Here is a 72,089-nt window from a genome sequence, read left to right as displayed (position 1 = left end):
AATGACCAAAGGAAAACAAATCAAGAATTTCTCAAAAAAGAGACTCAAAACACCCAATTGATAAAAGCTGAGAGCAACAATGCCAATGAAACAAGCTTAGGTGAAGATTTATGGCAGATAACTAGTGGATCTGGGCAGTAAAAACAAATTAAAAGCAAAATCTAAAAGGCAAAAAGGAGAAAATTGAAATTTTCTTAATTTTGACAGGGGTACGCAGGCGACCTGTTTGCACAGGTGCGGGTACGCTCTGTGCACAAAGCGACAGTGCGTACAGGTACGCACTGTGCTGAACTCAGAGGCTGCGTACTTCTAGCAAAACAAAGAAAAACTAAAATCTAATTTAACCCTAAGCTAGCCCACCCAAAAACACAGTCAGACAGCCAAAAACCAGAAAATAAATAACTTTTCTCAGATCAAAAGTTGATACAAAGGAAAAAACATTCACATCAATGGATTCCCCAGTGGAGTCGCCATTTTGTCAGGCAGAAAGAGTCGATAGTGCGGACACAACCAACCTCCCTAGGAGCCTAAGACTCTCTAGTGACAAACAAGACAAATAAGAGCAATCCTTCTCTAAACATGCATTTACTATATAAGAAATCAAGTATTTAGATCCTACCTGTAGTCCAACGCTGTTGTAGCAGTCCAGCCTCGCTGATCCGGATGAGCTCCTCCTTTACTTTGAAACCTGCGTTCACTAACAATCAAACGATTAAATAGCACTTGATAATCTCATAAAATAAAACATATTTAACACATAGACCAAGGAGTACATGAAACAACTCATAAATAACAAGTTATTGAGAAGAATGGACTCATTTGCATTAATACGAAACAAAAGGAACAATTACAACCTGAGCCTTGGTGTTGTGCAAGTCCCTCCCAGGATCCATCAAGAGTTCTCCTTTACTTTGACAAAGCTCACCCACTTCCAAATAGAACAAGCAAAGATGGTAATCTCTCCTCACAAGCTTCTAAATGGGAGTCCTAATTCCTGCAGCATCTACCCTTAGAAATGTTTAGCTTTCAACCTCCCCTCCTTCTGGCCCAATGCCTGTATTTATAGTGCTCAAGAGGAGGTTAATCAGGTCAACCATCAATGGGATAATCCCCTCTTTGGATGGGATAGCTCCCTTATTGATGGGATAAGTTCCTCTTTGGTAGGGGTACATGAACCATTTGGAGGCGCTCAATACACGTCGAACAACCTTCTAGAATGCTCTAGAAATGACCACAAGTAACTTTTTAAAGATGAAACTTGCGCATTTTGACCTTTATAGGGGTACGCACCTGCCCCTTTACATACAGAGCGTACAAGTACGCAGCTTTTGTGAACATTAGGTGCGTATCCGCAGGTAAGGTTGAGAGAACCTGCGTACCCAGAGATAAATACATTTATAAAGACTTTATCTCTTTTTGGAGTTTGACATGGAGAGCAGAGGCATAAGACTTGCCCAGGAGGATAGCAAGACTGTTGATAGAGCCATACTAACTGTAAATAGTCATGGTGACATTTTTTAGTGTAACACTACTGATCCATCACCTCCATGGCATGCCATTGGTACAACCCACCTCATCATGCATGGATCCCTGGGATCCCCCTTGTCTGCTAGAATCTGTTATGGCAGAGAATATGGATTCTCTCTAAGGAAAAAACAACAAGAATGGCACCATAACTGAAATTCTTCAGTTTTCCATTCTTGCATCTAGTCAACTGGCCCTTCATGTTCACCACCACTGCCTTGCACCAGTTGTATACCGTGGATTCCCAACATTCCACGACCATCTGAGTATGTGCCAGTGTGGCTAAATGAAGGGCAACATTGCCACACAGTTTTCAAACAGTGAAATTAATGGTCCTCAGGGGAAAGAGCTCGATGGTTTGAATATCAATTCTCCCATCCTTATGTGGTGCACCCCTGTGAAATAATTGTAGATACCCATTGGTAGTATCTCCTCCTATCCTCTGTCTGAATAGTGAAATATCGACTCCTCGATGAGACAACCAAATCAAGAAATAAATGTAATCAACGTCAATGGTAACATGATGCAGAAATAACAAAACACTGTTCTTGGACATTCCAGGTCCTTACCAACCATGTCATCAGATCTACCCGAGCTTTCATCCCAGGAATGAGCCAATATTTCAGGAGGCCACAAGTCTGGAGAGCTTGCATGGTGTCCGGATCTGCCAAATCATTGGCTTCATGCTCTCTTTCCCTCCACTCCATTTTGAGAATTCAAATAAATTGAAATGACCATTTTAAAAGGATTAGAATAATTTTGGAAACCCATTTCATATTTTTTTGGCCCAAAACTTGTTTAAACATAAACCCCCGGCACCTGTGCGACCACCGTTTTACGAATAGGGCTTAGTTGCACGGATTTTTCCAGTTAAATTCTGTGTAGGCTGTGATTTTCCGTATGGAAAATTTTATCATCCTGTGCAGGCCCGATTAAAAAGAAATAACACAGGGCCGAGGGCGCATTTTTTAACATAGTTTTTCCCCAAAAAAATAAATGATGGCTTAAAATGAAATTTTAAATGGATAAAAAGCTAAGTTAAAGAGAGATCCTCTACCTGGAAGAAGCAGTGTGCGATTTCATCGAACGTTAGCTCGGAATTAGTCCTGGAAGTATAGTGGTAAAAGGCTCCTCTCTTTGCTCTCAAATGGTAAAAATAATTTACCATTCCCACTTTTATAAGTTTTTTGGAGCTAAAAAATATTATTTTTTATATTTAAAACATTTTAAGAGGGAAAATACCATTTTTGAGCAATTATGACGAGTTATTGAGTTTTAAATGTGTAGGATAGGTTATGGAGCAAGGATGAATTATTTTGACTTTTTAGTAGAATTTTATCACTTTTCATGCTCTTAAAAAATTACGAAAAGCGAAAACCAAAGAGTCCTCTTTTAAGCCCTTTTCAGACTCTGTCAAAACAACAAGATTGCGAAGTACTTGCTTGTTCAAACTTGTAAAAGTAAATGAACAATCGTCTATTCAATACAAGTTTACCTCTTTTATAGACTGAGTTAGGACTATTTACGAAAAAGGTATACATTGACTGAACATGGTCAATAGAGTTCTCTCTTGTATTATTTTTTCCTTTGTCGGGCCCGGGGGACTAAAACTTATGAAAAAGAACCTAATGGAGTCTACTTATGTTTTTCTTCTGACTCTCTAAAATTGAAAAACACTGAGCTTTACTTTCTACGAACTCGTTAAAATTTTATAGTAAAAGAACTGAATGAGTTTCCTTTTTGTGTCTTTTTCAAAATTCTTAAAAGAAAACGACATCAAGTTACTCCTTTAATGGATTCATAAAAAACTAAATAGTATAGGACCCATTAAGCATAACGATTAACCATTCCTTCTTAGGGTTGGTTAAAAATACTTTGATGGACTCATATGAAGGATGAGCTTATAGTCCAAGTATATGTTATCCTCCTCAAGCTTGTAAAAATTAAAGAGGTGCTTGCCAGTAATGGTGGTGAAAAATTAGGAAAAGGTGTCCATTTTACATTTCATTTTCTTAAAAAAGGTAGCAAGTCGCTCTTTAACATGACACTCCGTTACACTCATGTATGGGTTGGGAAATCCATTTGTCTTACAATTAATCGAGCCCTTTTTAAAATTCTTCATGGTTTTGGGTATTATCATTAAGCCAAATGCTGCCAAGTCAATTATCGTGCTGTTATGTGTTCAAAATAATTTCAACCTCTGTTCAAAACCCCTTTGCAAGTTCTAGCCTTCAAATGCGTTGGCCATCCTTGAGTCAGTCCTTGCAAACTATTTTCAAAACTTGACATAGTGTTTCTTGTCATAGGATTTCCTACGATGAGTCACTTCCTATCGATTTCAACTCATTATCTAGGAAGTTGATCTAGAAACCTTCAGTACCTTGAAGCCTGCATGTTTTAATGGTAGGTTTCTCACTTTCAATGACAGGTTCTCATCATTGGCCTTCGATCGAATGATTCCATGAGTGTTCGACTTCAGATCACCTATTCAGACTTCATAGATTGTACTGGAAGTACCTTGATAACCATTTTCATTATTTGTGGTTTCTCTTGCACTTGTTAATGGTTTAAATCATTGACCAGTAATCAAGTGGTTTCTTCCATGTTCGACTTCAAAACATTCATTCGCATGGTTAGATTCATACTATGAATCGAGAGATGGAGATTAAGACCCTAGATCTAGTTTCATCAATCCAGGTTGTGAGAATATTTTATATTCATGGTTGTGTAAACAGATGTATGCATCCATGATGTGTCTACCACCTATATGATTTTGGTTTTTCCATGCTTGTTCATTGAGTTCACTTTACTCTGAGTATTGGAATTCCAACCTCAAATATGATTTTTGGTATATATTTGCATTATAACCCTTGAATGTTCCATGCAAGTTTTCTACCATTGCCTCTTATCCGATCCTTGGAATGATAAAGTGCTTCAATCTTTTAAACTTGTTCTTATAGACTTTGCACTTTAGGGTGCAATCTGTTACATGTCAATTTGTCACCATGACACTTGATTAGTTTATGGATCTTTTTACCCTTCATGAACATGTTTGAACCAAACTCCTCAGAAGTAAAACAACCCAAAATATTTTGAAGTAGATGAGAAATTTGGGGAAAATAGCTGTCACACCTTGTTAAGTTCCACCTACGCTGATTTTTCTAGAGTTTCCCACGCATTCGCTGGAATTAACTCTGAGAATAGCACAAAGTTGCACTCTGTCTGCCACTATAAACCCGCGCAGGTGAATTCAAGAAAGTAAAAATAAAAAGTACATTCTAGAAACATAGTTGGTCGAATATTTCCCAACTGAAAGCTTCTAGGTGATGACTATTCGAACTATAACCCTCAGATGATGTATCTTCATCCATTTTCTCATGGTAACTGAATCCCTCAATGAAGGAGTCTCATCCTCCTCCTTTGGATCTAAAACTTCTTCCTCTTCACCTATAGAGTGACTAGAGGGTAGAGGGATTAAGGAGGTCAGAACTCAAAGAAGAAAAACTTATGCTGTTGGTTTGAGATTGGAAAGATTGTCATCTAAGGAGGAGATTGAAGGCATTTGCGAGGGACCTCACAACATCGAGGCAAAGTTTGTAAGGCTCCTCTTAATCTTTGATTAATACAAATGAACACTTTCTCCCATTGATTTGTCTTATTGGAATAATTAATGGTTTACAATTGTTTATAATTTTTATTAAGGAAAATTCAATTCCTAATCTCCTTGATCATTAGGTTAAGTTGTTTGGATTATAATATGGCATATTCTTTTGATCCTTTTATGGTCAATGTTTGCAGGTCTTATCAAGAATTAAAGAGCTGAATCGAATCACAACAAAGGATCTTCATTGAGAATTTCGTAAAATAGGTAAGAGGCTCATCCATTAGCTACAATTCTTATAATTCAAACAAGTTCAACTTAGGGAAAGGGCCAGTCCAATTGTCTTGCTTGTTTCTAGTTTCCATCTAGGATCTAGGGAGATTGATCTTGTCCGCAAGAGGGATTTATCCGATGTAACACTTGTTGACAATCAAAATGAAATATTTTATTTTAAAATTAAGAATATATTTTATTATATTGATATGTATGTTTATTTTGGAATAAGGTTTTTAAAAATTTAATTTAATTATCAATAATTATTAGGTGGATAGTATGGATTTAAAATCAATAGAATATTCTAGAATATTCTTAATAGAAGTTAGATCAAAGGTTAAGATTCATCTTAAAAGTATTTATGACTTTTCAATTAAATTGAATAATTAAAAAAAATCATAGTAGTTCCATATGAAATGAGTTATGATTTTTTCATATGTGGTATCGATAAGCCATCGTATTGGCCCATAACATTGTAACAATGCCTATTTATAGGTCATTTTTTATTATTATGAATTTTTAAACCTTGATAGTGTAAAATGTATAAGGGTTGATCAACCATTAAATTTATATTACTAAGCTCTCTCTCTCTCTCTCTCTCTCTCTCTGTATCTATATATATATATATATATATATATATATATATATATATATATATATATATATATATATATAGATAACACAAATATTTTGATGCACATTTACGCCTTGATTCATTTAGAATCTAAATGTAGTATTTTACTTCCAAACAAAATTCAACATTTTGAAGCACACTTACAGTAATCAAATAATGTTACAAATATAAATACATGAATGCTTTCTCAATAAAAAGAAACTATTTTGATGGAAAAATCAACTACGTTGTGCTAATATCTCAACCTCACACCAATCTAGGAAGCATTTAGTTGGGAAAATATCTCTCAAAGAAACCAAATGTAACAAATCATAAATAATAGGAATAAACTCATTCTCAAACATATGATCACACCAAAGAAAAGTAGGAGTTATATACTCTAACACTCCCTCTTAATGGCTACTTGTCTTGATCTCAATCAACAAAGTCTATCTATGGTCTAACCTGGAATTTACAAAAATTGTCAAAATGTTGACGTCTATATAAAGGAACAACCATCAACCGGAATGCATGGGTACCTTAACCATTGCAACTGTTGGTCTACTAGGATGTCCTTTGTGTACATGGTTCATTCAACCATCATATCTTCTTATATGTACGTGTACTTTAACTTCCCCTACATTGTCGTTTTCACCATCGTGTGTTTTCTTGGCTTGGTGGTAACACGCTTTGGGTTTTGTTTGCTTATCCATGACCATGCTATCAATGCTCTTGCATTAGACTCCCAAGAAACAATCACATCAAGTCGTTTCTCCTGACTAGAAATTATCACTTCCTCATGTGGTTTTTTCTTACTACGAACAACGCATAAAGTGGTTTTGAATGACCACATACCATTGCACAAAGTAGTTTCTAGTTGTCCACAACAATCACATACAAGTGATTTCAACAAAGTTATTAATCAAACAAGAACTATTACCTCAAAACGAGAAATCTAGCAAAAAAAACCCCAAAAAACATGGAAAAATAACCTAAAAATGAAAAGTGTTGATACTGGAATAATTAATTAATTTATTTTTGGGTTAAATTTTCAACATTTTTTAAAAATGGAAGTAAAATCCAATAAATGCCATTCTTTTTGGCAAAAAACACCCTGAAAATGAAAACTGTTGATGCTGGAATAACATTTTTTTTTTTCAACATTTTTTTAATAATGACATTAAAGATAAAATATCATGACTTCGAAAAACCTTAAAATTCCAATGATTTTTAGGCATGATATTAAAGGTAAAATATCACGTATATGAAAAGCCTTAAAATTCCAACGATTTTCATGCATGGCATTAAAGATAAACTATCATGTCTTTGAAAAACGTTAAAATTCCAACTATTTTGAAGCATGGCATTAAAGACAAAATGTCACGTCTATGAAAAGACTTAAAATCCCAACAATTCCTAGCCATGGTGTTAAAGAAAAAAATACTTATAACTATTTTCAACCACAACATAAAGATAAAATATCATGACTTAGAAAAACCTTAAAATTTTGACAAATTTTCAACCATGGAATTAAAACCAAAGATCATGACTACAAAAAAACTTAAGTTTTCAGCATATTTCAACGATAGCATTACGAAAAAATATTTTGATTAAAAAAACTTTTAAAAATGAACATCTAAATGAAATGGTCATTATACCAAAAGTAATTTCTTTTTTAAATGCTAAAAGTATAGCGATTTTAAAATCTTAGCTTAAGACAACTTGACACATTGCAACAAAAGTTTAAAAATCAACCATCAAATTGACACACAATGTAGGCGAACTTGACCTATTATAATGAAATCTTAAAGACCAACCATGAAATTGACACATTTTGGGGGCAAGATCGATCCATTATAAAAAAAAACTTTAAAATCAACTATCAAATTGACACATAATGAGATGAGGTTGCTAGTCGATGATTGACACAAACTCTGCAATAATAATAATAATAATAATAAGTAAATATATAAATAAATTAAAACGAAAAGTACAAAATAAAACAAAAATTAAAACATTGAAAAAGGAAAAAGTAAAACAAAAATGAAAAAACAAAAGTTAAAAAAAATAATAACAAGTAAATAAAAGTATATATTAAAACATAAAAAAAATTAAAAAACGTGACAAAAAAAAATCAAATATAAAAATATATAAAAAGATAAAAAAATCAAACATGAAAAATGTAAAAAAAAACAAAAAAATTAACATCTATATATATATATATATATATATATATCTATATAATTTAAGAAAAAATAAAAAAAATTTACCTAAAAAAATTATAAAAAAGAAATAAATAATATTGATTGTATAATTAAAAAAACATAAAAAAAAACAAAAACAATTAAAAAAACATTATTTTTTTAAAAGAAATAAAAAAAATTAAAATTAGAGTTTGCAGATTTCTGTGGCGATGATGTTGAACATGAGATATCAGAAATTTCTCCATAGTAGACATTTTTGATTTTCGATGTTTTGAGTCTAAACCAAGGCCCATCATCAAGACAAAGGTCGAGGATAAGCATAAGAAGAATTGTGTAATAAATAGAGGGAGCGATCAATGGGATGGGATGATAGTGAAATGATGAAAATTTAATGAAGATGGAAGTGAACTATTTAAGTGTAGATATATTAATTAAATTATATATTTAATTTACAATAAGAGACATGTAGCATTGTTAATTTATTTTAAAAATGATTCAAATATTTTTTTTTTTCATTTAATAGAAATGTATATTTATAAATATTAATTTAAATATATTAATATACTCAACTAACAATTTAAATATATTAATATATTATTTCAAATATATAGAAATCCTCGATGGGGGTGAGGAATAGAGAGGAGGATGTTCCTGAGGGAACGCGTGGGTGCCTATGGTAAGCACATGGCTATAGGATGGCGGGCTGACCTCACGACCCTCCCATATTACCTTGAGTACGAGAGACATTAAATACTAGCATGGGAAACCTCAAGTCACATTGGGTCTTGCGGAGGGTGGTGAGTGCATTTACATTACGGAGGGTGTCGGGGGTGTTTGATGGTCATTATGTAGCAGAGAGAGTTTTGGAGCAGCAGAGAGAGTTTTGGGAGTGGCACGACCCCATAGGGTGGGAAATAGATTTGTTAGCTATGGGTGCTCGGCGCCAGAGGGAGAGGAGGTTCAGCTGGAGATGGTGGTCTTGACCCCTATATGGATTATTTAGGGGCTATTGGAAGGGTGATCTTCATCTCGCTTAGGTGGTGTTGAGGTTTCAAGAATGCGATTGGTTCCTCGCTCAACTCGGTCCTTAGCCTAGGTGCCACCTAACTCGAGTAGGCCAGACATGGATAAGTCCCGACCTCAGCTTGATCTAGTGTCTAGAAGTGGTGGAGGGAGTTTAGAAGGTTTAAGTGCAGAGGGTTCAAGCCATGCGGCTTCATGAGGCAAAGGTGGTGGCCGGTTGGGGTGTTTTGGATGCGCGGAGTCAGTAGCTTGAGGTGGAAGATGCGGGGGCTCAGCTGCGAGTCAGGATTGCCTCGCTCCACCCATCCTGCAGTGAGAGGGTTCGGTTCAACGTGGTGGTTCCAGGCATTGTGTGCTGGTGCGTTAGGGTGGGCACGATTAACGATAAGGCTGCTTCATGGAGCACTGTCAAGATGTGGTTCAGTCAATTCTGGATCATTTGGAGAGTTCAAAGATGGTTAGATAATAGGAGCACACTGAATTGATAACATCTTTGAACAAAATGCATTATTTCCAATGTCATACCCGGGAGCATGTTGTGGTGGTTTGGTGTGGCCATAATTTGCTATCAGAGAAAGTCTAGAAATTGGAGGCCTAGATGGCCCATTTCGAGGAGCATGTCCAATGCTCGTTTTGTCTTCTGCCACCTCCCGGTACAACTCTAGACAACCCAACCTCCACAACCTCTGATGAATAGCATGTATACAAGTGTTTTATATGTTTTATTTGTTTACTGGGGCCTATGGCCTTTGAAATTGTGGACTGTGTCTCTCTTTGTTTTTTTGTTTCATTGTCATATGCTTTCGACGGTAGTCAACAAACCTGGTCGGGGTGAGACTACCTACGTTTTTCCTCTGATGTATTTGCTTTTGAAAATATGAATATAAATTTTAATTACAAATATATCTATATATATATATATATCTATATATATATATATATATATATATATATATATATATATATATATATATATATATATATATATATATATATTAAATGTTGTCTCAAATTTTATGCTTCTGTGTTTCATGATTTTATTCTTCTGTGATCCTGGTCTTGATGACGAACCTAGATATAGGCTTGAAACACGTCGACCTTTTGTTCTCTATGTGATTTCTTCGGAAAATATGAACCTTATATTAAATGTTGATTAAATATATTTAATTTAAATGTCAACATGTTGTAAGTAAAATTAATGGGTATAATTATTATAAATGATTATATAGGATTTTATAGTGATTTTCAATATGATTAATTTATTGAAAGTTAATTGTGAAAAGTTAATTAATTAATAAAAGAAAGTATAGATTAATATATTTGAATTATAATTAGATTATATGTTTTTACTTATATTTATTTAATTCTTAATTTGAATTTAAATATATTAATATATTTATTATAAATTAAAATATATTAATATATTTAATTATTTTGATTTTATTATTAATTAACTATATTTAAATTAATATTGTTAAGGGATGTTGATGTTAATTAAGGTATAAAATGGGTAGAGGTGGTCAAGGAAGGAGGATAAACCACTAGCTGGAAATTTTGGCTTTGAGTAAGCAGAGGGATCCAACTTGTGATGACATCAATCCCATTATCTTTGTTGAGATTTTAGGTGTGTTTCATGATTTCCAAAGCCTCACATATCTTTCTTTTGTAATAATGGTTTTCTTTGGAGACTATTTCCACATGTTTATAAAGTCAAGTGCTTTTTAAATCTAATTTTGAAGGATCTTCTTGTCTCACCAATGTAACATTTACCACAAGAGCACTTGAATTTATAAACACCTTTTTGTTGGAAGTGATCTTGGTCATCCTTTACAATTATCATTTTATGTTGGATCTCATTTAACGTTTTGAATGAGGTTGCTATTACTTTCTTCCTTAGCACCCTAGCTAACTTGTTAGTGACACCTTGGATGTAAGGGAGATGAGTCTTTCCAATTAGGGTTTGCGAGTTGGAGGAGGAGGGTCTAAAAGTGATTCTTGATTTATCTTTTATGATAGATCCGATGATATCCTTGTATTTGTAGCCAGTGTTTAAGAATTTTTTTTTTGGATACTCTATTTCTTCATCAATATGTTCATTGTCTGATATTCTTAGTGCTCTGGTGAAGAGTGTGTTGAGAACCCCCATCTTCTGGGACAGATGGTGATGAGAATCAACATGGAGGTAGCTATCCGCGTGGGCCTTTTTTTTGTATACTTTGTGACCCAACGATCCATTTCTTTTTCTAAGGAGAAGAATGCCAAGGAAAGGAAGCAGGCTGGATATAAAAGAAAAAAATGAGCTTTGATCTAACACAAATTTTCACAAAGATCCCATTAGAAGAGGCTATCGAAGTAGTTAAGGAAGTTACAAATGTAGGGATTGCCATGCTTGTTGAAGTTTGTCTCCATTCCACATTCATCACCTTCTAAGGTGAATACTTCGAAACAACCACAGGGGTGGCTATGGGGTCTCCATTATCATCCATAGTAGCCAACATTTTCACAGAGAAATTTGAGAAGACAACCCTAGAAACTTACCCTCTGAAGCCCAAATTTGGACCAGGTTCATTGATGACACCAATGTGAATTGGCCACATGGAGATTTGGAGTTTAAAAACTTCCTTAACCACCTTAATATCCTTTCCAATGACATTAAATTCATAATGGAGACAGAGCAAAAAAATAAAAAAAAGAAGAATAAAAAATTGAAGTGTCGCAGGCCCTTGGCAAGTGAAGTTGATTCCCGAAATCAACTTGGCTCTCCCAGGGCCCATGGGGCCTCAGGCCTAGGTGGGTGGGGAGCTACGCACACCTCCTTGCTTGCCTAGGCCCGAGGTCTAGCACACCCTGAGCGGGCCTACTGGGCCTCAGGCCTGGGCGAGTCATGTCGATTTTGGCTTGGCCCACACAGGCTAGAGGCCTCGCAGGTGCTGAGTGGGTGAGGTCAATTTTGGCCTAGCCTGCCTAGGGCCCGTAGGGTCTCGGGCTTGGGTAGGCACCCCACCCAACAGCTGAGGGGCATTGTTTTTTTAATTTTTCAGATATCCTATTTCTTCATCAATATGTTCATTGTTTGATATTCTTAGTGCTCTAGTGAAGAGTGTGTTGAGAACCCCCATATTCTGGGACAGATGGTGATGATAATCAACATGGAGGTAGCTATCAGTGTGGGCCTTTTTTCTGTATACTTTGTGACGCAACGATCCATCTCTTTTTCTAAGGAGAAGAACGTCAAGGGAAGGAAGTAGACTAGATCTAGAAGAAAAACTTGTGAGCTTTTATGTAACACAACTTTTCATAAAGATCCCGTTAGAAGAGGCTATCCAAGTTGTCAAAGAAGTTATGGATCCTCGGAATGCCATGCTTGATGAAGTTTGTCTCCGTTCCCCATTGTTCACCTTCCAAGGTGAATACTTCGAAAAACGATAGAGGTGGCTATGGGGTCTCCATTATCACCCATACTAGCCAACCTTTTCATGGAGAAATTTGAGAAGACAACCCTAGAAACTTACCCTATGAAGCCCAAATTTGGACCAGGTTCGTTGATGAAACTAATGTGAATTGGCCACATGGATATTTGGAGTTGAAAACTTCCTTAACAACCTTAATATCCGTTCTAGTGATATTATATTCACAATGGAGACAGAGGAAAAAAATAAAAAAAGAAAGAAAAAGTTGAAGTGTTGCAAGCCCTTGGTGGGCGACGTTGATTCCCAAAATTGACTTGGCTCTCCCAGGGCCCTTGGGGCCTCAGGTTTGGGTGGGCTGAGAGATGTACACACCTCCTCACCTACCCAAGCCAGCGGCTTTGCAGGCGTTGAGTGGGCCAGGTCGATTTTTGTCTGGTCCGCCTAGGGCTCATGGGGTCTCGGCCTTGGGCAAGGCAAAAAGTTGCGTGCTTCCCCCCACCCAGGCCCGAGGCCCTACGGGCCCTGGGTGGGGCAAGGCCAATTCCTAGAATTAGCCTTGCCTCGCCCAACGCCTGAGGGGCATTATTTTATATATATATATATTGTTATGAAACCAAATCACAAAAAGATAGAAAAGATAGATCAACGCCTTAGAATTCGGCCTCTTCGAGGGGGCAACCTCCTTTACATTACACAAATGAACGATTCTTTGATGATTCAAATGAAAAAACCTCCTTTCTATATATAGGAGTCTAAGGAGTCACAATATAACCCAACCGACCAAACAATAACAATATAAAGGCATAAAAATAACAATAGAGGGATTCTATGGGGCACAATAATAACAATATGTGGACAATAGGGGCACAACAATATTAATAAGGGATACAACTACAATATTAATGGGGTAATCACTAGTATTATAGGGACCTAACATGCCCCTCTCCTTCAAAAAAGTGTTGTCCTCAATGCTTGAGTAGTTCTGAATGCTTCTGTATAAAATTCTCATCCTCCCATGTGGAATCTTCAGCGGATAAGTTCTTCCACTTGATGAGATACTTCGAAATTGATCGATTTCGTAGTTGTCGAGTTCTTGTTTCTGTGACTGCTTCCGGTTCCAATATAAATTTTCCGTCCTCATCAAGTTCTGGCAATATTGTTTGAACTGGGAGCTTTTCGCCTATAACCTTCTTTAAACATGAAACAAGGAAAAGTGGGTACACTCAAGAAGCTGCAGGAAGCTCCAATTTGTATGCCATAGTACCAATCTTTTGCAACACCTTGTATGGACCATAATACTTTGGTGATAATTTATTATCCTTCTTAGCTTACTTGAGGGACATTTGTTTATATGGTTGTAGCCATAGGAATACCCAATCACCTACATCAAAACTTCTTTTGCTGCGATGTTGATCTGCCTGTTGTTTCATTCTATTCTGTGCCAACACGAGGTTATCCTTTAAGAGTTGGAGGACTTGTTGTTGATGCTCGATGTGATGTTCCACTACTTGAACCTTAGAATTTTCTCTTAAATATGATGTGATGGATGGTGGCTGATATCCATAAAGTGCCATAAATGGGGTCATTTTTGTTGCTGTATGGAAGGAAGTGTTATACCACCATTCAGCCAGAGGCAACCATTTGACCCATTGTGTCTGTTTATCAGATACAAAGTAACGAAGATATCCTTCCAAATATTTGTTTACTATCTTAGTTTTCCCATCAGATTGAGGATGATAAGATGAGCTATGAGCTAACTGAGTACCGAGACAAGAAAATAATTCTGTCCAAAAATTTCCAGTGAAAATGGGATCTCTGTCACTTACAATAATATTTGGGTTTCCATGTAGCTTTTGAATTGTTTCCATAAATGCAGTAGAAACTATACTGGCTTTAAATGGATGTGATAATGCACAAAAGTGTGCATACTTGGTAAGTCTGTCAACTACCACCATGATGACACTCTTTCCCTCAGACGTGGGTAAACCTGTGATAAAATCCATTGAAACCTCCTCCCAATGTTGGCTTGGAAGGGATAAAGGTTGTAATAGACCCGGGGTCTTAATTGTTTCAAATTTATTTTGTTGGCACACCAAACATTCCTCCACAAAATTTTGAATATTCGATTTAAGGCCATCCCAAAAAAATTCCTTCTTAACCTTGTGGTAAGTTTTTAAAAATCTTGAGTGCCCTCCTATGGGAGAAGTGTGCAATTCCATAAGAATCTTTTGTTTGATTTGGGAATTCTTACAGAGGTATAAGCGATCTTTGTACCATAATGAATCATTTTTCCAGCTAAATGTATCAGATGTACTGGGATCTTATTGTAACTTTTGAATAAGTGCCCACATTTCTTCATCATTCTTCCATTCCTCCCTTGTTTCATTTATCCAATTTGGTTGGATAATAGAAATGGCGCACAAAAATGCTTCCACATCCTCATCCTTTCTTGAGAGTGCATCTGCCACCACATTTTGCTTCCCTTTTTTGTAGATGATTTCAAAGTCATAACCCAACATCTTGGTGACCCACTTTTGTTGCTGTTCAGAGGATGATCTTTGTTCTAAAAAGTATTTAAGGCTATCATGATCCATTTTTACCTTGAAGTGTCTTTCCATTAGGTAGGGTCGCCATTTCTTAAGTGCATGTAGTATTGCCAACATTTCCTTCTCATAAATAGCTTTGTGTAAAAACTTTCCCTTGATTGGACGACTTTCAAAAACAATGGGTCTTTAATATTGCATTAAAATAGCACCAATTCCATTTCCTGAAGCATCGCATTCCAAAATAAATGTTTTTGTGAAGTCTGGTGTAGCTAAGACCGGTGCTTGGCACATTGCCTCTTTAAGATGTTCGAAGGCCTTTGTTGCTTCTGGAGTCCATGAAAATGCATCTTTCTTCAATAATGTTGTTAGAGGTGCTACTATTCTCCCATAATTTTTAACAAACTTGCGATAATAACCTGTCAACCCGAGAAATCCTCGCAGATGATTTATGGATGTGGGGATTTTCCATTCCTTAATGGCTTTAATTTTGCTAGGGTCTACCTCCACTCCTTCATGAGATACAATATGACCCAGATATTCCACCTCTTGTACTCAAAAGAAACATTTGGATCTTTTTGCATATAATTGTTTCTCCTCCAATAGTTGTAGCACCCTATCAACATGTTCAACATGATCCTTCCAAGACTTTATGTAGATTAGTATATCATCAAAAAATACTAATACAAATTTTCTAAGGAAGGGTTTGAAAATGGAATTCATTGAACCTTGAAATGTAGAAGTTGCATTGGTAAGGCCAAAAGGCATGACCAAAAATTCATAATGACCCTCATGAGTTCTAAATGCTGTTTTCGGAATGTCTTCAGTCTTCATTCTGATTTGATGATATCTTGAATGAAGATCCAACTTGGTGAAGTAAATTGATCCATACAATTCATCTAGTAATTCATCAATGACAGGAATGGGAAACTTATCTTTAATAGTGAGCTTGTTGAGCTCCCTATAATTCGGACACATGCGCCATGATCCATCCTTCTTGTGCACCAATTCTACTGGAGCAGAGAAAGAACTTTGACTAGGTCGAATTACACCAGCCTCTAGCATTTCTGCAACCATACGTTCAATTTCACTCTTTTGGGCATAGGGATATCTGTACGGCCTGATGTTTGGAGGAACACTTCTTGGAATCAGATGAATAGCATGATCATGATCACAAATAGGTGGGAGACCTTTGGGAGTCTGAAATACCTTGGAATGATTGTCCAAGACTTTTTGGAGATCTGGAGAAATAGATGATTTCGATGTGGAAACATCTAGCAAACATAATTGTGCAATTACACCTCTTTGTTCCTTTTTTAGAAGCTTTGTCATATTGTTAGAGCTGATTATCTTTCCTGGTTTCCCTGCAATACCGCTTAATTCAAATTCCTTTCTTTCCATAGAAAATTTCATGAAAAGTTCTTGAAAATTAAAAGCTACTGTACCTAAGGATTGTAGCCGTTGGACTCCTAGTACAACATCAACACCTCCCATTGGAATGGAAAGCATTGGGCTAGTCAATACATATTCTCCCATGGATAGCTTGATATTATGGCATTTTCCAGAGAAATTTATTGTTCCTCCATTTGCAACCATCACTTGACACTTTGGTGTTCGATATAGGAAGCAATTCAATTCTTTTGCTATCTTACAATGAATAAAATTGTGGGTACTTCCTGAATCAATCAACACTATTACCTTTTTCTTCTTGATTTGTCCTTTTATCTTGATGGTTTGAGGAGTGGTAATTCCAGCCAATGCATTACAAGATATGGTCGGATTCATTTCTTCTTTATCTAGTTTTTGTTTCTGGAGTATATCCTCTTCTTTTGACCTTTCTTGTTCCTTTTCTTCTTCCTCTTCACAATCTATGTAGAATAATTTCTTCTCAGTGCACTTATGACCTTTAGTGTATTTGCTATCACAAATGTAACAAAGCCCTTTTGCTGTTTTTTCTTCCAATTGTTGTGGTGTCAACCTTATAGGTTGTGGAAGACTAGGGGCAACAACACTTCCATCTTTATAGTTGTGAGTGGTATGCTTCCTGGTTGCCATTATTTTTCTTTCCATTTTTCTTGCTAACCTGAATGCCTTCTCTAATGAATCAAGTTCCCAAAAGCGAAAATCATGTTGGATATTATCCTTTAAAGTCCCTATGAACACATCAATCCTATGCTCCTCTGGAATATTTTTTACCCTTATGTTCAATTTTTGGAACTCCTCAATGTGCTCCATTATTGAAACCTTTTGTTTGAGACTTATCAATTGGCTAAAAAAAGTGTTTCTTTTTGTATCCTCATAATGCGCTGTCAATTCTTTCGTAAAAATTTCCCAAGTGATAATTTGTTTACGAGAGAAAAGCCATTGATACCATACAAATTGATTTGGTTCCAAATATAAAGTTGCAATACGTACCTTTTGTGTGTTTTGCACATTATTGAGATCGAAAAATTGCTCCATTTGTAATATCCATGTTGCGGGATCCTTGCCATCAAACTTCCTTATATCGATTTTGGAATATTGTGGGTCTTCTATCCAACATTAGAGTCTATGAAATCATGATTAACATTTCTTTTGTTCACATCATGAGTTTCCTATACTACCCTTTCACCATTAGTAAGTATTTCTTGTAGAAAATTTGTCAAATCTGTCTTCAAATTTGCCATGTCTGTCTTCAAATCTGTCTTCAAATCGTCCATCTTAGCTTCCACGCCATTCATCTTAGCTTCCATGCCCTTTATCTTAGATTCCATGCCATTTATCTTAGCTTCTGTTAGCTTTTGTGAGAGTGACATTTGTTGCACTTGGTCTTGTAATTTTGATATATCATGTAGCATTTCTTCCTCTTCTTCATGAGTCATGCTAGAGCTTTTAGGTTGCTTACTAGGTGTTTGCATTTTCTTTCCTCGGGGCATCAGTTACCGATAATAATGCTCTACTATGCCCTTTGAATTCCTTCAAAATAATTTTTCAAACAAAGCTTAAGAAAAAATTTAAAAAAATTTACACACCTTTTTTCACTTTGTAGGAGCTCGATATTGCCTCTGATGTATCTCTATAATTTCGGATCATCCAGTTCTAAAATTGTGACCTATAGTAGCCCTCTGTGTCCTCTTTCCAATGCCACTAGTCTGATCCAAATTGGATTCTCCAAGGAAGATTTATGCCAAATCTCCTACAGTGACTTGATTATAGACTAGTTTAGTAGAGCGAACTTGTATGACATGCCACGTGTCCCTGTTTCGTCCTTTGGCTCTGAAAAATATATACAAGAAACTACAGTCCATCCTATTTCTATACCTTTTTATGAAATTTCAATTCAATGCTTAGAGAGAAAGTTATGACGATTTCCCCTAGGTCATCTATTTGGAATGTAATTCAGGAGTCTGCAAAAAGACCAATTTCCTCAGATTATATCTCCGCAAATATAGCATGAAAAGCTCTGAAATTTGAACCCAAGGTTTAATGTGATTTCGTCTCAAATGTGTTTTTTTTGTCGCTTCTGAAACATCACAGAAAAAAGTTATAGCGAAAATGCCACGATGTCCTATTTGGAGCAGCGAAACCCTAGAATCCAAAGCTCTGATACCAAATGTTATGAAACCAACTCACAAAAAGATAGAAAAGATAGATCAACGCCTTAGAATTCAGCCTCTTCGAGGGGGAAACCTCCTTTACATTACACAAATGAATGATTCTTTGATGATTCAAATGACAAAACCTCCTTTATATATATATGAGTCTAAGGAGTCACAATATAACCCAGCCAACCTAACAATAATAATATAAAGGCACAAAAATAACAATAGAGGGATTCTATGGGGCACAATAATAACAATATGGGGGCAATAGGGGCACAACAATATTAATAAGGGATACAACTACAATGGTAATGGGGTAATCACTAGTATTATAAGGACCTAACAGATATATATAATGTTTTTTTTCAATTATTATTATTATCATTATTTTTTAATTTTAAATTTAATTGTATTTTTGTTTTTTAAAATTTTATGTTTTTAATTTTAATTTTTAAAGATTTTGTTTTTATTTATAATTTTATTGTTTTTCCCAAATTATATGTTTTATTTTTTAAACTTTATTTTTGTTATTTTTACTTAAAATTTTATCCAAATCATCTTAAACTGTCACCATCTTTGAATACAAATTCAAAAAAAGTTCACTAAATTTGTTATTTTTATTTTTATTTATTTATTTATTTTTAATAAAAATAGTCATTTTTAGCGAAAAAGTCTTGAAATACATATTTTTTTAATTATATCTATATGTAGAATGTGTATTTTTCTTGACTGTTTAATTTTTTTATTTTTTAGTGACAATTATTTTATGTGTATTGAAGCATTATTAACGATATATAAACATATAAAAAAACTTAACTCCAAAATATTAATGTTACTAATTTTTGTAAACTTTGCAAAAATAAAATAAAAATTTCATTAGAGAAAAACATTGCAAAGAAAAACAAAAAACACATATTTGGAGAACCCTTAAAAAATAGACATCTTGGGATGAAAAACAAGAAGAGGAACAAGATAACTTGAAAAATGGTTAAATAATCAACATTTTTTTTTTTGGCATACATAGGAGATAAAAATATTTAAAGTGTTAAAAATATTCCTTAAAAAATGTTGATGCTTTTCAAAATCCACATGAAAAGCACCAACATTTAAAAAACATTATTCACACTTAATACATTGGAAAATTTAAAGTGTAAAAAATAAGCCGTCTAAAAAAGGGGGTTGATGGTGCATCAACACTTTTCAAAATTAACATGAAAATTACTAATATTTAAAAAAATGTCCATGCTTGATACATAGGAAAATTTAAAGTGTAAAAAATATGCTAAAAAAAAAATGGTGTATTCTGAATCAACACTTTTCAAAATCGGATGATTTTTTTTTACCTCAAAAAAACTGGCAATCGGTAAAGTTTTCGTTTGATTTGTAACTATGCTGTTCGACTTTCCACAAACCTACACTACAAAGTAGTTTTTAGATTATTATGAACTACAAGGGGGTGGAAATGCCTCAACAATAAGGAAAATTTTAAGGATGGAAATTTGTCTAAAATTTTAGAAACATTGGCAAATCTTTCTCATCCCTAATATACAAATTGCAAAATGTTCGGGGATGTTTCAATAAAAATATTCAAATCTCTAATTATTTTATATAGTCTCTATAAAATATTTTGCTAATTTTTAAGGTAAATTAACTTTATACTCTAATATTGGGTGAACCTTTTTAGAAAAAAAATGAAATTGGTGAATCATTTTTTTGGAAAAAAATGGAAAATTAGTCCACTTGTGAATATTAGCCCCTAATTTTTTCAAGTCATCATGCTTACATAATCATTTGAATTACGTACATACATACTCCATTCATGGAGATACTAGTTAAATACTCAAACATCCCCTAGAACTAATAAACTTTCTTACAAACACATGTTTGACATATTGAAGAATGTAACTAGTGTCAGTCTTCATAATTGTATTTGAGTCATGTATTTGTTAAAAGAAAGAAAAGAATTACTATTTATAAAAATAAATTTGACTGACTTACTAAAGCATGGGTTTCATGCTTGGGTCATGTTGTAGCGGCTACAACCACCCTCCAAAATTTTCCTATGCTTTGATTTTGGAGCATTCCTTCTTATCCACAGGAGCTTATCTTGTACAGTTGTCAAGTACTCATGATTTGACTGAGACTTATCTTTTTCATTTGTGCTTGTGTTTGCTCATTTTAAACTTACCTCGTCTTTCTAAGTCACAAGATAACCTGTTGACTTGGCTACGCAACAGTTCTGGGCTTGCCTCCAGAAATTGTGCAATCATTTAGGGTAGACAACCTTGATGATGGGAATTATGCAGTTCAAACTGAAAGTCAACCTTGAGCTCAGAAACTATGAAATCATGTAAGGCAACCCAACACTAAGCCTAAATCCTACACAATCCTTCACTGAGCTTAGAAACTGCACAGTGCACTAAGCTAGAAAGTTCCCCAGTTCCCTAGAATTGTGCAGTATTTTTCGATAGTGTGCATGGCAAGTTTCTGCGAAAAAGAAAAGAGAAAGAAAAATAAAGGGAAAAAATGTCCCTAGAAAGTAGGGATCTATTATTAGTTTTTCGAAGGTGGCACATTGCTATTTTTAGATGTTTCCACCAAGTGTCATGTTGTAGAGGCTGCAACACCCTCCAAAATTTTGGCCTGCATCCAATTTCAGAGCGTTCCTTAGGTTTTTCCTTGATGTTTGCAAGAACTTGGGCTCATCCTGTGAGACCATAGTGAGTCTTTACACCCTCCTCGCTTGACTATTCAATGAACATATTTTTGCATGTTGGTCACAATGTCATGCTTACAATCATGTTCTGACCACACAAAAGGTCCTGCTTGGTGTGCACAAGATGTATTCGTTATGTAAACATCTGTCACAATCACACACGAAGTTGTATACACTGTTTTGCAAGCATTGTCATGGTCGTTCAACAATCTATAACAAGTGTCATGCTTGACACTTGCACCGTCAGTCATTCACGCAGAGTATATGTTATCTTGATTGTTTGAGGCATCTTGTCATCAAGTCATGTTGAGTGTGTGTTCGCAAGGTTGCGTATGAACAAGTTCACTCGCTCACAAACTTAGTCATTTTATTGAAGTTCTGACAACCAGATCACCCTCTAACAGCCAGATCTCCACCCTAGAATCGACTCGACTAACTGTCACCTAGAACAACGCAGAAGTGTCAGAACAAGCCAATTCAATTTGCGTTGCCTGCAAGCACATCAACCAAGCCTCCAATTGGTAAATCGGAGAGTTTGAACATGCAGTGACCTTAGGACTCACTCCCATCAAAAATTTCACAAAAGCTGCCAAGCATGCCTGCTCTGCTGACTGGAGAAACTACATAGACATGCCAGAGAGAGACCCAGTGTCCGTCACTGTCTCCCTCAAGAAATTGCACAGTTTTTCTAGCCAGTCATCCAGTCACCTGACCTACTGCTCACCCAAAAAACTGCGCAGATTTCATCAGCAGTGCCTCAGCTGCCAAACATCCTGCTCAGCTAAGAAAATATGCTGAGATTTTTAGTAGGCCAACCTCCTAGAAATTGTGCAGTTTTTGTCACCAACAATCCTGCAGCCCGTTGTCAGCTCCCTAGAGGAATTGTCCAGTTTTTCTACCAACCCCTCCCCTACTGCCTGCACTGCTTCCCTCAAGAAATTGTGCAAATTTTCCCTCCAGTTGAGCCAAATCCCGCAGACAGTCACTGCTGATATGGATTGTCCATCTCAGTCTCCTAGTGACTTCTACGCAATTTTCACAGGCAGTGCTTAGAGACCATATCCCAGCTTGAAATCTGTCTTGCACAGTTTCATAGCCTTGTCCTCTCTCCCAGTCACCTGCATCTGAAAGCGAATGACAATGCATCATGGTAGACTAGGAGTTTTATGGATTTGATGTCATCTTGTCATGAGTGACTTCAGATACAGGTACATGGAAAAGACATGATGCAACGACAAACGGTATGAACAAGGAAGCACATGTAAGGAAATTTGTTTGTGAACAAATGAACGAAGGATGCATGAAAGGATATTTGTTCACGAACAGACGAATGAAGGAAGCACGTGAGGAGAAATTTTTGTGAATGGATGATCATGCAAAGAATGCCAAATTACAAGTGAAGGAGAGACGTGCACATGCAACATCAAGCGAACACCAATACCATCAATGACTCCACACACCTTGCCATGTGAAGGTGAAGCTATGATACACCAAGAGGACATCCATCACTCAGCAATAATACAGCTTGACATGCACACTAGCAACAACATGAACATATCAGTACTATCATGTCGAGTCGTGTCATGAGTCATCTCGACCACATCATTACTATGGGCCATATTGTTGTAAATCAATGTAATGTAACGTGGAAGTCCAAGAGACCCACATGTTCTGAAGAGTCATGTAAAGTTGAAGATTGAAATAAGTCAAACAGTCATGAAGGAAGTCGAACAGTCACAAGGGCCAGTTTTACCCTTGGCTATAAATACCCCTCATTTGTACATGCAAAAGACTTTTCACTGTGGCTCCTCCCACATAACCTTGAGAGTTTGTAATATTTTCTTTGAGGAGCGAGTAGTGGATCCAATGCCCCTCTCACAGGGTTAGTGATGTATGGTGTACTGGTGTGTCTCAGAACTTTTGCTTAATTCAGAAGCCTCATAACAGGCCAACGCGTTCTCACACATGTATTGTAATTGTTTGTAAGACTAATCTTGGAACACTTGTAATGCATGTTGCTTTAACCTATGTTAGAATAGTTGAAAATTTTCGGTTGTTCTAATACATATGTTTATGTAAATGTGTTGTTTAAGTTGCTAATGTTGTCTTGCCGGTGTGGCGTGCCTCACCGAACATCAGACAAAACCTTTCCAAAACTTGTTATAACGATCATCGCACCTGCGTTGAATACTCCATTGAGTGTTGTATGTGTTATTCCTTCTTGTGTGTGTGACTGCCGCATCTGTGTGGACTGCTCTGCCAAAAGCTGCGCATGTCCTGTTGTGTTGTGTGTCTTTGAGAGAAACTAATTTTTTTCCTTTCGACTGGAGACTCTCTTCCACCGCTTCTCTCTACGGTGAAAGAACCTTGACACAAGAAACACTAACAATCACTAGGCACACAAACCTCGCTGTTCAAAGACAAAGCATACCACTCTCACATGTTTACAAGCAAGAGCTAAGGCAAACATTTAAGATAATGACAATCAGGCCATCATGCCGGATGGGACTCCTACACTTAATGGTGTGAGGTCTAGTTGGGACTTCATACAGGGAGATCCCTTGAATGTTGGCGGGTCCAACACCATCAACATTTCTGGTGCTAGAAGGAGGGCCACCAATTGATTATGGCTGAATGTCCTCTCACCCCACTCATCAATCATCTGGTTAAGGAATTAACTCACACTCCCTCTCACCTACACTTGAATATGAAGTTGGTTACTCCTCACCTCCCATACGTAAATGTGAAATTTCATATCAACACCTCCACTCCGTCCGTCCCGTTACCTGTCATTTCATGAAAGTAGTTGGACTGATCCAAAGAAGACAACATCTTCCATACGCATCAAGAAAGCCAAAAAGTACTCCCACAGGGGTTGTTATATTATCGGTGGAAGAAGCAGTTCTTACCACACTTGAAGGTCTAGAAAAAGATGTTGAGAATGGAGAGGAACCTTCAATCTTCCAATAGGGAGAATGAGACATCCTTGTGATTTTGGGCTCATATTCTAGTACATGAGGCAGAGTGGAAGGCAGAGGTGGAGACGAACCAACAGACTCAGAGTCGGAACTGTCAGATTCTGAAGAAGAGGTGGAGGACGAATAAGAAGAAGACATGGATGACCAAAATCTAGAATGGATGACTTAGGGACCATTGTCTCTCTTAGGTGCTTTGGACAAGATGCCAAAGCGTTCAGAGAAAATTCTCACAAAGTACAACCTTGACAGAGCAGTGAAGGCATAAGATCATTTGGATAACTTCTACATACAGCTGTAGATACTTGAGGTACACTACAACAACTTTGCATGAATATTGTTCTCTTGTACCTTGGATGGTCGTGCAGTAGTATGGTATCGCAACTTTCCTATTAACTCCATCCATAATTGGGGTATGTTCAAACACATGTTTATGGAAAATTTTGCTGATGACAAGACCCCAACCATGTTACTCAAAGAATTGGGAAGCCTGAAGATGGAGGGGAAAGAAAAGGTAAAATATTTCAATAACAAGTTTTTGAACATATTGAATAAGTTTGAAGCAGACACGAAATGTCATGAATAAATCACTGTCGATTACTACACGTTCGCACTACCAACCAGCATTGCGCAATTCATCAAACGAGCTGCGAAACCAACATTGTTAGAAAATTGTGAAGAGACAATCGATGTTGAGAAAGATCTACGCGCGATTGGATTCTTCAAGGATGACGAACCAATGAAGGACTCCAGAGACGCGAGTAGGAAGTCCTAGCCTGCAACGAGCAAGGGTAAAGACAAGGAAACAAGTGATATTGAAACCCTTACTTGTCTAGTCAAGAACTTGACAACAAAAGTGTCCGAGGTCAAACAGGAAATAATTGACACATTTGCGAGAAACCGACCACCCAGACAAAGAAAAGGAAGAATGTCATTAGGTGGAAATCACTTCCTGACTAAAAATGCACAAAGCTCTAGCTCAGTGTTCCAAGTTGAACAGTGCACGAACAACAAATTTTTCTCATTTCATGAAGATGAGCACCCGGAAGGGTCTTGTTCGGACTGGAAACGAGTTGCAGGCTCAGTATGCGATCACATGCCAAACATGATGAGCAGTACGTAGGGATAGCTGGGAGACATAGATGATGATGGAGATGTTGCACCTAATGAGACCTCAAGCACTAGGCAGGTGATTAACATGTATCAGTGCTCACAAGAAGTGTAGAAGACAAACACCGAGAAGTAGCCCCAAAAGAAAAATGGTCGTTACAATATCACAAGTCAAGGGGCTCCCCCTACACTTGGGGAGATGCAACAAAGGCTCAAAATGTTGAGGAAGGTTGAGCCACCAGTTATCCAAAATAAGAAAACAAAAAGCAAACCCGAGAGGAAAACAAAAGACAAGAGTATATCCATGAGTAGCAAACTGCAAAACACTTAGTCGGACAACACGAATATCGGTCTCACCTTAGACATCTCGGTGAGTCTACCCACTCTGGATTACAATATCGTGGAAGACATGAATAAGACTCGTGCAAACATTATTTTTTTCAAGTTAGATAAGATGTAGAGTTAGCGGGACACCTTGCTGCGCACATTGGGGTAGACATCAACAGACAACGCAACCTATGCCACCAAGGGAGAAAGCACACCTCTAGGATCACTTTCAACTATGCTAAACATACTCCAGATGCAAGAAGAAAACTCTATTTTCCCTCCATTCCTACTTTCATTTGAAATCTTTAACTGTAATTTTCACAACTGTTTGGTTGATTCTGGCGCGGAATCAAACGCCATGTCGCTCTCCACCGCCAAGAACATCAATGTGCAATGGAGCAAGACATCCACAGATCATCCAATCCGATCAGACATCCCTACTAGCCATTGGTGAACTTTGGGATATGATCATCTGACTATCTCATGACAGTCGACTTCACTAGTGCATAAACATTGTTGTTGTGGACATACTGGAAGCATATGGCTTACTACTCAACAAAGACTGGTCTAGCAAGTTGAACATATACTTTGCGATAGATTGGTCACACTTGTGGCTTTCGTACAAGGGAAAAAGTAATCAAATCTATGTGTTATCCGAGAGATACATGAGGCACAATGTCACTCCCATCAATGACGAGAATGAACCATTGGCCTTCGCAAAGCTCATGTTAAGAAAATCCCTCTTGGAAACAATGCTGGGGTGTTATTCCACACAACCAACTCCGACCCCACCAGACATGCAGTTGGGTCTCCTTCCTTGCCCAACTGATGGAAATGAAACCTGTACAGTGTATTATAACATTAGCAGCAGTAGCAGTAGCAATAGCGATAACAACAGCAGTAGTGCAAGCGCATCAAACAGTCCATGTACAGACGAGTTGTGGACCATGTACTTCGACGGATGAAAGACACAGGATGGCTCATGAGCTAGGTGTGTCTTGATTGACCAAAAAAACATGAAACATTTGATTTCAATGTGCTTGGAGTTCGAGTGCACAAACAACATTGCTGAATACAAAGCACTCGTGTTGGGCTTGCAAAAATCCATTATCCTCAAAGTGGCTGCACTCAAAGTGGTAGGTGATGTGGAAATAGTGGTACGATTGGTACATAACACCATTAATTGTTTATAACCTCATCTCAAAAGTTACTAGCAAGAGGTATGGTGAATGATCTCTAACTTCCAAGCATTTAATATCACTGCTATACCAAGAACGCGTAATGCAGTTGCCAATGCTTTGGCAAACACAAATTCTAGAATTCCATTGCTTAGGGATATATTTACTGTTGAAATTTTGTATAGATCTTCTATCCTGGATAACATTAAAAATTTATGCGTGTTTGATGATGATCAACAGATACTGCATTTCATGGCCAATGCTAATATCTTCAAGGATGTAGCGATAGACGAAGACAAGAATGGGCAGTCTCTACAAGCTGGGGCTGACAACAAGAAATACAACCTCATCCCCAAGGGTGTGGTATATTTGGAAAATCTCTATGACTTGTAAGAACACTTTCAGGGGCCAAGGAAAAACGAAACCCACAGCTCTACCATGATGCACAAACTAATTAACTTGGGGGTAGAACAAGATCTGAAGTTCGTCAATCTTGGTACGTGTTGCACGTAGCAAGAGTGGCAAGCCTTTGTCTGCTTGTTCAAACAATACCAGGATGTGTTTACGTGGAAATATGATGACCTGAAAACTTATGACACACGAATAATCCAACATATCATCCTGATCAAAGAAGGGGTCAAGCCATATCAACAAAAGCTCAAGAAAGTACATCTGTCACTTGAACCCATCATACAGAAAGAGATCACCAAGCTGTTGGATGCACAGATCATATACAAAGTTTGTCATTCTACATGGGTTTCAAACCTTGTTCCTGTACGTAAGAAGTTCAGGGAAATCTGCTTGTGTGTTGATTTTCAAAACTTGAACTGCGCCTTGGACAAAGACAACTACCCCGTGTCGTCTATGGAGCACATTGTGTAGATAGTATATGGGGCACACATGTTTTCCTTACTTGATGGGTTTTTAGGACATAATCAGGTCCTGGTAGTGGAACCTGATCGACTCAATAATATCTTCCATTCCAAGTGGGGTATGTTCACATACAAACGAATTCCATTTGGACTTGTGAATGTTCGAACAACCTTTCAGCGCACCATGGACATCACCTTTCGCGGACTCATTAGAAAGAGCGTAGTGATGTACCTTGATGATGTGACTGTGTTTTCAAGAAAACGGGAAGACCACAAATGCCATCTGAAGAAAATTCTTGAGTTATGCCGGAAATACGAGATTTCCTTGAATAAAAAAGAGAGCATATTTAAAGTGTTTGAGGGGAACCTCCTTGGGAATATCATTGCCAAAAGTGGGATCAATTTTGATCCAGACTGGGTCCGGACTATTACACAGATCCCTCACCCAACCAACAAGAAAGCAATGCAGTCCTTCTTGGGAAAGATAAACTTCCTCCGACAGTTCATCTCAGACTCTGAGAAGATAGTAAAACCAATGCAAGACATGATCACAAAGGATGAAGTCTACAATTGGGGCAAGAGGGAAAAGTACACATTCACCCATATCAAGCAGGCTATTGTAGAAGCAACTGCACTCTACAGCCCATATTTCAACAAAGACTTCCTGCTATACACCTTCACCTTTGACAAATCACTTGCTACAGTACTCACTCAGAAGGATGAACTGAACGACGAACGTCCCATCTCCTTCGTGAGCACAAGAATGAAGGGACCCAAACTCAACTATCCCACCATTGACAAACAAGAATATGTAGTCTACAAGGTGGTGAAACACTTCAGACCCTACTTGCTGAAGAACCATTACATAGTGTATGTGCCCCACCCAGCAGTCCGCTCACTGATCGTACATCAAGAGCTGGGTGAACGATGTACGAAATGGATGACATGCTTGCAAGAGTATGATCTTGACATCAAGCCAATTCAGATGGTCAAGGGTCATGGTATCTTCAAACTCGCAGCTGAGGAAATACACGAACAGGAGAAAGAAGAAAAGCTTGCTAGCTAGGAGCAGGAAATTGAAATGCATGATGTAGTGCGAGCACCACCCATTGCATTCAGAAACTCTTGGTACGAATATGTGTGCCAATACCTTGAGCACGGAACCATACCCTCTCACTTCTCCATCAGATAGAAGAGGGTACTGTGCCTCAAATCTTTAGCCTATCAGTTGGTGCACAGAGTGCTTTACAAAAAGCACAGTAACAAAATCTTGCTCAGGTTCCTAGAGGCACATGAATCAAAGAAGGTTTTGCAAGATCTGCATGACAGACCAACCGGGGTCACTTTGTGGGAAATACCACTGCACACAAATTTAGGTGAGACAATTTCTACTAGTCCAAATTATTCAAGGATGCACATGCTTACGCCTGCAAGTGCCTGGTTTGGTAGCGATGCACTGACAAAACAGGAAGGTCAGCAGCCCAACTGCACCTTGTTGCATTGATTGAACCGTTCCAACAATGGGGCCTGGACATCATCGGGGAAATTTTCCCACATTCATCAAAACAACACCGCTACATTTTGACAACGACTGATTATTTCACGAGGTGGAGATAAACAGTTCTACTCAAACAAGTGAACGACCAGGAAGTCATCAGCTTCCTCCAACATAACACCATCTCATGCTTTGGCGTCTCGGTATCACTTGTGTTTGACAATGCAATGTACTTTTCGTCTTTAAAGATTTATGATTTTTCATTACAAAATGGTATTGTTCTGAAACACTCATCTAACTACTATCTATAGGGAAACATTCTCGCAGAATCCACAAACAAAAACCTTATCCGTATAATAAAAAATACTATTTACTCCGAGCAGCATAAGTGGCAGTCTGCCTTAAAAAATTCTTTATGGGATGAATGCGTAACACCCAAAACCCCTCTGAATACCTCACCATACTTCCTGGTCTATGGGAAAGAAGCCATCCTACTGCCCAACATCTACTTGCCTGCACTTCAGTTGTCTCAAGAATCCCAAGGCAAGCCTTGTTTGCTAGTTCAGTGTAGGATGGATACACTTCACAAACTATAGGAAGAAAGGATGAAATAAAAAGAAAAGTTTACACTCCACCAAAACTATATCAAGAGATGGTTTGAAAAGAAGTCTACAGGGAAAGCTAACTTCGATGTTGGTGACTTAGTCTTGAAATGGGATAAACCCCATGAAGACAAAGGCAAGCATACGAAGTTCCCGTCCCTATGGATTGGTTCGTACACAGTCCGTGAGAAGCTTGGCCCACCCACGTACCATATGCAGTCACATGATGGGAGTATTGACAACCTCCTCGTCAATGGACAAGATCTCAAGAATTACTTTCAGTAAGCCAGGGTTGTGCCCTGCGCTATGTACATAATTTGTTTACTGCTTATTGTTCAGCTTTTTCACTTTACTTACTATTTTTGTTTTGTTTTGTTTTGTTTGTTTAGTATCCTAGTATTTTTGGTTTTTGTAATAAGTGTTGCCCTTTACTATTTTCTAGCTTTTGAATGAGTATGTGGCTGAGATCTAAAGAGTCTTGTGACACTGCAACACTTGGTCTGTCCTGTGTCTGTCTTCTCTGTGTTTGGTTGTAACCTTCAGCCGATGAAGTGTTGATGGAAAATACGAGCCATCTGGAAGGGAAGATTGGGTGCAACCATGAACGCATGTCGACACTAGGAAGCCCCATGCCTCTGCTCAGCCTTCTGCTATGTGTGATAAATCTCATCCAACTTGTAGAAATAGAGAAGGGGAAAATCTAAACGAGCAAACATATGTCAAAAGTCTTACATGCTTCTTTGAAGGAACAAACTCTTCTACTCTCAATAAGTCAGGATCCCTCTTCTGCCCCAAAAATAAATAAGTGCCTATGCACAATCCTCTTAAAAAATATAAAGGCAAAAGAAGAGAAAGGCTTCCTACGCAGAGAGGTGAAGCATGCAACTCCATCGGGGTGCTGACCAGGCTCGCTGGCAGTGGAGAAATGCATGCATTCCTGCATGACTCCACTGGGGTACTATCCAAATCTACTGGCAATGGAGCAACACTAGAGATGAAAACCTATACTTTGAATTTTTTTTAACTCGCGAGCCAAAAGTACCCTTCCCGATTTTGAAACACTATGATCAAGCTGAAACTTGTTGTTGTGTTTGAATGAGTTAGCGAAAGGTGAACCATGTCTGTCCATGGTGTAACTGGGGAAGCTAAAGTAACCCGCACAACGATTCAATACTCCCTGAAATACCAAGGCCTGTGTTGTCAATGGACCAAAACAGAGAAACTGGAGTTCAACCAGTGTGTCACCAGGTGTTGTAGCAGCTACAACACCCTCCAAAATTTTGGCTTGCATCCAATTTTAGAGCCTTCGTTGGGTTTTTCCTTGAATTTTTCATGAACATGGGCTCATCCTATGAGCTCGTAGTGAGTCTTTACACCCTCCTCGCTTGACCGTTCAATGAAAATATTTTTTCATGTTGGTCACAATGTCATGCTTGCAGTCATGTTCTAGCCGCACACAAGGTCCCACTTCGTGTGCACAAGTTACATTCACTATGTAAACATCTATCACACTCACATACGAAGTTGTATACACTATCACGCAAGTATCATCACGATTGTTCAACGATCTATCTCAAGTGTCACGCTTGTCGCTCGCACCATTGGTCAGTCACATAGATTATATGTTGTCTTGATGGTTTGAGGCGTCTTGTCATCAAGTCATGTTGAGTGTGTGTTCACAAGGTCGTGTATACACAAGTCCACTCGCTCACACACTTAGTCATTTTTTCTAAAGTTCTGATGACTTGATAACCCTCCAACATCTGGATCTCCACCCTAAAATCGACTAGACTGGCTGTCACCCAGAACAACACAAAAGTGTCCCAACAAGCCAGTTCAATATACACTGCCTGTAAGCACATCAACCAAGCCTCCAGCTGGTCAACTAGAGAGTTTGACCAGGCAGTGACCCTGGGACTCACTCCCTTCAATAATTGCACAAAATCTGCCAAGCATGCCCACTCCACTGACTGGAGAAACTACACAGACATGTCGGACAGACACCTAGTGTCCATCATTGTCTCCCTCAAGAAATTGCACTGTTTTTCCAGCCAGCCACCCAGACACCCGACCTGCTGCTCACCCAAAAAACTGCGGAGATTTCATGAGAAGTCCCTCAGCTGCCTAGCATCTCACTCAAATCAGAAACTATGCAGAGATGTTCATCAGGATAGCCTCCCATCATTTGTGCAGTTTTTGTCACCAACAATCCCACAGCCCACTGCCAGCTCCCTGAAAAAATGCACATTTTTTCCTTGCAAGCCTCCCGTATCCCGCTGCCAACTCCATAGAGGAATTGAGAAGTTTTGGTGCCAACCCCTCCTTTACTACCTACACTGGTTCCCTTAAGAAATTGCACAGATCTTCCCTCGAGTCGAGCTAGATCTCGTGGACAGTCACTGCTGATCAGGATTGTCCATCTCAGTCTCCTAGTGACTTTTGCACAATTTTCACATGTAGTGCCCAGAGCCCGCATCTCAACTTGAAATTTTCCTTGTGTAGTTTCATAGCCTTGTCCTATCTCTTGGTCACCTGCATCCGAAAGCGAATGACAATGCATCATGGTAGACTAGGAGGTTTATGGATTTGATGTCGTCTCGTCTTGAGTGACTACAGATACAGGTACATGGTCAATACATGACGCAATGACAAACATGATGAATAAGGAGAGCACATGTAAGGATATATGTTCATGAACAGACGAATGAAGGATTCATGCAAAGAGATTTTTTCGTGAATAGACGAATGAAGTATGCATGCAAGGATAATTTTTCGCGAATGGATGATCATGCGAAGCATGCCAAAGTACACGCGAAGGAGAGACATGCACATGCGACATCAAGCAAACAACAAGAGCATAGAAGACTCCGAACACCTTTCCATGTAGAGGTAAAGCTATGATACACCAAGAGGACATCTATGACTCAACAACACTACAGCTTGACATGCACACCAGCAACAACATGAACATACCAACACTATCATGTCGAATTGTGTCATGAGTCATCTCGGCCACATCACTACTATGGGCCATACTGTTGTAAAGCAATGTAATGTAACGTGGAAATCCAAGAGACCCACATGTAATTTGAAGAGTCATGTAAAGTTGAAGAGTCAAATAAGTCAAACAGTCACGAGGGAAGTCGAACAGTCACAAGGACCAATTTTGACCTTGGCTATAAATACACCTCATTTGTACATGAAAAATATTTTTCACTTTGGCTCCTCCCACATAGCCTTGAGAGTCTGTAATATTTTCTTTGAGGAGCGAGTAGTGGCTCCAATGCCCCTATCACAGGGTTAGTGATGTATGGTGTACCGATGTGTCTTGGAACTTTCTCTTAATTCAGAAGCTTGATGACAAGCCATCACATTTTCACACATGTATTGTAATTGTTTGTAAGACTAATCTTGGAACACTTGTAATGCGTGTTGCTATAAACTGTGTTAAAACAATTGAACTTGTTCGGTTGTTCTAATACATATGTTTATGAAAATGTGTTTTTTGAGTTGTTAACACTTTCCTGCCCATGTGGGCTACCTCACCCTGTAGAAAATCTGTATGTAGGTTAACCTGATAATGCAATATAAATCAAAGCAGAATACTAGAACATACTTCTACTATCAATTTGTGGAAGCTTAAAGATCGAGTTGAACAATATAACCATAAGAAGAACAATCAATGCTCAATACACATGAAAATACTTTTGGGAAAGCCTCAGCTAAAAACCCCACTATCTGTATTATCATACAAGGTGGAAATACATAGGAATTATACAAAGCCTTAGCTCTCACAGCTAGCCAACTCTCAGTACAATCCTCACAGATGCTCATAGGAAATCTTGGCTTCTCTCAAGCCTTCCTCTTCAAGATCCTATTTCCTTGCGCTATTCCTCTGAGATGATTCTCCTTCAACCAAGTGGAACACTCTCTCACACATTGTTAGAACTGCAAAATCCTCAAGGAATGATTCCTTGACTGCATGCATGAGTTTTCTTTAAAAGAAAACACATGAAACTGATAGTACACTGTCCTTGTCTTTAATCTCAACTAGGTCTTTCTCAGAATAGACATGCATGAGCTGATGAGGGAATCTTCAGTTCACTGGAGTACAGTAGTTGAGTGCATGCATGCATCAACTGACTGTTAACTCTCTATTAGTTCCTCAAATAGTTTGGAACTAATTTAATTGGACTTAACTCAGTAAACTGAGTTAACTAATTACAACCCAAATATAACTCAAAATTATCTCCTTAATTTAAGGGATAACTCTTGCATGACTTCAGAAAGACTTCTAACTTGAATTTCTCCAACTAATTAAGTCAAAATAACTTAATTAATTATTTCCAAGTAGCTGTTAAGACTAAATTCGATTTTAATTTACAATTTAATTCAAGGAAAAATTAAATTGGAATATTCTTGTTGCCACATTTCAACACTCCCTCTCAACAAGAAAGGGATTATCCACTACCTCGATACTGTCTCTATGGAACTCGAATTTACACTTTGACAATGCCTTTGTCAAAATGTCAGCATCTTTCTCCTCTGTCGAAATATACTGAAGCAACATGATCCTCCCATCATTAGCAGCTTGCTTTACCCTGTAAAGCCAACAGGAAATCAAAACTGACTTGTTCTTCGGTCTCAGAACCATGTCCCAAACACTGTCACTAACTATGGAGTCATACTCCTCCACCATAGCATCAACCCAAGTTGGCTGCTGCACTACTTCCTGAAAGGAAAATGGCTCAGTCTCAACACATTCCCCAGCAAGGGACATGTATCTAGTGTACCTCTCAGGTGACCTCATCTATCTACGCTGAGAAGATGGTGCTCCCACATTCTCTCTCGCATCCTCCAACAATCTGTCATCTTCTCTTGTGTGTTTCCATCCATCTCTGGAAGACTCTGCTTGAGTGGATGTCTCCACTCCTGGAACCTATGCATGCGGCTGCTCTGCATTAGTCTGAGGCTCCTCCTCCTTAGGAACCGACAATTCCTCCACAGTTTGTAGTTGGAGCTCCCTCTCAAGGGAAATTTCCATGTCCTTCTTCTCATCAAACTTGAGATCTCTACGAACCACTGTCCTCTGACTGGTAGGCAAGTACATCCGATAGTTGTGAGGTGTATTAGTGTACCCCATAAGTATCCACAACTCTACTATCGGCTCAAGCTTCTTCTGTGCATCCTTTATCCCACGACAATATACCGATGAGCCAAAGATCCTGAAGTGACCCACATCTGGTCTCTTACCGGAGAAAGATTCCTTTGGTGTCTTCATCCCAAGTATGCGATGCAGGCTTCTATTATGCAAATAGACCACTATGTTGCATGCCTCAACCCACAAGTGAAGTGGTATGCCTTGGTCATGCAGCATTGCCCATGCTGCCCCTACAATAGTTCTATTCTTCCTCTCATCCACCCCATTCTACTATGGGTTATGAGGTGCCATCAACTCTCGTTTAATTATTTCCGCTACACAGAAGTCCTTAAACTCTTGAGAGACATATTCTCCACCGTTGTTGCTTCTCAAGGCCTTGATCTTCTTCCCTGACTCTTTCTCAACCAAATCTTTGAACTCACTAACTTTGTGAAGGTTTGGTCCTTCTTCTGCATGAAATAAATCCAGAATTTATGAGAATAATCATCAATGAAAATCATATAATACGTTTGCTTTGCTGTGGATGCCGTCGAGAATGGTCCACACACATCAGTATGAACTCGCTCTAAGATAGCCTTTGCTCTACTATCTCGATCATGAAAGGAAGTCTTGGTGTACTTTCCCAAGGTACAACCTTTGCATGTGTCAACTTTCTCAAGTTTACATTTGGGAAGTCCTGTAGATATTTGCTACATTATCTTCAAAGCCCCATGATGCAAATGGACTAATGGCCTGTGCCACAAATCACTAATGTCTTGGCTTTGCACCAATTCTACTTTCGTACTCAATGCTGAACAATCATCTACCTCTAGTTTATAGAGATTATTCACCTGAACCCCTAACCTCTTGGTTTGACCCGTGGCTATGTGTCTTAGGAACGCCTTTCCTTTACTGAAGACAACATCGTAGCCTTTGTCCTCCAACATTGCGACCGATACCAAGTTCTTCTTCAGTCCAGGCACATACATCACATCTATCAAGGTGAGAGAAGCACCATGCTCCCTCTGAAAAGAAACCGTGCCCACTACTGAAACACTATACTTTCCGTCGTCACCCATCTCTATGTGCATCTTGAGGTCTTTCTCCTCCAAGCCAGTGAATAAAATTTTATCACCGGTCACATGGAATGAGGCTCCACTGTCAAGATACCAGAAACAACCCATCATCGATGACACCATGCATGCGATGAGGGTAAAGTCGATTTTGAACTAAGAGGCTAATGCATCACCTTCCGATCCTACCGAGGATCCCTTCTTGGACTTCTTCGATGGGCATTTAGTTGCATAATGTCCCATCTCATGACAATTAAAGCATCTCACTTTAGACATGTCACCCTTCTTCCCTCCATGAGAAGAATTTGATTTGGAATGGGAAGCCTTTCCCTTCCCTTTCCTTGACTTACTTGCTAACGCCAAATTTTATTCATCATCATTCTTGGATGAAGAACCATCTCGTGTGCTCCTCTTGATCTCCTCCTACATCATATCCGACCACAGTCGTTCCCAATTTGACAGTTTCTCCCTTCCATTCACAAAGTCTTGGTAGCTATTCCAACTCTTTGGAGAGCCAAGGAGAGCGAGGCTCACCATATCATCATCGGAAGTAGTTATTCCCACACTTCCAAGCTCATCTCTGCAGGTGGTGAGCTTGTTTAGATATGTGGAAATAGTATCGCCCTTCTCCATCTTGATTCTTCGAAGCTTATCCTTGAGTGCCAATTTCCTTTGGTCACTACTATTCTAGTAGAGGTCCTTCAAAATATTCCACAATTGAAATGGAGTATCCTTCCCATGGAGACTTGAGACAATATGGACTCGAACTCCCTCCAGGATGATCCATCTCGCCTTTGCCACACACTTCTTCCATTTAGTCAACTCTTGTGCTTTAGTTGAAGCTAGATTTGGGATTTCTTGATCAATGAATTCCTTCAAGCATTGTATTCTAATACAACATCCATTATATCTTTCCATGCTATGTAATTCGAGCTGCCTTCCAAGGCATACTTGAGTCTCAAGCCATAGAACGCCATTGGCCAACCTTGAAGTATGATATGAATTCGATTTGCACCTGCAACCTAGAACTTCAAACTTAGAAATCTCTTCTTAGTATACTGTTCATAGCTCCGATATCCTGTAGAAAATTTCTACAATCCAGTTCTGGTACCATGTAGAAAATCTGTATGTAGGTTAACCTGATAATGCAATATAAATCAAAGTAGAATACTATAACCTACTTCTACTATCAATTTTTGGAAGCTTAAATATTGAGTTGAACAATATAACCAGAAGAGGAAGAATCAATGCACAATACACATGAAAATACTTTGGGGAAAGCCTCAACTAAAAACCCCACTATCTGTATTATCATACAAGGTGGAAATACATAGGAATTATACAAAGCCTTAGCTCTCACAGCTAACCAGCTCTTAGTACAATCCTCACAGATGCTCACATGAAATCTTGGCTTCTCTCAAGCCTTCCTCTTTGCCCTCCAAGCTCCTATTTCCTTGCGCTATTCCTCTGGGATGATTCTCCTTCAACCAAGTGGAACACTCTCTCACATACTGTCAGAACTGTGCAATCCTCAAGGAATGATTCCTTGACTATATGCATGAGTTTTATTTATAAGAAAACACATGCAAATGATAGTACATTGTCTTTGACTTTAATCTGAACTAGGTCTTTCTCAGGATAAACATGCATGAGTTTCTGATGAGGGAATATTTAGTTAACTGGAGTACAGTAGTTGAGTGCATGCATGCATCAACTGACTATTAACTCTCTATTTGTTCCTCAAATAGTTTGGAACTAATTTAATTGGACTTAACTCAGTAAAATGAGTTAACTAATTACAATTCAAATATAACTAAATATTATCTCCTTAATTTAAGGGATAACTCTTGCATGACTTCAGAAAGACTTACAACTTGAATTTCTCCAATTAATTAAGTCAAAATAAGTTAATTAATTATTTCCAAGTAGTTGTTAAGACTAAATTCGATTTTAATTCACAATTTAATTCAAGGGAAAATTAAATTGGAATATTCTTGTTGCCACATTTCAACACACTGGACATAAGAAAGAATATTTCCATAAAATTGTTATAACAACTGTCGCACTCGTGTGGACTCCTTCGTTGAGTGTTGTACATGCTATTCCTTATGTGTGTGACTTTTGCATCTGTGTGGAATGCTCTACCAGAAGCTGCGCATGTCCTGTTGTGTTGTGTGTCTTTGACAGAGTCAGGATTTTTCCCTTTCGACTGGAGACTCACTTCCACCCCTTCTCTCTGCGGTGAAAGAACCTTGACACAAGTAACACTAGCACTCACCAGGCACACACACCTTGCTGTTCGAAGACAAAGCAAACCACTCTCATGTGCTGACAAGCAAGAGCTAGGGAAAACCTTTAAGATAATGGTAACCAGGCCATTATACTAGATGGGACTCCTACACCAAATGATGTGAGCTCTAGTTAGTGCTCATATCAGGGAGATCCCTTGAATGTTTGCAGGTCTAGCACCATCAACATGTCACTTTTCCTTGATTTTAGGCATGCACGTTATAAACCCTCATTTGCTCAAATCTAGTTAATCGACACCTCTAGAGCTCATTTTCACATATCATATTGGAGATCTAGCATTCCCGGGGAGATCAAGGAACCTTTGGTGCAGTCATTGTCGCTTTTCTAGGTGAGTTTTGCTTTTGTTTTGCCACTTTTTGTCTCTTTTTGTCGTTTCGCTTGTGTGAGTATTTTTTTTGCTTATTTATCTTCATGGTTGCTGGTGTTTCAACTTATTTTAACTTTTAAAAGAGTTTTTCTAAGTTTTTGTTTGCCTTTCACAAGTGTCGCATCAGTTTTATTTTTTTTCCACTAATGGTCGTTGTTGTAGCGACTCTCATCAAATATTTAATTTCCCTTCTGTTTGATTAGTTTCTGCACTTGATCTGTATTGATTCACACATACTTAGTTAGTGTTGCACTCAAGATCACATTATGCCTCACTTCTGCTCATTTTTTACACTTTCACTGGGAAAATATGCACTTTCTTTGGCCAAATCTTGCCTTGCCTAGCTGGGCACTGTGCAATTCTAAGGATCAAGCAACAATCTTGGCCTTTGGTACTACACAGTTCACAGTACAAACTAGAACAAACTACACACTGTGCAATTCTAGGGGTCAACCTATCACCTTAGTCACTGAGAATTCACAATGCACAATCTCTCCCAGACCTAACCTAGGCTGGACTGTGCATTCCACAATCTCAAGCCTCAGGCTACACCCTTGGCTGTTGGGACTATGTAATGTGTAGTTACCATAGTTAGACAGTCTCCCTTGTTGATAAAAAATATGAAATTCTTCTCTCTAGTTTCCCAGTTTGCTGCTTGATCATGCTTAGAAGGTATATTTTCCAAAGCTAATGTTTGCTTTTCAATGAGTTTTCTTTTGTCCCATAAGTACCACACTTGTGAAGCACTTTCTCCCAGCAGTCATTGTTACCATGGCACCAAAGAGAGACACTTTAAAAGAGACCACCGAAAGCAGTACTGGGGAAGAAGTTGAGAAAACATCAGTTCGTAGACTTTCCAGTGTATGTAGACACTTAATGGTTTATAGAAAAGGGTTCAACACAAACATGGAACAAAGTTAATGAAGCTCTTTCAATAAAGAGCCTTGAGGAAAATCTAAAGGACAATTCTAGAAGCAGCACCAGTAGTACAGGATAAGGGAAAGTGAAAGGATTATGATAGTCTAGGGGGAGAACAAAGCTGCAAGATGAAAGCAAATCCAATCCTTATGAAAGTGGCTTTAGTAGAAAAAGTGAAGAGGAAGCAGAGGATACAGAGAGTAGAGTGGAGGAAGAGAGAAAAGTAGAGCTTGCAGGAAGAAAAACTGATATTGAAGCAAGCAGAACAAGAACTGAAGGAAGAATGGGAGCTAAGGAGGAAATAACAAGAAGAGAAGTAGAAGTAGGAAGAAGAAGAAAGGAAAGGCGCCATATCAGAAGAAACTGTTCCAACACAGGTTGAAGAGAAAGAACAAACCAAATAGCAACAAAGGAGGAGGGTGAACAGATGTGGGATTGGGAGATTTCTCAACATATTGAAGACTTGATTGAAGTTTCAAATATGGAGTTGGAATTGGAGCCACAGAATGAGGATGTTGACCTGATGTTGAGTGCACCACAAGTCACCATTTAGTCTCCATCACCTCCAGCAGTAGAGTTAGCTCCAAGAGAAGAAGGGGATGTTGTTCCTCCTGATGATGATTCAGTAATGGAATTATACAATCTGTCTTATGAAGAATTCCAAAAGAGAATTGTATAAGCACAAAGAAATAATTTTTCGTATTATCATGCATCACCTACATTCATTAAAGAGAGGGTGATAGTGGCAGACACCAAAAAGAATACAAATTCTACTTCCAAAGCCAAATTGGCCTTTGCAAGTGCAATAAGATCAAACATTCAGTATTTGATGACCAAGAATAAGAAATTGATATAGAACTTACAGGGTACCTGAGAAGAGATAGAATAGCTCCATGCAACAACACAAAACACAATCTCTACACAGGTCTACTTGGAGGAAATGAGAGCAGTAATACTTGGTGAAGTATCAACACTTGGAGAAGCCATGTGGGACTATGAGGAGCTCATAACCATACATAAGACAATTGGTCACTTGCATGGTTTGCAATATCAGAGCAGAGACTTTTTCAAAACTCTAAAGAATGTACAAGCTTCCATTTCTGCAGTGCAATGGAAAATGTGATACAAAGGGGCGCCACTTAACTTGAAGCCATAGGTAGAGTTGGAGAAAGAGAAGGTTTAATGTTGATTCAGAACAACAAGAAACTCACCTCTTTCATTGGTAATTTTCAGGCCTCATATGTATGGTTATACAACAATTTGGATGTCATGGTGAATGCATAGAAGATCCCATCATTTGGTTCACTCACTGAAGCTGAACTTAGGAACTAGGATCGACAGGAGATTGAAGAGTACATAGAGAAGATGAGACAGATTGATGCCAAGGAATATTTGGAGCTGAGCAAATAAAACATGCATAATTAAATTGGTGGTCCTGTCCAAATTAGAACAATGTTTCTCATGCTTCAAAATGAACTTGAAACTAGTTCCAAGTCATTGTACCTGGATTCCATGCAGGTGAGAGTCTGCTTCCATCCAAACACCATCATAGAGTTTGGGGATGTCATCGTACAATATCAAGATTGGAACCAATATGCTGCTACAAAACATCAAGTAGAATTTTCTGAGCTAGAGTTCTCCCAAACTCAAGCTCCATATTGTTTTGTCTTGTTAGGTTGTCAAGTTGTCTCTACCCTATTTTTCTTATATGGGTACAAGTGTAAATTGTAATATTTGTAATTATGTTGTAAGTGAAATTACAAGTGTCAATATTGGAATATGAAGAGTCATTATGTAATGTAATGAGTCATTTGAAAGAAGTTTAAGAGCCATGAGGGTAGTCCAAAGGTCACGAAGGGGAGTTGAAGGGTCATCCATCCCCTTGTTATAAATAAAACCTCATAAATCATGTAACAAGATTTTGGGAGCCAAGATTTTGGCTAGGCTTAGGCTTAGAAGGAGCTTGGGATTACTGTGAAGAGCCTTGGATTCTTCGTAGTATAGAGTGAGTATACTTCTTTGGAGGAGCAAATGTTCTTGAATTTAATGTTCCACTATTGAGGCTAGTGGTCCATCAACGGTGTATGTATGAATGGAAATTTCAATTATAATAAAATCAGAGCCAACACACTTTCTTGCATATGTTGTGAATATAGTAGGACTATTCTTGTTGTATTTGAAATGTATGTTATTTAACTTATGCATATGCTTATGAAATATTTTGTTTTCATTTGTATGAATCACATTGAATGCATGTTATTGTATTAATTAATCACTTCAACTTGTGGAATATTCTGCATCTTAGCTTGTGACGTCATTATGCTCATGCGTTCCTTTCAAGCCGCCTACTATTACAGGCTTCCTAGAGGCACAATTCCTTTTCCCTTCATGTGTTGGAACCTTCACGCATCACACTTGACTCTCCATAGGGTCACACACTTTATCTCACCCAAATTTACCATACGTAACTCTGCACGTTTTTGCAGTCAAGGCATAACATTACCACCCACTGTTAGGACTCCTACTCCAAATGGTGTGAGGTCTAGTTGGGACTTCATATCAGGGAGATCTCTTGAATGTTGGCAAGTCCAACACCGTCAACATTTCTGGTACTAGAAGGAGGGAAAAATGATAAGCTGAGCCCTTGAAGTCTATTTTGAATTTATCCACACATTTAATGAATTCTTACACAATCATAACCTCGACAAGTTTTTCTAGACGCACAAATATGAAAGTGCCAACAAGAATTATTGACGACTTGTCCAATTTGAAATTCAATGGCAAGGGTGAAACAACCTGGTTTGAGCACACCACATATTTTCTTGATTTATGCACAAAGAAAACATCCACTATGAGGATGTTGGCTATCAATTGTTCATTCTCATGTTCGAAGGGTGCGTATGAAAATGGTGTAACACATTGCCTAATGACTCCATACACTCTTTCCAAGAACCTTTCATAGATTTGTGTCATGCTTTTGATTTCTATGATCGTAAAACTCTATGTAAGAAATTTTGAATTTGCGAAAAGCACCTGATGAATCTGTTCAAGATTTTCACTATCGTTTTATTTATTTCTACTTTGAATTTCCAGAAGATGTTGTTGGTTGGTCTTTCTTGGTAGACATATTCTTATATCTTGCTCACATCTTAGAAAATCCACATGAGCTTGAATATTTCGAATCTCTCCCAACATACCTCGATATTAGAGCTTCTAAATCTGTGATGGATGAGGTTGCTGCTCCAAGTAACCCTTCATCACCTTCTCATCAAACAACTCTAGTTCCATAGGTTGAGGTGGGAGAGGTTGATAATTCATCCGTTGATCTACCCCCATCTTTTCCCACCTCACATACTCAAAATTTCAGCGCAGGTTTGGACTGTGAGTCCGATGGTTGTGATGAAGTGTTATCTCCTTGTCCTCCATCCTTTGGTCCCTCTGATCCTCCAGATTGTGGTGTTTTGAGTTCACCTATTTTGAATCTCTCTTTTGATGTTCACGACGATCAAGTTCTGGATGGAGTTGGTGTTGAAAAACCAACATGCAATATCATTTTCAATGAATATGTGTGGGAGTCTAAATTTGAACAAGAATCTATGATGAAGAATGGCCTCCTTCCTCCTGCACCTCTTTCACATTATCCTAACATTTTCCACAATTTTGCAAGTCCTGTTGAATCTTGTGAAAATATAGTTTCTATTGATGTTACTACTTTCAATCATTCTCAGAAAATGTGAAATGCTAGTTTTTCATCTGAATGCGGAGAGGACAAATATTTTTTGCATGATCCTCCAAATCTCTCATCTTATCTTTCTGGAAATATAGAGGGTGAAATTTCTTGTTCTCCATCATCCCCTCTTTATGATTAGTCAGATCATGAGGATGCCTCTATTTGTAATATTGAACTTTCTGATTGTGGTTGTCGTGATATTTTCATTGATTCATTTCATCACGATTCTGATTTTTCCATTGTTGATCTTTCTAAGCCACCTGTCTTTGATGATCCATCTTCTGGTGAATTGGAACTACCGCAATATGTCAAGGAAATTAAGCCTAAGCTGATGGCTATGTTAGGCTCTCATAGTCTTGAGGTTAGTTCCACTTCTGATAAAAAATATGTTGAATATTTCTAGGCTCCTCATCGCTCTACCACACACATTCACTCTCAATCTGTTTTACAATTTCCGCATCCTCCATATGTATCACATGATTCTATCGCTCAGTCATTGGAGGAGTATTACTTGACGAGCATGGTTGTAAAGATAAAATTTTCTTCTTTCTTTATTTTCATCCCTTTTCGCAGTTCAAAAGTTTGTGCTTGCATGTCTTTAGGTCACTATGTTTCTACACACCACCATGTACATGCAGAATGTCTCCCACGCGTGTTTATTTCTTTCTTTTCTGCATGTTCTTTCAAACTTTGAACGTTTTGGTTTGCATTGTCTTATCTTTTTTACTTATTTTTATACTTGTATATCTTTCTTGAAATGAATACCCTCGCATACATAGGCCAACCAATGCACCAGTGGATGCATTGGAAGTATCATTTCATGTGAGTCTGGCCTATTCACTATTAGGTTAGGAGTAGGAGTAGTTGTTTTCTTTTCTTGTTTGTTTCTTTGATTTTCTTTCTTTTACTTTCCACTCCACACTTTTCTTCTATCTGTTTTATTTTCAATCATAGGATGGCTTCCACATGAGACCATGTTTGGCTTCTCAGACAAGCTCAGTGAAATCCAAGAGGAAGTTGTACTGCTATCAATGCGTGGTTATTCGTCTATTCCCCCTCTTTATATGAATCTTGCATTTCTTTTAGTAGATGAAACTCTGATGCAAAATACATTCATTTCGGAGAAAGCCACAGTGAAATCATGATGCTTGCACTTTTACTATTACTGCCTACACTAATCGGTCTTCTATTTTTCGATTAATCCTTGTCAACTAAGTCGAGTAGAGTAAGGAGGGTAGGAAAACCTTAACAAGTATTCTAGAGGTGTATATAGATATCCTTCTCTGAAGGGGAGAACTCTTATTCTCTCAATAAGTTGGGATCCCTCTTTCGCCCCCATGAAATAAATAAGTTCCTATGCACAGTTATTTGAACAAATAAAAATGAAAAAATGAAAAAATTAAATAAGGGGCGAAAGAAGAGAAAGGATTCCTACGGAGAGAGGTGAAGCAAACAACTCCGCAGGGGTACTTTCCAGGTTCACTGACATTGGAGCAATGCTTGTGTTCCTGAAGTGACTCCGCCAGGGTCTTGTCCAGGCCTACTGGTAGCGAAGCAACACCAGAGATGAAAAATAAGACTCAAAAATTTTATTTTACTTGTGCATTTATATACTCGTCATCCAGAATCGAAAAAATCAATCTGACTTGGCTTGGTATGTGTGTTACCGATAAAGAGAATGGTAGGGACTACATCTTTAACTTAAGCTAAGTGAAGAAGTTGCAACAATCAATGAATTGAAAAATACTTTTGGAAGAGTTAGACACTTTTTACATGAGACAAGATCCATATAGAGAGTTGGAGTTCTACTAGTGTGTCACTAGTGTTGTAGCGGCTACAACCACCCTCCAAAAGTTTTCCTATGCTTTGATTTTGGAGCCTTCCTTCCTACCCACATGAGCTTATCTTGTATTATTGTCAGGTAATCATGATTTGAATGAGACTTGTCTATTTCATTTGTGCTTGTGTTTGAACATTTTACACTTACCTGATCTTTCTAAGTAATAAGCTAACCTCCTGACTTGGTCACCAATAGGTTTGGGCTTGCCTCTAGAAACTACACAATCCTTGAGGGCATGAAACCTTGATGATGGGAATTGCACAGTTCACACTGAAAATCATCCTTAAGCTAAGAAACTGTGTAGTCATGGAAGGTATCTCAGCACTGAGCCCATAAACTACCCAATCCTTCATTGAGCTCAAAAAATCCGCAGTGCACTGAGCCAAAAAGTTTCCCAGCTCCCTAGAATTGCGCAATATTTATTGATAGTGGGCATGGCAAGTTTCCCCGAAAAAGAAAAGAGTGAAAAATAAAGAGAAAAAAGAATACCTAGGAAGTAGGGATCTATTATTAGTTTCCTGAAGGTGGCACATATATATTTTTAGAAGTTTCCGCTAAGTGTTGCTTTTCCTTGATTTTAGGCATGCATGTCATAAACCCTCATTTGCTCAAATCTAGTTAATCGACACCTCTAGATCTAATTTTCACATATGATCTTGGAGCTCTAGTATTCCCGAGGAGATCAAGAAACCTTCGGTGTGGTTATTGTTGCTTTTCTAGGTGAGTTTCACTTTTGTCATCTTTTTCCGCTTTTTCTATCGCTTTTTGTCGTTTCTCTTATGTGAGCGATGTTTTGATTATTTCTCTTCAGGTTTGCTAGAGTTTAAAATTATTTTAACTTTTAGAAGCGTTGTTCTAAGTTTTCGTTTTCCTTTCAAAAGTTTCGCATCTGTTTTCCTATTTTTGCATCGATGGTCACCATTGCGGTGACTCTCCTCACATATTTGATTTCCCTTATGTTTGATTAGTTTCTGAACTCTATATGCATTGATTCACTCATACTTATTCAGTTTTTCACTCAACCTCACATCATCACTCACTTCTGCTCATTTTTCACACTTCCACCGGGTAGATATGCACTTGCTTTGGCTAGATCTTACCTTGCCCAATTGATGATCTAGGATGTTTTCACTTATAGATGTATAGAAAAGAATTGCATATAAAAATTGAAGTTTAACACATAAATGTGCACATATGAAAAGAAGAAGAAAACACATAAAAAGGCACGAAAGAGAACACCAAGACTTGATAACAGAGTTCGTCCAATTTAGACTACGTCTCTGGGCCTAGCTCAATAATGGGGAGGCCTTTCTTATTAAATGGCATGAATAAACAAAATTACATTCATAATTTTGTCCACAAAGAGGCTTATACCTCCAATTTGCCTGATGGCTATGAAATGAATGCTTGAGATGGCGTGGTGTGTAGCAAAAAAGCTTCTCGCAGCTGTAGAGGGACTGGAATTGTGTAACTGTTCAAAATAGATCAATAATTGCTCTCGGTCTCTATGAAATAGTGTGCTGCAACCATAAAAATGCCTCTCCCTGTGCTCTTCCATTGATCCCTTTTATAATGGATTTTTGGACAAGATCCCCTTTAAATCGGGGCTTGCCTGGTTAATAAGAGAGGTCGGTAGTATCAGCGGGTGCAACCGTTCCCTGAAATGGCCTCTTATTGTTTAAAATGATAAAACTTCCAAAATCCCAAAAACACTAAGAAATTCGTTGAAAACCGTTCACCTGGATTTCAAATATTATTAAATCGAGCTTATAGTCTGTATAGGGTCCAGACTGAAGTCGCAGATCGACATATTGCTGGTCCATAGGTCGTGTTCACAGGGAAGGGCCGACCGCCGATTGCCGATCGTCGATATCGGCGTCGGCCGTTCGTGTCAGTCCCACTCATATGTAATGTTCTGATGCCCCAATAAAAGTTCTGCCGATCGGTGTATTGCCGATCCAACTGCCCTACGCCGATATAAGCATATATATATTTTTTAACCGCCGATTGCAATTGCCTTCGATTCGCCGATCTGATCTGAACAGAGATCGGCGATTGGGGGTTCCATGGCCCCAATGCTTAAGTCTGCCCTCATGCAACCTCCGATTGTGATTTGCCTTTAAGGCTTTAAGACCCATTTCTAAAGGAAATTCCTCTTTTTCTTAAGGATTGAAAAGCCCTTCTTTTTGCAATAACTTCATCATTTGGACTTGGATTGAAGTACTGTTTGCGCCATCGAAATCAGGAAGACAAGATCTACACTCTGGTCATGAGTTGAATTTATTTTGATCACTTTGATTTTTGAGTTTCCATACCATTGTATCTGAAGATCCACCTGGATCAATCCTCCCCATTGAGGAGATTTTGGATTGCCAAAAGCTTTTCATTAGTCAATTGGCAAGTGAGGGTACTATGCCCTCACTTTCTCTTTCTCTAGCTATTTGGCCTTGCTGGGATGCATTCCCTTGAATCCAACTCGAAGGTATTCTACATCTCCTTGTTGTGAAGTCCTGGTTCTTCTGTCGAGGATGATGTCTTTGGGCAACTCATCGAGATATTCAGGTGCAAAATCATCGATGGGAAGAACTGTGCCCACCTCATTAGTGTCCATGATCAAAGGTGGTTCATAGAGCTTCAGGTTCTCCACATTCACTACTAAGTACATATGCATATATACCGGCAAGTCAAGACGAAAGGCATTGTTCCCAATCTTCTCCAATATGGTGAATGGTCCATAACGGATTGGCTGCAACTTCTTTCGTTCTCCCTTCATCTTATCTTTGCTGATGTGGAAACACACCTTGTCACCCACTTGGAATTGATGGTCAACTCGGTGTTTATCATGTCAAGCCTTGTAACGGGCTTGACTCTTTTCCAACTGTTCTTGCACTGCTTGGTGAGTCATTTGGATTCAGTGAATGAACTGCTGAGCTTTGTCTTTATCATTACATCCACTCGAGCCATCCTCCCTTCCAAAGACCATGTCTAAAGGGTCATTTAGCAGGTAGCCAAAGCATATCTCTAATGGTGAACGTTGTGTCGATGAATGCACTGCTTGGTTATAGGAATGCTGTATATAGGGGAGATGTTCATCTCACAACTTGGGATGTTTCCCACAATAGCCTCGTAATAGGTGTACCATAGTACGGTTAACAACCTTTGTCTGCCCGTTGGTTTGCGGGTGAAATGTCGTGCTTCTTTTTAGTTTGGTCCATCATCCTCCACAAGCTGGTCCAGAACTCCCCAAGGAAGCGAGAGTCTCGATCTGAAACAATTGATGTGGGTAATCCAAAGTGGACCCAAACATACTGAAAGAAAAGAGAAGCAGTCTGCTCTATAGTAATCTTCTTTTTACAAGGCATAAGAATACACATTTTGCTAAAATGGTCAATGACGACATACAAATAGTCGTGACCCTTCCTAGACAAAGGTAAACCTCCTACAAAGTCCATTGACACACTCTCCCATGGATGACTTGGAATAGGGAGTGGTGTGTAGAGCCCAAGTTTTCTATTAGAGGGCTTTGACATAGAACACATCACACAACCCTTTACATAGAGAGTCACAATGTTTTTTCATATGAGGCCAAAAACAAAATCTTTGTACATGACATAAAGTCTTTTCAACACCAAAGTGTCCAGACACAAGAGAGGTGTGGGCCTCTCAAATTACATGCACTTTTTCTCTTGTGGGAATACATAATTTACCAAGGTGATACAACAATTTCCCCTGCATGTGATAGTTGTCCACCTGTGAACCATGGGTTAGTTTTGCATAAACCTCCTTAAAGTCATCATCGTTAGCATATTGTTCAACATAACTTTCAAAAGGCAACGCAACATTATGCAAAATAACAGAAGCAGAATTAGGAGGGTGAGATAGCATATCAGCCACTTTATTGCTAGTGCCCTTCTTATACTTTATTACCAAATGAAACTGTTGAAGAAAGCCCATCCACTTGAAATGACGAGTTTGTTGCAACTTGGTTTGTGACTGAAGGTACTGCAAGGGCTGATGATCTGTATGGATGATGGTCTCCTTGCCAATCAGGTAGTATTTCCACTTTTTCACACTCTGCACCAAGGCATAAAGCTCCTTGTCATGGGTGGGATAATTTATCACAGCTTGAGAAAACTTCTCAAAATGGTAACAAATTGGCTTCTTTTGTTGCATCAGTACAACTCCCATGGCATAACCACTGGCATTGGTTTCGATCTAAAATCGCTGTTGGAGATCGGGTAAGGCTAAGACTGGCATGGTGCTAATTCTCCTTTAGTGTTTCGAAGGACTTCTACTATCTTCCTCCCCATTGGAAGACCTATTTCACACTTGTCAATGTGTGCAAAGGTGCTGCAATAATAGAGAAATTAGCAATAAATCTCCTCCAATAATGAACTGCACCTAGAAATCTACGGATCTCAGTTACACTAGTAGGCTTAGGTCAATTTACAATTGCTTCGACTTTAGCGGGATCAATTTTTAACTAACCATGACCAACAATATGACCTAGGTAATCCAAAGAGGTTTTCCTGAACTCACACATTGACAATTTTACAAGAGTTTTTCTTTCTTTAGCACATCAAGCACTTTCTTTACATGACTCATATGTTCGAACCAACTCTTGCTGAAAACTAATATATCATCTAAATATACAAGAACAAAATCATCAATGAAAGGCTGGAAGATATGATTCATAACCCACATAAAGGTGGCTGGAGCATTGTAAAGCCTGAATGGCATTACCATCCATTCGAACAGCCCTTGCTTGGTTTTGAAAGCGGTTTTCCACACGTCCTGCTCCACAATTTGGACTTGGTGATAGCCACTGCACAAATCCAATTTTGTGAAATATACAACACTTTTTAATTGATCCAATAAATCATCTATGCGAGGGAGGGGATAGCAATTTTTTACTGATATTTGGTTAAGCACTGGTAGTCCATGCACATCCTCCAGCTGCCATCCTTCTTTGGCACTAGAACAATCGGTGACCCGCATGGAGAGGAGCTTAGCCTGATCACGCCTTGGTATAGAAATTCCTGCACTTGATGCTTGATATCCTCCATTTCGATTGCTGACATTCTATACATGTCGATATTCGGCAGAGGGGTGTCATGCAACAGGTGGATTTGGTGTTGGATATCCCTCTATGGAGGTAGTCCCCGCGACTTCCGAAACAATTCATTATAGTCAATAATTAAATCCATCAATTCTTGTTTATGCTTACCATCGCAGCCTTGGAGCACGTTTGTGAATTCAACCTCCTTTTCCCTGACGACCATAAGAATGCATGCCTTACTGGAGTTCAACAGCCATTTCATCTACCTAGTGCTTATGAGGCTGGCGTTAATTTTGTTTTGATGAGCCCGCACTATGTACTCTATCCCATCCTTAGTGATGTGGTATTTATTTTCATGGCAGAAAAAGACAGCTTTTCTGTCATACAGGTAGGGGCTCCCCAATACCATGCCACAAATGTCCAGCGGTATAACATCCATCTCTACTTCATCTACCAGCTTAGAAGCAATCACAAATTTTACCTTGCACTGCTGGGTTACATTCAATTTAGCTTTATCATGTATCCATCCCAGCGGGTAAGGCTTTGGGTGCGGTTTTGTTTCTATGCCAAGCTCCTTTACCAGGGATTTTACAATTAAATTGGCTTGGGACCCTGTATCAAACAGAGTTTCTACCTTGGTATGATTTACTACAACTCTGATATGAAATAATTCAATTCTTTTTCTATCATTTGAAATGGACTCATCTACAGAACTGGTGCTTCCCTGTGATTTAGAATCAACAGGAGGTGTAAAGGTACCTTTTGTTCCTGCTGCTATGACCAACGCTTCATCTCCTGAATCTAATCCAAGGTCTTGTTGTGCTGTTGCCACTATTTTCTGCTTCCCTTTTCCTCCATACTTCTTTGGGCGTTTTTCTGGGTGCTGCTTCCAACAGTGATCATCATCGTGGCCTTCTTTCTTGCAATGATTGCAATAAGGCCGCTCTCCCTCTTTGGCTGCTACTGTTTTCTTCTCCTTCCCTTTCCATTTCGCTTTGGATTGCCATTGTTAGGTTTGAATGGTGGCTTTCTGGATTGGTCCTCTCTTTCATTCTTGCCCTTGTTTTCATTATGAATTGCTTTCACACTAGCTGTGTCAATAGTGGTTGGTTCAAGCAACTATAATGAATGCCAAATATAACTATGCAGTGAGCCAATATACTTAGTTACAACTTCAGGTGTATCTAGTGCAATACCCAGATTCAATGCTTGCTTCCTAAATTCTTCTGTAAAACTCTGAACATCCTGCCCTTTTCCTTGCCTTAAATATTGCCAATTCATCAAAGCTTTCTATTTGTATTCGAAGGGATAAAACTATTCCCTTAACAAAGAAGTAAAAATAGACCACGAGGAAAAGATCTTACCCACATTTTTATTGCTCTGCAATTTACTCTCCCACCAAATGAGAGCTGTGCTGCCCAGCCATAGAGAGGCCAACCGGATTTTTGCCTCATCCTCTATGATTTTTTGAATCTTGCAATAAACCTCAATCTGTATGATACAATTTTTAAGATTTTCTGCGTTACTTTCACCATTAAACACAGGAAGATCAAATTTAACATCTAATTTAAAAAAAGGTTTCTTCAATGCATCCTTTGGATTTCTCTGATTATGGTGGTGTGGGGAAGAAGAACCTTCACCACCAGAAGGAGAAGGAGGGGGTTCTTCTCCATCATTCCCATGTGCTGAACCTTGTCCTTCTGGATTCCTCTCTTCAGCTTTTTCTAGTCTTATAACCAGTTGACTGCTATTCTCTGCCATTGAATAGAAAGTCTTTCTGAAATTGCACTCCTCTTCAATACAAGCTTCCTCTTCAACCATGTTTCTTCTTCAAGGTGCATGCCTTGCCTTTAGATTGAAAGGTTCTAAATTCCCTTCGCCTCTTTGAAGCTTGCCTCTTGTTAGCATACAAACATGCAATTCACATCTAAAAAGCCCTACTCTGATACCACTTGATCCATGATGTTTTCGCTTATAGTTGTATAGAAAAGAATTGCATATAAAAATTGTAGCTTAACACATAAATGTGCACATATGAAAAGAAGAAGAAGGCACGAAAGAGAACACCAAGGCTTGATAATGGATTTCATCCAATTTGGACTATGTCTCCGGGCCCATCTCAACAATGGGGAGGCCTTTCTTATTAAATGACATGAATAAACATAATTACATTCATCAATCTGTCCATAAAGAGGCTTATACCTCCAATATGCCTGATGGCTATGAAATGAATGCCTGAGATGGTGTGGTGTGCAGCACCAAAGCTTCCCGCAGCTGTAGAAGGGACTGGAATTGTGTAACTATTCAAAACAAATCAATAATTTCTCTCGGTCTCTGCGAAATAGCGTGCTGCAACCATAAAAACGCCTCTCCCCATGCTTTTCCATTGATCCCTTTTATAATGGATTTTCGGACAAGATCCCCTTTAAATTGGGGCTTGCCTGGTTAATAAGAGAGGTTGATAGTATCGACAGGTGCAACTATTCCCTGAAATGGACTCTTTCGTTTAAAATGATAAAACTTCCAAAATCCCGAAAACACTAAGAAATCCGTTGAAAACCGTTCACCTAGATTTAAAATATTATTAAATCGGGCTTATAGTCTGTATTAGGTCCGCGCTGAAGTTTCGGATTGGCATATCGCTGGTCCATAGGTCCTGTTCACAGGGAAGGGCCAACCATCGATCACCAATTTCCGATATCGGCATCAGGCGATCGCATCAATCCCGCTCATATGCATTGTTCTGATGCCCCGATAGCGGTTCTGCCAATCGGTGTATCACCGATCCAACTGCCCTATCGCTGATATATCTATATCTATATCTATATCTATATATATATATATATATATATATATATATATATATATAACCGCCGATTGCGATTGCCTCCGATCCACCGATCCAATCTGATTGGAGATCAGCGATTGAGGGTTCCATGGCCCCAATGCTTAAGTCCACCCTCATGCGACCTCCGATTGCGATTTTCCTTTAAGGCTTTAAGACCCATTTCTAAAGGAAATTCCTCTTTTTCTAAAGGATTGAAGAGCCCTTCTTTTTGCAATAACTTCATCATTCGGACCCAGATTGAAGCACTATTTGCACCATCGGAATCAAGAAGATGAGATCTACATTCTAGTCTTGAGTTGACTTTATTTCAATCACTTTGATTTCTAAGTTTCCGTGCCATTATATCTGAAGATCCACCTAGATCAATTAAGCACTGCACAGTCCTAAGGGTCAAGCCACAAACTTGGCCTCTAGTACTGTGCAATGCACAATAAAAGATGGATCCAACTATTCACTACAAATTTCTAGGGGTCAATCCATCACCTTGGCCACTTAGACTGTGCAATGCACAGTCTCTCCTAGTCTCTGCCCATGATAGACTGCAAATTTCACCGTCTCAAGCCTTAGATTGAACCCTTAGTTGCTGGCACTGTGTATTGCGTAGTTCCCACAGTCAGGCAATCTCCCTTGTTGATAAAAACTATGCAATACTTCTCTCTAGTTGCCCGGTTTGTTGCTTGATCATGCCTTGAAGGTATATTTTCTGAAGCTAATGTTTGCTTGCCATGGGTGTCCTTTTTTTCCCATAGGTACCACACTTGTGAAGCACTTTCTCCCAGTAGTCATTGTTACCATGACACAAAAGGGAGCTGCTTCAAAAGAGACCACTGAAATCAGTACTGGTGAAGCAATTGAGCAAGTTAATGAAGCTCTTTCAGCAAAGATCCTTGAGGCATATCTAGAGGAAAACTCTAGAAGCAACACTAGAAGAAAGTAGTAATATCATATAGGATAAGGGAAAGAGAAAGGTTGCTGATAGTCTAGGGGGAAAACAAAGCTAAAAGATGAAAGCAGATCCAATCCTTATGAAATCACCTTTAGCAACATAAGTGAAGAGGAAGCAGAGGATACAAATAGCAGAGTGGAGGAAGAGAGAAAAATAGAGCTTGTAGGAAGTAGAACTGAGATTAAAGAAAGCAGAATAAGAACTAAAGGAAGAACGAGAGCTGAGGAGGAAAGAAAAAGAAGAGAAGTAGAAGTAGGAATAAGAAGAAGTGCCATAGCAGAAGAAACATCACTAATACAAGTTGAAGAGCAAGAATGGAACCAACAAACAACAAAGGAGGAGGGTCAATAGATGCAGGATTAGGAACTTTCTCAACAGATTGAGGAATTGATTGAAGTTGGAAATATGGAGTTGGAATTGGAGCCACAAAATGATGATGTTGACCTGATGGCAAGTCTGCCATAGGTCATGTTTAGTCTCCATCACCTCCAACAATGAGAAAAGAATGGAATGTTGTTCCTTTTGATGATGATTTGGTAATGGGCTTGTACAATATGTCTTATGATGAATTCTAGAAGAGAATTGTACAAGCACGGAGAAAGCATTTTCTGGGTGGTCATGCATCACCTGCATTCACTATAGAGATGGTGATAGTGGAATACAATAGCAAGAATCCAAATTCCATTTCTAAAGCCAACTTGGCCTTTGCAAGTGCAGCAAGATCAAACACTTAGTATTTGACAATCGAGAATAAGAAATTGGAACAAAACTTACAGGTTTCCTAACAAGAGATAGAACAACTCTGTGCAATAGCACATAATGTAGTCTCCACATAGGTCTACTTGAAGGAAATGAGAGCAATGATACTTGGTGAAGTATCAAAACTATGGAGAGACCATGCAAGACATCTATGAGTAGTTCATAACCATACATAAGGAAAAATTTCACTTGCATGGTTTGCAACAGCAGAGCAAAGACTTTATCAAAGCGCTTAAGAATGTACAAGCTGCCTTTCCATTATGCAAGAATGGACAATGTGATAAAAAGGGGCACCAATTAACTTGGGAAAGAAAATGAAGCCACATGCAAAGATAGAGAAAGTGAAGGTTTGAATGTTGATTTAGAACAACAGGAAACTCTCCTCTTTCATTGGTAGTATTCAGGCCTCATATGTACGGTTATACAATAGTTTGGATGTGTTGGTGAATGCACACAAGATCCCATCAGTTGGGTCGCTCAGTGAAGCTAAACCCAAGAACCAGGTTTGACAGGAGATCAAAGATCACTTGGAGCAGATGAGACAAATTTCCAACAAGGAAGATTTGGAGCTAAATGAAAAAAACATGAAAAATTACATTGGTGGTCCTATCCAAATAAGAACAATTTTTCTCATGCTTCAGAATGAACTTGAAACTGATTCTAAGTCATTGTACCCATATTCCATGGAGGCTAGAGTCTGCTTCTAGTCAGACACCATCACGTGTTAACATTGGAATATGAAGAGTCATCATGTAATGTAATGAGTCATTTGAAAGAAGTTGAAGAGTCATGAGGGTAGTCCAAGGGTCACAAAGGGGAGTTGAAGGGTCATCCACCCCCTTGTTATAATTAGAACATCATAACTCATGTAACATGATTTTGGGAGCGAAGCTTTTAGCTAGGCTTAGGCTTAGAAGGAATTAGGGAGTAGTGTGAAGAGCCTTGGCTTCTCTATAGCATAGAGTGAGTATACTTCTTTGGAGGAGCAGGTGTTCTTGACTTTAATGTTCCACTATTAGGGCTAGTGGTCCATCAATGGGGTATGTATGAATGGAACTTTCACTTATAGTAAAATTAGAGCCAACACGCTTTCATGCATATGTTGTGAATATAGTAGGACTATTCTTGTTGTATTTGCAATGTATGTTATTTACCTTACGCTTCTACTATTGAACTACGTTGTTTTCATTTGTATGAATCTTGTTGAATGTGTGTTGTTGTGTTATTTCATCAGTTTGACTTATGGACTATTCCACATCTTATCTTGTGATGTCATTAAGCTCATGTGTTTCTTTCAAGATGCATACTATTACATGCTTCCAAGGGGTGCACTTCCTTTTCCTTTCATGTGTTGGAACCTTCATGCATTGCACTTGACTCTTTGCAGGGTCACACACTTTCTCTTACCCAAAGTTATCATACTTCACTCTACGTGTTTTTGCAGTCAAGGCATAAAATTACCACCCACTATTGGGAATCCTACTCCAAACGATGTGAGGTCTAGTTGGGACTTCATATCGGGGAGATCCCCTAAATGTTGGTGGGTCCAACACCATCAACGAGTCACTGGTTGATAGGTCAAAGAACCCATTGAGTGCTCTAGGATTCTTTTATTCAATCAAAGTCAAATTTTTATGTAAGAGACCCTTTTTAGGCCTCATTATGTCAAACAAATAAATTTATATTATCATGTCAAACCCTCCATCCATGAAGTTGGCCTCTCACATTGGTTCCAGATTCATCTTCTATAAGTTGGCCTCTCCTATTATTCATGTCAGCTCAATATACATGCATAAACAACTATAAATACCCAAGTGAACTCTATGCAATTGAAGAATAATTAAGAGGTTTGGATGGATTACAGGATAACGAAGTTAGGTGTGCTAGAAGACTGAAGTTACTTTCCATTTAAGGATTGAAGATTCTTGTCATTACAAGACAAAAGTTACTTGTCTTTACAGGACCAAAGTTACTTTTCTTTATAGGACCAAAGTTACTTTTCTTTACAGGATTGAAATATCTTGCCATTGCAGGACTAAAGTATCCTGACAGTATAGAACGAAGTATCTTAGAATTGAAGGACTGAAGTTATTTAGGGTAGAAATAACAAAAGGTACATGAATGGTAGAAGTTGAATATCCTAAAAAATTATTTGATGTAGAATTAAGAAGGAATGAAGTAGTGGACGATTTACTTCTTGAAGAATTGACTTGATGGATGGAGGAGGGTCTTAGTCTAAAGGGTCTTGGTTATTTCATCTTGATTTACTAGTGTAAGAGATGGATTGGGTTTCCGCTAGATAGGGGTTTTTCCATGGCTGAGTGCCTACATGTAGAAATTCCTTGTAGATTCAAATTACTTATGTGATTTGATAAAACAAAAGAATTGAATCTCCTCTACTCATCAACAGAAACAATTAATCAATCGATAAATCATGAAGAATACAAGAGAAATAATTCAATCAACACATTACACAATGATTTCCTGGGGAAATTCATAACTAAAAACCCCTGCTATTTGTATATTGTGTTAGTTAGAAAATATGAGAAGATTACAATGCTTTTCTCAAGCTTGAGCAACCTTTGCACTAACTCTATCTATATCACAACTTCCTACAAAAGCCTAGGACAATACTTAACTAATTTTCCACTTTCCCAAGTCCCTATTTCCTTGCATTTTTTCCTAGGAATTATCCCCTATTAATTAGGGAAATTCCTCAATTGGAATTGCGCAGTCCATCATAGGCCTTCCTCTGACTCATGCACGACCAGTATAATTTGGATGATTATACAACTGATAGTACACTACCTTTGAGCTCCAATCTCAACTTGGTAACTCTCAGATATGACATGCATGAGTTATTTATGAGTGAATCATCAGTTAACTGGTTGAACACACGAAGAAACACCCCAAAGTCTAACCTCCTACTAGTTCCTCCATCAGTTGGAACTAGTTTAGCTGACTTTAACTTAGTAAACTGAATTAATTAATTACAACTCAAAATATGTTGGAAATAATACTGGGGGGGGGGGGGGGGTGAATCAATACTTACAAATCAATAAGTTTTTCATTTCCATAATCAGATTTATATATGCTACTTCAGTGAAGGGAACTCGCGTGTGCATACCATTGTTCTTAAGGTAACCAACATATATCCAATGAACTTATGATTCAGTTAATTCATCATATGTTGATCTTTAATCAGTGCATCAATACTTTATTAAACATTAAACAGTAACCATGTGCAGTAATAACAAAATAAACCATCAAACATAAGCACCACACATGAACACCAAGATTTAAGGTGGAAACCCAATGTGGGTGAAAACCACCTATTGCTGTCATCTTTGTCATATTTTAATAATAAGAAAATCTGTTTACAATCTTGTACTGGTGCAGACCCATACCAGTACGCAGGCACCCACTTACAGAAGGCTACAACCTTCTTTCGTTCTCTAGCTTCTACTGGAACAGAGCTACAACCCCCTAATTATTGTACTAGCCGATATATTTACTAGTACATGGGCTCCAAACTACAGAAGGCTACAACCTTCACTCGTTCTCCAACACCTACTGGAAGGGAGCTCCAACCCCCTGATCAAATCACCAACCACTACTGGCAAGAAGCTTCAACTTCCTCACTGAAGGCTCCAACACTTAGTATCCTCCAGGGACCACGTTTCATAAATTTTGAGACTGGCTGTTCCTGGTATACAACAATACACGTGAATGCCTCGTTTCATCAAATTTTCACACTTGACCCATTAGTAACATTGAAGCTCAAAATCAATCACCACTGCAATACAACCATCAAATACATATGCATCAACCAATCACTGAAACCCAATCATCAATCTCTGATATAACTAAAACAATCAATCACTGAAACCTCCGAACCTCTGAAACAATTGAATCAAACAATCACTGAACCTCTGACATAATTTAATCAACCATTCATTCAAAATTAATCAAATTCAACCAATCAACTGGAATCGATAGATCAATGTAACCAGTACATAGATCTGAACCCAGAACACTACATCAACAACCAGAACTAACTATAACCTCAAAAGGCATGTGTTAGAATGTGTATGCTCCTTCAATGAAGCAAACCTGCGTGTATACACTACTTCCTTTTGCCCAACCTGTGTACAGTTCTAAAGATATTAAATCATAAAACCTCTGAACCACAAACTGTACCAATTAGTGACATTCTAAAGATCTACTGTCATATTACAAAGTTCTAAACAGATAGCAACAATGATCACCCTTCTTTCTCAATGAATCAATCAATCAGATTCAATTTCCTTATTCATTCAGTTCTACTTTCACATCTACGAAGACATCATTGACAAACAACAATAAAACAGAAACACTAATCTAATAGATCAGTCATCCCTAAACATCAAGATTTTCTTTTGCATACGCTACTTGGAAGGGTCAAACCAGTGTGTATACACAATTTCATTAAAGTGAACCAGCGTACAGATCTGCAAATACTTACTGTAATTCTAGACTTCAGACATACCTAGATCATCACTTATAAAGGATAAAACATGCATTAGCAATCAGATCTAGCCTATCCATTATTAGATATCATAATGATAAGTCATTATGATCTTGATCCATCATTAGATCTCATCCATCATCAAACACTTAGGTGCATACTTAGTTCAGATCAAGCAAAGCATCAGAAACCCATAACATGCATATTTTCTTTTGATCAAACACTTCATAAGATATTCATTACTTGTGCACTTAGCCCTTTGATCTTCTCCTCCTTATATACTTAGATCCTTTGTCAATACCTCAGACCAAAACCACTTAGGACCAATACCTTGGACCAAATACCTAGGGTCAATACCTCAGACCAAAACTACTTAGGACCAATACCTTGGACCAAATACCTAGCGTCAATACCTCAGACCAAATACCTCAGATCAAATACCTTGGACCAATACCTTGGACCAAAATACCTTGGACCAAATACCTCGGACCAAATACCTTGGACCCAAAATACCTTGGACCAAATACCTCGGACCACCTCCTGTGGGAGTGCGTGTATACGTATACATGATTTTTTATTTTTATTTATTTATTTATTATTTTATTTTATTTTATTTATTATTTTTAAATTTATTTAAATATTTATTATTATTATTAATTTTTAATTTTTAATTTTTTAATTTTTAATTTTAATTTTAATTTTAATTTATTTATTTATTTTATTTTAATTTTAATTTTTTATATTTATATTTTAATTTTTTAAATTTTATTTATTTTATTATTTTTATTTATTTATTTATTTATTTTTATAATAATAATAATAATTATTATTATTTATTTTATTTTATTTTATTTATTTATTATTATTATTATTATTTTTTTTTTCTTTTTCTTTTTCTGGACCAATGTGCATACACTATTTTGACTAAGTGGACCTGTGTATACTTCTTAAACTGCTTTGCATCAACCTTTTACTTTGCCTTCTTTATTTTGATCAATAGACCTTAGTTCCATCTTCCTGTTCTTCTATACCATTACTATGGTCCCTCTGAATAGACCTGTTATAATGTGATTTGCCATTGTACATTACTTCTGAACTGATTCCTTTGAACTGCCTTGCATTTTGTCACATTTGTAAACACAACTGCCATGCATTCTATAACATCTGATATCTCTCCTTTAGATTCATCTAGTTACGCGGATTCATCTAGTTGCCATATACAAGTGAGTTGTTATGCTACAAGTGGGTTGCCATCAAGTACAACACATGTATCATAATGCCAACAAAACATACTCAACCAGGGCTCTCATAAAGTAGGAGACACTCTACATGACTCAAATTAGACCCTCAACTCGAATTTACTGATCCAACTAAGTCAAATTAACTTATCTAACTCATATAGGTTGTCTTGTGATGTGGAATGACAATTTTTTCCTAATTTAATTCAAGGGAAAATTAAATCATGATTTTTCTTGTTGCGTTTTCAACACTCCCCCTCAACAAGAAATGGATTATCATATACCTCAATCATGCCTCTATGGAACTCAAATATTCCTCTTGAAATTGCCTTAGTCAATATGTATGCATACTATTCCTATGTAGGAATGTACTCCAACAACATGATTCTCATTTGCACACAATCTCGTAGATGATGATACTGAATGTCGATATGCTTGGAATGATCATGAAAAACTAGATTCTTAGAGAGTTTGATAAAACTCTGATTTTCACAGTAAATCACTGTAGGATCCATCTGCTGACCAAATAACCCAACAAGGATCGTCCTCATCTAGATAGATTCACAAGATGCTTGACTAGAAACCATGTACTAAGCTTCTGCTGAACTGAGTGCAACTGATCTCTGCGTCCTACTGTACCAAGAAACTACTACTCACCCAATACTAAATGTTCCCCCTGATATGATATTCCTGTCTAATGGAATCCTTGCCTAATCTGCATCTGTGAAGCCTTGAAGCTTCACTCCCTCTACCCCTCTGTACTAAAGACCAAACTGAGTGGTGCCTTTGAGGTATCTCAACACATGTTTAGCTGCCTTCCAATATAGTTTGGTTGGCTTAACCATTACTTGAAAAAGTTTGTTAACTACAAAGCATAAGCCCGGTCATGTGTCCAACAAATACATAAGTGAACCCACAAGCTACCTATTAATAGTAGCCTCCACTAATTCACCTGAAGTAGCATCTTCCTTCCTCCAATTCACTGCTAGAGGAGTCTCCATGAGTTTTCTGCTCTCCATGTGGAACTTCTTTAGTATATCTTTGGAATACTTTCCCTGAGAGACAAATAGTTACCCATCTCCTTGCCATACTTCCATACCAATGAAATAATGCATGATCCCCAGGTCCTTCATCTTGAATTATCTTGCAAGATCCTCTTTGCAATATTTTACCAGATTCTCATCACTTTTTAGAATTAAACCATTGACATATAATACTATAATAAATAATTTACCTTCAACTAAAATATGGTAAAGGTTTTCATTTGCTTCACTTTTAGAGAAGCCCAACATGGTGAAATAACTGTCGATCCTGGTGTACCAAGCAAGAGGTGGTTGATTCAATCCATATAACACTCGCTTGAGTATGCACACAAGTGACTCTCTGTTGAAAGTCTCAAAACCTTATGGATGCCCAATATACACGTCTTCCTCAATCACTCCATTGAGGAAGTCCGCTTTCACATCCATTTGATGTATCATCCATACCATCTGCTCTGAAAGTGCTAGAATAGATTTGATTGAAGAGTACCTTTCTAATGGAGAAAAGGTATCCTCGTAATAAATTCCCTCCACCTTAGAGAATGCCTTGGAAAAAAATTTGGCCTTGTGTTTCTCAACACTCCCATATGCTACTTGCTTCACCTTATAGATCTGCCTGGAACCTACCACTGACTTTTCCTCTAGCCCTCGGACACTTACCAAGCACTATTATTGATAATGGAGTCACACTCCTTTACCATGGAATCAACCCACATTGGTTCTACATTGCTCCCTCAAATGAGGATGGCTGAGTCTCTACACTCTCACTCATTAGAGCCATGTATCCAATGTACAAATATGGTGAACTCCCTTCCTGCACTGTCATGTGTGTGCTCCCACATTCTCCCTAGTATCACACATCATTATATCAGCCTCTCTAGTGTGCTTCCTTCCATCTATGGATGTATCTGCATGAGTGGGCGCTTCCACTCTCTACTCCTCTGCATGTGGCTGCTCCTCATCATCCTGCGGTTCTTCTTTTGGAGCAAAAAGCTCCTCATCTACATAAAGCTAAAGATCCCCCTCAAGGGAACATCTTATGGCCTTCTCTTCATCGAAATTCACATATCTACAAACAAATTTCATCTTGTGAGATGGTAGGTACACCTAATAGTTGTGAGGTGTATCAGTGTACCCCACAAATATGCCTAACTCAACTATTGGTTCTAGATTTTTCCTTGCATCCTTGGTAACGTGAGAGTAAACTGATGAACCAAAGATCTTCATGCGTGACACATCTTGTTTCTTACCTAAAAAATCTTCTTATGGTGTACCAATCTCGAGAACCTGATGAGGACTCCTGTTCTACACATATACAACTGTGTTGCATGCTTCAACTCACAAGTGTAATGACATGACCTTATCATGTAACATTAACCTTGCATCTCCCACAATACTTCTGTTCTTCCTTTCAACCACCCCATTTTGTTGTGGGTTATGGGGTGCTATTAACTCTCATTGAATGCATTCTGATGCATAAAAGTTATTGAATTCATTCAACACATATTCTTCACAATTATCGCTCCTGAGAACCTTCACTTTCTTGCTAGTGTCTTTCTAAACAAGTGATTTAAATTCACAAAATTTAGAGAGCGTCTGATCTTTCTTCTGCATGAATAAAATCCAACACTTACGTGAGAAATCATCTACAAATATTACATAATACCTATGCTTGGCCATGGAGGCTATCGAGAACGGTCCACACACTTCTGAATGAACTCTTTCAAGGATCGCTTGCACTCGAATGTCCTTAACTTGAAATTTGTCTTTGGTGTACTTCCCCAATGTACAGCCTTTGCATGTATCTCGCTACTCTAGTGCACCCTTGGTAAGTCCTATAGAAATTTGTTGCATTATATTCAAGGCTCCATGGTGCAAATGGCCCAATATTATATGTCATAATTCACCGATGTATCAGCTCAAGGAAACACAATATTCTACATCCAATTTGTAGAGGTTCTTCACCCAAAACCTGATCCGATTCACTTGTCCTATGGATATGTGACAAAGGAAATCCTTTCCTTTTCTAAATATAAAATCGTAGCCGCGGTCTTCCAACATAGAAAATGAAATTAAATTATTATTCAAAACAGGAACATACATGACATATTTTAATGTGAGAGGAGAACCAAATTCCCTCTGAAAAGTAACAATATTGATGCTAGTCACACTATACCTTCTATCATCTCCCATCTCTATGTACATATGGAGGTCCTTCTTGTCCAAGTCACTAAAACATTATTTGTTTCCGGTTGTATGGAATGAGGCTCCACTATCCAGATACCACACACTACCCATCATTGATGTCACTATGCATTCAATGAGCGTGAAATCCAACTCGAATTGTGAAGTAAGAGTTTCACCTATCACTCCTCCTGAGGTCTTCTTACCGTCCTTCTTGTGTGGACACTTCGTGGCATAGTGTCCCAACTCATGACTGTGAAAACATTTAATCTTCGACAAGTCTTTCTTCTTGCTTCCCTCACTGGAATCCCCTTTGGATTGGGATTTCTTCCCTTTCCTTTTCTTTTCCTTTCCATCCAAGGAAAAAATTCTCCTCATCATCATGCTTTGGATGATGTTCCATCTTTGGTGCTCCGCCTTATCTATTCTTGCACAAAGTTGGACCACAAATGTGTTGGGTGTGTGTTATATTATTTCCATGATTAGCCGCATGCGCGGGGGGGGTTAACCTGCCCTGTTCATTGCGCTGGGTGCAGCAAGTGGGTCGCAGGGGGGCGGTAGCCCTCCTGCATGGGGTCTGGGACAATGCCCCTAGATTTTTTTTTTAGACCATATATTAGGTGGGTGGACCTACCTATGGTTTTGTGCATGGGTTTTGCACATGGTTTTGGGCATGATGGTTTTTCTTCCCATGGTATTTTGTAGATCTGGTCAAGGGAACTACGATTATGTTCTAATCCAGGGTTAATGGATTGGGGTTTATGAATGCTTCATCATCATCATCATCATATATATATATATATCTATATATATATATATATATATTGTAACATTGAAAGGAACATAATGAAAATTCAATCTGGTAGTCCTGGTTTTGGGATCCAAGGGAAAATATTTGTGTATTTGTTTTGTGTTTCTCAGCATTGTATATTTTATGTTTTTAAGAATTCATTTCCAGGTAATTTATGTACAAGGTTCAAACCTACAAACACTCCGACTTTGGTAGATGCTCCCTCCCATTTACCAAATCCTGGTAGCTGTGCCATTTCTTGAGAGGGCTTAGAAGTGCTAGGCTGACTAGATCATCTTCAGCAACTGTAATACCAATGCTCCCAAGCTTATCCCAACATTGGGTGAACCTGATCAAGTACTATGGTATTGTGTCGCCCTTCTCCATCTTGATCTTCCGAAGCTTTTTCCTTTAGTGCCATCTTCTTGTGGTCACTGCTATTTTGAAACAAGTTGATCAAGGCTTGCCACATTGCATTTGGTGTATTATTCCCATGGAGGTTCAAGGAAATATGATGTCAAACTCCTAGTATCATCCTCCTAGCCTTTGGAACACATTTCTTCCACTCTGCTAGATCTTGAGCATACATTGTTGGAGGCTCAGGAATATCATTGTATATGAATTACTTCATCCCGTTGTATTCGAACACTACCTCCATCCTATCCTTCCAAGAAATATAATTCGAACTACCCTCAAGGGCATATTCGAGTCTCAATCCATAGAACTACATCTTGCTAGCTCTGAGGAATGATTCTGCAAATTCGATTTCACCTGCCAAGACAAACTCGTATTCTTCTTTGATACCATATACAAATTCCTTGTATATTCAATCTACTTATGTGATTTTATAAAACGAAAGACTTGAATCTACTCTACTCATCAGCGGAAACAATTAATCGATCAAGAAATCATGAAGAATACAAGAGAAATAATTCAATCAACACATTACACAATTATTTCCTGGGGAAAGCCACAACTAAAAATCCTTGCTATTTGTATATTGCGTTAGTCAGAAAATATGAGAAGATTACAATGCTTTGTTCAAGCCCCAACAACCTCTACACTATCTCTATCCATGTCACAACTTCCTAGACAAGTCTAGGCCAATAATTAACCAATTTTCTTCTTGCCCAAGTCTCTATTTCCTTGTGCTGTTTCATTGGGAATTAGACCCTATTAATTAGGTAAATTCCTCAATTGGAATTATGCAACCCATTATAGGCCTTCCTGAATGCATGCACCACCTGTATAATTTGGGTGATTATACAACTGATAGTACACTTCCCTTGAACTCCAATATCAATTGGGTAACTCTAAGATCTGACATACATGAGTTATTTAGATTGAATCATCAGTTAAATATTTTAAAACATGAAGAAACACCCCACTGTCTGACCTCCTACTAGTTCCTCCATTAGTTGGAACTAGTTTAATTGACTTTAACTCAGTTAAAATGAATTAATTAATTACAATTCAAAATAAACTCAACCAAGGCTCCTATAAAGTAGGAGACACTCTACATGACTCAAGTTAGACCCTCAAATCGAATTAACTAAGCCAACTAAGTCAAATTAACTTAGTTAACTCATACAAGTTGTCTTGTGATTTGGAATTACAATTTTTTTCCTAATTTAATTCAAGGGAAAATTAAAGTATGATTTTTCTTGTTGCATTTTCAACACTACATCTTGTATTCCTCTTTTTATGTCTGTGAAATTCATTTGTTTTTGAATTTGTCTTGATGATGGGAATAATACTAATATAATAATATCAAAACAACTTTTCAAGCTAAGAGAAGTCATTTAATGAACACTAACCTAATCACTGCACTAGATTTCTCAACATGGTATTAGAGATTGGTTCATTTACTTAAGGGTAGAAAGGATATCACAAGGATTACTACTCTTGGCAAATAAATATGGTCATCTATGACTGATCTCCTAGAAATAAGGTGTGAGTATATGCCATGGTAGAGGAGTACAACTCTATCATGACAAATGATGTTTAGGAGGTGGTGTCGAGGCCTGAGGACAGGTCAGTTGTATGTTCTTAGTGGATCTACAAAATCAAGTACACAACAGACAACAACATGGAGAAGCTAGATTCATGGAAAAAGGGTATGCACAAAAAGAAGGGATAGATTATGAGGAAATTTTTTCCCTAGTTTCCATATACACTTCTATCTGGTCAGTTATATCCCTAGTATCTTAGATGGGGTGGCAGATTCACCAAATGGACGTCAAGACAACATTCTTAAATGAGGTGATGGAGGAAAAGGTGTACATAGAACAACCAGAGGGCTTTGAGACTCACGAGAGGTGCACACATGTGTGCAAGCTAAATAAATCTATATACGGGCTCAAGCAGGCTCCCACGGCATTGTATGGTCATATTAGTATCTACTTGAGACAAATGGGATTCATTAAGAGTGACACAGATCCCAACCTTTAATAATTTATGCTATAGGATTGGAGAATCATCCTATTTTTATATGTGGATGATCTCTTCTTGACAGGATCATTAGGGCTCATAGAATAATGCAAGAGGAGCATGGTAGCAGAGTTTGATATGAAGGAATTGGGGTTGATGCAGTATTTGCCAGGATTGGAAGTGTGGTAGAAGGATGGGGAGATCTTCCTAGGTTAAGATAGACATGCTACAAATATTCTGAAGAGATTCAAAATGCAGGATTGTAAACCCATGCCTACATCCATGATCAACAACTGAAAGAAAATAAATGTGTTGGATGAAAAGGATATTAACCCCACCTTATATAGGCAACTCATCGGTTCACTCATGTATCTGGTCAACACTACGACAACTATCTGCTTTGTGGTTCAGTATGTTTATGGTGGAACCAAAGAGAGTACATTGGAAAACAACGAGGCACATTTTGAGGTAGGTGTGTGAAAAATATAGTATGGGTTGAAATATACTCGAGGGGATGATGTCAGACTATGTGGGTTCATAGATGCAGGCTAGGAAGGAAATTCAGTGCACATGAAAACTACCTCTAGTTACTGCTTTAGCATTGGACCTAGGATGGTTTCTTAGTGCAAAAGGAAGGAAAAGTCAGTAGCATTGATCTCTACAGAGGTAAATTACATGGCAACTAGCACAACTACTTGTGGAGCTATATGGCTTTAGAAGATGCTGGTGAGATTATTTAGGCAGAGGATGGAGGTGACCAACGTTTACTATGATAATCAAAGTTGCATAAAGCTCTCTGAGAATCTAGTGTTTCATTACAGGTCGAAACACATAGATATTAGATGTCATTTCATCAAAGATTGTGTGCAACATGCTATAGTCCAGCTACAATATGTTCCCACAGATGAGGAGGCTGCATATTTACTCAGGAAAGATCTAGGAAGAGCTAAGTTTATCTATTGCAGAGAACATATTGGTATGGTGGAGAACCTATTTTAGCAGGAGGGACAAAATATTTTGGATGATTCTCAATTGTACTAGCTGCAGTTGCAAAAACAATCGATGAGAGGGAGTTACAGTGTAGATGCATAGTTGGCAACACTATAACCATGTCAACAAAAACAAATATGCAATACCGGAGTTGCAGAGTGGATGGTGGGAAGTGGGAGGAAATCATAGTGGCTAGACATCAACATTGTGACAGGGTATTGTAGTAGTACAACACTAGAACACCTTCCTTGCTAATAGAGAGTGTTAGTTTTTGTAGGATGAGATGGTGTTCCAGTCTTGAGACTTTGTGGAGAGGCTAAAACTCAAGAGTTCTCCATAACGCATAAATTGTTTTTAGAAATTCCACCTAAAAGTGTCTCAATTAGATTATTAGCCTATTTTTAAATATTTCCTAAGTCTAAACTTAGGAAAAGGGGTTAATTAATCAATATTAAATGAGAAATGTGAGAATTCTTTGGAAAATCACACAGATCAATCCAAAGATGATCTTAATCATTGACTACATTTTAATCTTTGCCGTTGGAGTCCTAACTGAATATTATAAGAAGTCGATCGGTATATGGAGAATACACCAGTGTTGATACTCAATGATCTAGATAGTTTGATTTTCCAATGCAGGTGATTTGGAAGGAGAGCTAGAGTAACAAGTGGTAGAAAAGTGAGGCAGTATTCCACTAGAAGAGTCAGTTTGGGGGAGTGCGAATTTTCCTATAAAGAGACTGCACAAGGGTTATGCAAGAAGCACACAAAAGTAGTTTGATCTAGCCAGAGGAGGATTCGGTTCAGGTGCAGAAAGAAAGGAACCAGTCCATAAGGTTTAATGAAAAAAATCCATAGCAGAGACAACAAGAACAACAACAATCAATAGTTTCTGGAGACAAAGTAGAAGGGCCTGTGCAAAGGCTGACTTTGGGGCTAAGAGGATGACATGTAGAGCTAGTTTCTATAACTAATTTTAGTCATGGGGTGAGGAAAATTCCTCACAAGAATTTTGCTAATGATTATCTTAGATTGGATTGCCAGTTTGGCATCCAAATTATTGGACTCAGATTTGCTGTTGCATAATAATAATAAAGCCCTCATTTGCTGCACTGATTTTCCTAAGTTGGGTTTTCTTCAGGGACATTTGTCCAAAAACAATAGTGTCAATTTTCATGTGTGCGCTACAATATTTCTTAGTTTCCAATGTTATTATTTTCCATAATATTTTTGTGAAGATTGTAGTGTTTTTGTTTCGTTGTTTCCGTAGAAATAAAATGATAATTTAATTATCAATTTGAAGAAATAATACCAATTACTACAATAGGATTTCAATACTGAATTTTTCACATGGTATCAGAGAAAATTTGATCAGATATGAAACTAAAAAGTGGAAGGGAGAAATATTCCAGATTCAGAGCGAGTCTGGTAGTTTGATTTCTAGATTTGCACAGAAGCAAGCCAGGCAGTTTGAACTGCTGGACAAAGGGTTCAATTTTTCTGGCACAAGTGGCTAGGAAAATTCACAGAGCCTAGTAGTAGTTCCAACAGGAAGTAGTGAAGTCAGGAAGCAATTCCAGTGAAGCAAATCAGTATTTTCACTGAGCATATTTTCATGATTGGGCACATAGGGTTTTGTAGCAATTTGAGTAAAATCAATGCTGAATGGAAGAGAAATAGCACACATGAAAACTTTAGTAAATTCCCAAGTATGACCATGGACAAATTTGATATTCAGGGGGCTTCAAATTTTTCTTCTAAGTTGGAGGATGAATTTGCTTACTTATAAGGCTCAACTTCACAGGGTGTCTAGTATATATAGAAAGTGGGGCCTCAACTCACATGATAAGGGTTAAATAATATTTCTCTAGCTACAAGGAGGAGTAGATGAACTTCCAGATTACAATGGGAAATAGAATGAAGTGTACTCCAATGGGGAGAGGTACCATCAATTTTCAAAGGGAGTCAGGAGAAAGTACTAGTGATAAATGTGTGTTGCATGTGCCATGATTGGGTATGAAAATGATTTCAGTATCCCAACTATAGGATAAGGGATATGATATCCACTTTGTAGGGAAGAAGGTGTTTTTCAAACACTCGAGTTGGAAGAGGATGAGACAAATAGGAGTTCGAAGCAACAGGTTGTGCATGTTACAACTCGACTCTCTAATAACACTATTAGGTAGTGACAATAGAAATGGGAAGAAACTGAATGAGATATGGCATAGGAGAATGGGACATTTACATGATGGAGCACTCAAGATGCTCAGGAAGACATTAACAAGGGTTCTATAACTTCTCACATAACACGATGATGTGTGCAGAGCGTAAATGCTTGGGAACTATGCTAAGGCAACATCCCAAATAAGTGACAACAGAGCAGATGGCGGGTTAGGACTTATAAACTCATAAATTTGTGGCTCCATGTCCAATAGATATCTCAGTGGGGATGAATACTACGCCACCTTTATTGATGACTATTCCAGAAAAACCTGAATCTACTTCTTGAAGACCAAATATGAGGTCTTCAATCATTTCAGGGAGTTTAAGGCTCTTGTGGAGAATGAAACAGGGAATAAGATCAAGGTGCTTCACTTAGATAATGGTGGAGAATATATTGATAAATACTTCATATATTTTTGTGTGAATGAAGGAATCATAATAAAATGGACAAATTCATACAATCCACAACAAAATGGGGTAGTAGAGTGGAAAAACATAACTATAGTTGGGGTTGCAAAATAAATTTTATATGAACAGGATTTTCCTAGGTTTCTATGGGTTGAGGCATATAACACAACATTATATATTCATAATCGGACTCCTCATAAATAACAATGGAATAAAATGGAAGAAGAAATCTTCACAGGGAAGAAGCCAGAAGTTAGTCACTCCAGGATCTTTGGTAGCATTTCTTATTGCCATGTGCCAAATGAGAAGTGCACCAAATTTGATTAGATTGTAGATAAGGGGTTCCTGATTGGGTATAGAGAATCCTAAAAGGCATACAAGATTTACATTCTTAGAAATAGGAATGTTGTTTTAAGACAGGACATAAAGTTCATGGAGGATCGAGATTTCAAGAGATCTCGTGAGATGTCTGCAGGTGGTTACGATCAACTAATTGAAGCTCCATTGGTCCAACAGCAAGGGAAACCAATGGGACAATCACAGGGATCCAACTTAGTGACCAATACTAGAATTTCCTTGGGTGCAGGGGATCCAGTGAGATCACAGGAGACAGAGGAACAAAGGAAATATGAGGAGGAGTCGGTTGAACCTCCCACTACTAGTGGTCGAACCAAAAAAGAAGTTCATTAGAAATTAAGAGATGCAGAGGAGTTCATTGGAGTTCCTAGAAAAAACAAGAGAGAGAACAAACAACCTAACATGGACGAAGCATTGGTGTCTCATGTAGCAGAACCTTCTAGCTTTTAGGAAGATGCACAACATTAGGTGTGGGTAGATGCCATGGTAGAGGAGTACAACTCTATCATGACAAATTATGTTTGGGAGGTGGTGCCGAGGCCCGAGGAAAAGTCAGTCGTAGGTTCTCAATGGATCTACAAAACCGAGTATGTAGTAGACAACATCATGGAGAAGTACAAGGCTAGATTCGTGGTAAATCGGTATGCGCAAAAAGAAGGGATAGATTATAAGGAGACCTTCACCCCAGTTTCCAGATACACTTCTATCTGCTCAGTTATATCCATAGCAAATCAGATGGGGTGGTAGATTCACTAAATGGACATCAATATGAAATTCTTGAATGGTGTGATAGAGGAGGAAGTGTACATATAAAATCCAGAGGGCTTCAAGACTCATGACAGGTTAACACATGTGTGCATGTTGAAGAAAGCTCTATACAAGATC

The sequence above is a fragment of the Pinus tabuliformis genome, chromosome 7 (genome assembly GCF_031772625.1).
Source record: "Pinus tabuliformis cultivar Carrire ecotype Pingquan chromosome 7, CPIR1, whole genome shotgun sequence".
Taxonomy (NCBI): Eukaryota; Viridiplantae; Streptophyta; class Pinopsida; order Pinales; family Pinaceae; genus Pinus; species Pinus tabuliformis.
The sequence above is the reverse complement of the archived record's forward strand: the minus strand, read 5'-3'. Positions refer to the sequence as shown.